Source organism: Athene noctua, chromosome 1 (genome assembly GCF_965140245.1).
Source record: "Athene noctua chromosome 1, bAthNoc1.hap1.1, whole genome shotgun sequence".
Classification (NCBI taxonomy): Eukaryota; Metazoa; Chordata; class Aves; order Strigiformes; family Strigidae; genus Athene; species Athene noctua.
In genome coordinates this window covers 163,116,636-163,177,583 of record NC_134037.1, presented here as the reverse complement: position 1 = coordinate 163,177,583, position 60,948 = coordinate 163,116,636, and the positions used below count along the sequence as shown (strand labels likewise).

General features: G+C 39.3%; 1 protein-coding gene across 2 annotated transcripts; it reads left to right on the top strand.

The window, feature by feature from the left end:
* Positions 1 to 1,284: 1,284 nt before the first annotated feature.
* Positions 1,285 to 42,787, top strand: RCAN1 (regulator of calcineurin 1). 2 transcript variants are annotated; one of them, XM_074903475.1, is made up of 4 exons: positions 1,285 to 1,613; positions 36,967 to 37,140; positions 38,138 to 38,297; positions 40,008 to 42,787. In XM_074903475.1, exons 1-4 carry the CDS (start codon positions 1,386 to 1,388, stop codon positions 40,169 to 40,171), a joined length of 726 nt encoding a protein of 241 aa, XP_074759576.1. In that variant the 5' UTR covers positions 1,285 to 1,385; the 3' UTR covers positions 40,172 to 42,787. The 2 variants fall into 2 exon arrangements, with proteins under 2 accessions (XP_074759576.1, XP_074759586.1); XM_074903485.1 differs by lacking the exon at positions 1,285 to 1,613 and adding an exon at positions 34,698 to 34,900.
* Positions 42,788 to 60,948: the final 18,161 nt, after the last annotated feature.

Sequence of the window (60,948 nt, the reverse complement as noted above, 5' to 3'; positions counted from 1 at the left end):
GCCAACCACTGTCCAGCATCCTCTCACTCCTCGCTGTCTTTTACTATTCTGCATTACCCTTGTACTAGTATAGGACATTTGAGGTAGATGTGTGAATGTCACAGTAACTTTTTAAAAAAAATGTGACCTCCAAAGCTCACTTTTGGGCCTGCCCTGGGAAGGTGATTCTAAGTACACATATGTAAGAGAAGTGTTTGTCTAGGTCAGTTAGGTTGGACTAACCAGTTAAGCACATTAGGTAAACTTTACTCTTCTGCATAGTAATGTCTGACACAAGCAGCTCCTCCAGTGCAGCCTAGGAAGGTGCAGCTGTCCTTTATGGCCTTATTGAAACAGGTAAAAAGGAAAGGTTGCAAGGAAATGTCTCCTTCACATCCAAAGCGAGGAGTAAAGGACATAGACATGGCTTAATGTGCCGTCTTTCACAAATTTTAAAGTCAAAACACTTTTGGTCTTGGCCCAGCAATAGGCTACTTTTTTAAAAAGTACAAAGGGTGAAGATTAGCTGCATCAATTGCCAGCAGGAGGCGACGCAAGTGTCCAAAGTCACGGCTTTTTTTTTTTTTTTCCCCTAGGCTTCCTTTCTCATGTCTGTTCAGTGAACTGTTTGCAGAACATCATGGGCTGGTTGGCTTCTCCTTAAGGCAGATAAAGAGAATTAAGATGTCAATCAGCCGAAAGTTGACGTCGTGTACAAGTGTTTGAGTAAGGAGTAATTCATCTGCTTGTTGCATAATATTCCTTGTCCTCTAAATGAAGACGTGTTGCTCCGTTACATTAGTGTTACACTGCTCCGTGCTCCATTCCTGCACCAAAACACGGCTATGCGATCGCAGCAGGCCTTGGCCAGTCCCCTTGGCACTGGGTAGCGACGATTATCCGTGACCGGGCGGCCGCGCTCCCCAGGCGTGTGTCCAACCTCAGCTGCTGGGTCACCCCGCTCCCCACTGGGCCCTGACCGCCGCTCCTAGCTCCCGTCCGTGTGCCACCGCCCCACGATCCCCGCGGGCTCCCTCCCCGCCCGCCAGGCGCCCGCTGCCCTCACTCAAGATGGCGGAAGCAGCGCCGGGCTCGGGCAGGCCACCTGTTGCTGTTGCGGCGGCGGCGGCCTCCCATTGGCTCACACGGCGCCGTGCGCCCTGCGCGCGGGGTGGTGGGGGGGCAGGAAGGCGCCGGTGGAACCGGCGCGGGGGTTGAGGAAACAAAAAAAGGGGGGGGGGGGGGGGGGGCGGGCGCTGTAAGTTTGTGTGCGCGCGCCAAGGCGGGGGGGGGGTGTGTGTGAAACGGGGAGCAGCAGGGAAAAACGGCCGCCGGCGCGAGGCGCTTGACGGTGCCTCCACGGCCGCCGGGGCCCCGCCCCGCGGGGGCTCCGCGCGCCCCCGGCCATGGAGAGCGGCGGCGGCGGGAGGGGCTCGGCGGGGCAGGAGGAGCCGCCGCTGCTGCCCGGGGAAGTGGAAGAGGAGGAGGAGGCGCTGCTGCTGCTGCCGGCCGAGGCGGAGACGGACTGGAGCTTCGCTGACGGCGAGATGGAGGCGGTGGCGCTGCGGGACCTGCCCACCGCCACCATCGCCTGCAACCTGGACCCGCGCGTCTTCCAGGACGGCCCGTGCCGGGTGAGAGCGGCGGACAGGCCCGCCCCACGCCGGGGGGCCGCGGGCAGGGCCGCGGGCCGGCTCCCTCTGCCGGCGAGGAGCTGCCGCCGCTCGGCTCGGCCGGTCCCCGCCCGCCGGGGCCGCCGCCACCTCGGGCCGCTAGTGCGGGGAGCGGCGGCCTGCGGCGGGGGCGGGCGCTGCGGACCGGCGGCGAGGTGGGGGGTGGTGAGAGCGGGCGCCTTGGTCTCCGTGGCCGCCCCCTCCCGCAGGAGGTGGGGGGCCGAGGCGGTGGCTCTGCTTCCCCGCCCGCTCGCCTGACGCGAAGCGAGTGGCGGGGAGGCGCGGTGGCTCTGCCCCGCCTGGCCGGCCCCTCCGCCGGCCCGGTCTGCAGAATCTCGGGTCCCCGTCCTCGGGGCTGATCCACTGACCTGAACCCGTAGACCCATAGACCAAAAGGAAAAAAAACAAACCTGCCCTCGACCCCTCTATTCGGACCGTTGTGGTTTAGGCAGGGGCTGTTGATGTACCTGAAGGCGTTCGGTGAGACGCGAGACGGAAGGCAGCGTTTGGAGACCTGGGAGGGTGGCAGGCAGGCAGTTGGCAGGCAGGGGGCCGAGTGGCTGCAGAAACTGCCTGCCTGCAGGTAAAGGGAGCTGTTGGATAGGTCACACGGATCTGCAGCGCTTGTCTGAGTTGAGGACCACTTTGTTTAAAATGTAATCAAAATTACCAGCCGTTTTTCCAGAGCAGAGAAGGCTAACCGTGGCTGCCAGGGGAATACTTCAAACGTCTGAAGTAAACTGCAACTACAGGTGTAATAAGTGGATATAAATATTTGAGAATGGCTTCTCATGTTATATTTGGCCTTCTTGTTGAAGAAGGAATTCAAATTTTAATTTTCAATCCTTCTTTTAACTACTCTCACCCCTGGCCAGAATTGACGAATGAATGAAGCTAACTGTTCCCTTGGGTTTTATAGTTGGTTTTGCTGTCAGGCTCTTATTTTCTAGTGAATGATAAGGAGATGTCTAGTTTTTAAAAAGATTGACATGAAATGGACTTGAAAAATTAGTAAATAATTGTACTGGTTTAAAATCCTGTTACAATAATTGGCTGTCCCTTTGTGAAAAACAGCTTAGAGTTGTAGTAGTCCAACAGCTCAACCCTGCTAACAGTTATAATGCATTAAAAATGAGCTGGAAATAGGAGATGCAGCTACACTGTATTCCAGTTACTTTCTAAGGTTGTGTAACTTTTAATGGCAATACGTTTTTGTATCCCTTGGAGCACCTGCAGGTGTGATTGATGGGAATACCACCTTTACTGGGATTTACCCTATTTACTTTAGTTCAAGTTCACTCCAAGTATGCTTAGGAGAACAGTTCTTATGCTTAGGATAATCAGTTCTACATAGTATCATCAGTTGCATGTAGTACTTGTATTTTCTCAGATGGATTCTTGTGACCTTGAAGTGCGTGTTTTGAAACAACAGTTAGATGGATGACAACACGGACACATAGTCAAGTCCAGGACCAGGGGTAGCTGAACACTTAAAATAATTTTTCTGTCTTTCTGTTTTGATTTCAAAGAATCTCAGTCTCCAGACAATTTAGATTGGGACAGTCTTATGCATCCTTAACACTACAATTAAAACGTGTTTTAAGTATTGGTTTTTTTCTTGCCAAGAGCTGCAGCAGGAAGGAATGCAGATTACTTAAAATAATAAATTAATTTGAGGTTAATCATCTCAGCATAAACTGTGTTATCTTAACTGTGGATGACAGCATGTATAGTTACTGCAGCATAGCTGTTGCTTTCAAAATTTAAATTTCTAAGGCAAAGAATAGAAGAATTACATTGAACGTGAATAATTATGTGTATCCAAGAGGGAAGAAAAGTCCTTCTCAAAGTTTTATAAATAATGCAAAATAAAAAGTTGGGGTGCTTGGGACCTGGTGTTTTATGAATGTGGTAGGTGTACACAGACTTTTAATAAGCTGGAAAATCGGCTTAAGTTTTTGCTAACTGAATCTCAGCCATTGAAATACATAATTTAGCTTCAGTTAATACAGCTGTAGAGATGGCAAGAGCTAACTCTTTAAAGCTGGAAATGTATGACTTGTGTAGGAAAACAGCAGATTCATGGGCTGGGTAATTTTTAACGTGTTCTGTTGGCCAAATGCAAAGACAGCTGCAAAGAGAGAAAAGGTGGGATGAGGCATTAAGACTGGATCTCAGACTGGATATGTGAAAGGTGGCTTCAGCATACTGCTGTTGGATGGTATGAAGAGAACAAAGTTATATTAAAAGTGGGGAAAAGATTCCAAAGTCTTCCATGCATGCATCCAGCTTTACCTTAGCATTTACTGATTCTGGTATCCAAGAAAAAGAAGGTGTTTTGGTGTAGAGTGACAACTTAGCATCTGAAAATGATTCTAAGATATTAATTTAAAAGGCTAGACTTTGTTATGGAATTAATTTTAAGAAAATTCACTTAATTTACTGAGTGTATAAAGAAAACTCAAACTTGCTTTTATCAGTGTAGCAAACAGATGTGTGGAACTTTGTTTCTGTGATGATAAAGGAGTGAGTAAAGGTATTGTAAAATATGACATCACCAGAAATAGTGTTTTATAAATATTCTATGAATTTTGGTGTGTGCAGTGTGTTTTCTTCTGTGAACTTTCTACTTTTTCCAGTGTATGTAACACTCCTAAAATACCTTGTCTACATAGTTGGTGTTTTTTTCTCCTCAGTAGGCCCCTTAATAATCCTGGATTGCCCTATTTGAGGAGGGTTGATCCAATTAAGGTGAGATAGGACAGCTAGCGACAACAACTATTTCTATTTTGCTCTCCCCCTGCCCAAACAGTGATTTGTACTTGAAATGCTGGTTCTATGTTATTGCTCTTCCTCTTTAAAAAAAAAAAAAAAAAAGTCATTAATGTATTGATGTCACAGTTGAGAAATCTGAACGAGTTTTATTTGGTTTGCAATCAATCTCTTAATAATAGACCATCCTATCAAGTAAGGTAATTGTTCTAGTAAATGGCAGTTTGTTCTCTGTTTTATTTTCATAAGAAGACCTGACTTGCTTGAATATCTCATGACTAGTTTTTCAATGTTGGTTCCAAAATCTTCCAGAGAACACTTAAAGACTTACTCTCAAGTTTTAATAAAGCACAGCTGGAGGAACACCTATAGGTTCTGCATCTTCTTTTGCTTTTACTGAAGTATGAGAAATAATCTTAAATGAAAGCCCTTTATTTGATCTTCATGTTGGCTGATTACCTCGGAAAAACTCTGTTCTGATTCCCTGAAATGTCGTCTTCCTCCAACAGCCAGCTTTTTGGTAGTTTTAATGTTGACTGTTCTTGAGGAATTGTAATTCTTTCATAAAGAAAAGCAGTATTTCTTCATACAACATGCAGATGAGTTTGATCTATTGTAACTGTATTCCTGTGAACCCATTAAAAAAAAAAGTGTCAGTAGCTAATTACCAGAGCCAGCAATTATGCTTCTGCGTATTTCCATCCTCCTCAACTAGTATTCAATTTTTAAGAGCCTTTTTATGTCAGTAGAGGACACTTATTTTTTTATAGAAGTTGTACTGTCAAATGGCAAGTCCAGTAGGTAATACACTTGCTCGTATCTTGTAATCCTAAAGGGATGTGGCATACTTCACTGATGACTTTAAAGTTCTGAGTACAGCCACAGGGGGGCTAAATAACTTCATTTATGCCCTGGTAGTCTCTTGCTAAGTAGGTTACCTAGGTCTGTTCTAACTGTCAGGTTTCCGTTTCAGTTTAATTGTATACAAGTATCACATATTTAACTTGTGAAGCGTAAAAGAACATAAAGCGTATCTAGAAATAATTCAACTTTGGGCTACTGAAAAAAGAATTGATTTTTAGGGCTAAGAGATGAAAGATTTTTGATGCAGCTAATTTTGCTTAGAATGGGTTGAGTACCTAAAATTACTTTAAAACCTTAATTGCTTTAATCTGCTAAATCTTGCAAGTTACTGAAAACTAATGAATGTAGCAGAAGGTTTCCATAATTAACGAAAACTTAGATTCATAGATAACTCTTGAAGAAAAGTTAAATCATGATAATAGGTTTTTTTCTCTGGAGCTTGCTAGGGAAAACTTCACTGAAAGCTGGATTTTTAAAGAAACTTATCTTGATTGCTTTGGTGTGAGCCAGTCTTCTACAGTAGTCTGTGTCCTCACATAACCTCCAGTGGCAAGCAAAAGTAGAACTGGCTGTGAAACAGTGTCTGTGATTATTTATTTAAAAAAAAAAAAAAAGACTATAATTGTGTTTGAAGATAAGGCCTAAATAAGGTCAGAAATCTCTGCAGTAGTATAACCAAGGGAAAAAAAAATAATGGCAGGTGTATTGAATCTTGTTAATGATTATCATAGCTTTAAAATTCTACTCTTCCTTTAGCTTTAGGTAGTTTCAGTATGGAAAAACTTGTTTGTGAACTGATCTGAAAATAAAGCTGCTGTTAAATGAGCCATGCTTTTAGAAAATTTTAATTGACTTACAGCCTACTGGAATAATCATGAGATGTTGAATGTATTTTCTGTTTTTTAAATACTTAGAGAATTACTTGTACTTTACAGGAAGTTTGTCAAATTTCTCAGGAGTATTTACAAAATAGTACTTGGGTTTTCTGGTAATCTCTTCCTGTCTCAGTCACATGCCTCATTAATCCTTTTACTTAAAGTTGGTTAATCCTCTTAGATCATGTTTCAAAAAAAAATTTAAAAGTAAATTTTAAAAAGGTGATTTTTTTTTTTAAATGTATTTATATTTTTGTGACACAGCTCTGGTTTTGGTGAAATGTTCCTGATGGGAATGTAAAAATTACTTAGTGGCATATGTACTTTTCCGCTTATATTTTGAAGGTTTTCATTCTTTCTCTGCCTATGTTTTTCTGAAAATACTTTGTGGCAATATCTTTAGTTCTTTCTGTGCTATTATTGCTTTCCAGAAAAGCCCAGGGTTAAGATTGTTCTTCAAAATCATATCCCAATAACCTGTTTTTGGTAACGGGAACAATAAAATGATTAAGGATGATTTGAAAAAACCTGAAACTTAAAAGTATTCCATCATGAAAATTTTTGCAATAAAATTTCTGGAAGTATTTAGTTCCTGTATTTTCAGATGGTGCAGATTTATTCTGCAGCTATTAACAGGTTAAGGCAGACTTTTGAGTGACTTGAAGTCTGGAAGCCATATAAATATAATGCTACTACTGACGTAATAATCTTTCACGTTACAGTAGAGCATAATAAGATGCCAATGCAGTTTTACGGCTCCTGGGATGCTTCCAGTCTGCCAAGTGCACAAGCAGAACTTGTTCATATCTCTGCATCTGCGGACAAACTTGAACTCCTGAGAGTTGTTGGGATGCCAAACCCCCTCAGCTTCTGAGGATCTTTGGAAAAAATATTTTTTGTCTAAAAAAGATGGCATACTTTATGAATAATATGAAAAGCTCTAACACTTTATACTCTATAAGCATTCTGTGTGGAAACCTAAGCAATAGTTGGTCATGAAGAGGTGAAATATCCAGAGAAAGTGAAGTTAGAGTATTTGTCACTTTGAAGACAAAAGTTACTTTATAGACTCAAAGTCAGTAGAGATTTTAATGCCCATAATTTGCTTGGTTACGATGCTGTCCTGTTGGGTTTTGTCCATTCTTTCTATCCTGTGCCTTAATAAGAAAATTGAATTAAAATACAAATATTGTTCCATATATTATCAAGTATTAAAGTTGTATTTGATCTCAATGTGTCTGTTTAGTTTAAGGATGGCATCTTCAGTCTTCTCACTTGAGTAGCCTTTTTTGGCCTGTGAGCCCAGAGTAGGTTTTCTGGTTGCTCCCTTCCAGTTCTCGTGTGGGAAGCTGAGAGGTGATTTGAATAAATTTCAAATAAATAATTCAATAAAATTCAAATCACAAAGGTGATTTGAATAAGTTTTGAGCTGAATACTCTATTTTCAGTTGGAGTAGAAGGATTTTGAAGACGACTGTTGTTTTGCTGATTAAGGATACCAATTAAACTCAGACACCAGAGTGAAAAGAGTAGGCGTATTTTACTGGGGATAACCAAATAATATAACAGTGTAATAATACAGAAGACATGCAGTAAGAAAAAGCAGAACAGCACGCTTAAACAAGAAAATACAGGGTAATGCATCAAATCATTACTACCTGAGAGAGAGAATAGTGATTAAGAAAGATCCATCACCACTTGCATATGTTACCATCATCCAGATCCGCAGAGCTGGGCAGCCCCGGTTACAGCGAGGGTTTGGAGAGCCTGTCCCGGCAAGTGGGAAATCCTACATGGTGCATCCACCCGTAGGTGAGGCTTCCAAAGTCGCTGTGAGCGGGTCCAGCCTTATATACCCAAAAATCAGCAAGCCAGAATAACTGGCACCTTTGTTTTGAGCAGAAAATTTCTGGTTTCATTCTCCTGTTGGATTCCACCCAAAGCCTGGCCAGGGCTTGCGGGGGGAAACCGAGGGAGTTTCTAACAAGGCCAAATACGTGGGTTCTCAGCCTTTAATAAGGCTAAACAAGGGAAGTTGGATATGTTCTCTCAGCATTTTGTCCTCACTACTTGATTATATTCTGGGCCGCATCTTTCACTAGCGAGCTTACATACTTTGTTAATGATTACATACTGAGTTAGCAGCTTCGGCGTGGGGCCTGTTGTTAAGGCTTCAGTATTTCAATGCTTTAGCACTTTTTACATCAGCATAAGTGGGTTGTTATAACTTAGTACAATACCTACTAGCACAATGGTTTTCAGTTATAAAATATACAGGATTCATCTATAGGTCAACTCTAGCTTGGGCTGGTTGTCCAAGCCTTAGCACTTCAACTATACAGTATCAAATTTTTGGTCAAGCAATGGTTAACTGTTTTTTTCATATACTTGGACTTTGAGGAATTAAATAGTGATTTAGGTGGCTTCCTTTAACTGTTGTCCATATGTTATACTTCTTGTGACAGTACACATGATACCATGACACTATAGTAGAAAAGCTCATTTCACAAGGGGAGAGAGAATTATTTTAGTTTCTGTAACTGTTAGTTTTGCTCAGGGCATTTATAAGTGCATCATAACCAGTTGAAGCCTTGATTAAAATAAGGTACTAATGAAAACCTTTGTGCTACAGCTTCGAGTATATTGGTCTTGTTAAGAGAAGGTGTTTGGGAGCAGGTTCAGATTTCTATCACACTTGGACTCTCTGTAGGTCTCCTAGGTCAGGTGAAAATAGCAAAATACTTACTTCTGTGTCAAAAATCCACTACTAGTTAAGTCCTTAAAATGTGCTGATCATTCCATTCTTTGAGCAAACAATGCAAATACCTTTATAAGTAGAAATAAAATGGATGTATATAATATTTATATAATATGCTAACATAGGTCATACATATGGGGTGAAAATAGGAGTAAGCAGCAGTCAAAATTTCTTTTAGAGACAGTTTTAGTGTTGCTGCACAAGGTGTTGGGTAGCTTAAAAATACCTAAAAATAAAACCAAATATTGTAAAATCTCCAACATCTAGGCTATTAATGACAATATTAACAAAAAATATTTCCATATGATCCAATGCTCTAATCATTAGCTCAAAGTCATGAAAAAAGATCTTAGGTTAGATCTGTGCTACAGCAAGATTAAGTTCTTGAATCTTCCTGGAGAATCAAATGGAAACTTGGAAGAACTTTGTCTGGTGTAAATCACTGTGCTCTGGTCACACCAAGTCTAATATACTTTATAACGCTGTGGTTTGTGTTTCCTTATATTCTTTGGTTAGAAACAAATTTAGTTTTCTTCTCCAGGAATACTGGTGTATACATACCCATGTAAAAAGAAAAATAGGGAAATAACTACAGAAAGTTAGATGTGATACTAACTTGAAACTTACCCGAAAAACCTCTCAATAGCATAAGCATTAATAAAATGGTTAAGTTCAGCAATGACTGAGCTGTCTTGGGCAGAATAGGTTTAAAATGATAAAAAGACAGTCTCTTTGACAACAGTTGTACAGTAAGCTTAATTCTACAGCAGTTTGTTAATGAAGTTGCTTATTCAGTTGGATAAGTTTTAATAAGCAATGTTTATAAACATAAGTAGTATTGGTCATTAATAAAGAACATGCTTTTTAGTGTTGTAACTGTCAGAAGAACTGAAAATGACAAATGAGGGAAATAATTTTTAAATGGTTACACAAAAGTCATATGTGGTACATTAAATAGAAATGACATTGTAGTTTGGGTCTTGTTCTTGTATGTGTGAAAACATGCTGGAGATCTGGATGTGTGTTTTTGTTGGACTTTTTAATGGTATTCTAACAAAGATGTGCCACCTTCCTCAACTGGGATGTTAGGTAGTTTTAATTGCGGTTGATTTGGGCTTTTTCTTCTTGCTCTAAGTATGACCAGGTCCAAAGCATGGTTGTATATTTCAGACTTTTCATGGAGATACTTCTCAAGTTAGTGAGGAAAAATTAAATTTTTGTTGTTACTGTTGCTGTATCTTCTGATAAATAATCCAAGCCTGTTTGACACCAATGGGACAGGTAAAACAATGCAAAAGAAGAGTTGGTGAAGGTAGTTAATGTTTTTTGTGTACTAATTTATAAAAAATATAAGATAATTCACAAGTCCTGGTTTTCACTGAGGCTTCTACTTGGTAAAACAGAAGTCCCACAAGCATGACATGGAGACTGTTGGGTGGGTTTTTCAGTTGGTTTTTTTCTTCCCCTTAAGACTTGATACAGCTGATTATAGAAGTATCTGAGAGATGGACCCAAATGAGACTCTTGTCAGTAACATAAGGACTTCACTTTGTCTGTGAAGAAGTTTCTAGACACCTTTGGCCTAAAAGCAATTAGGAATGACTTTATAATTAGTTACAGTTGTTTTTTCCATTCAGATAGCCAGAACCTGCCCCCGACCCCCCAAGGGAAACTGGTTTTTTTTTTTAAGTCTGAAGAGATCATTCATGCAGCACCGATTATTGTAACCTGGCATTTCTGAAGGATTTTCAGGCTTGGGATTTTTTTCCTAAAAAAAAAAAAAAACCAAACCCAAGCAAAAAATCTTCCTCGGCTCTATCAAATTCTACCCAAAAAATCTGAAGCATAAAGCCATTTCCATGAGAGAAGGGAGGTGTTGGAGTGAGCTACTGTGTGGAATGTTTGTACACTTATTTTCCTCATACAGCTTGAGAATGTTGGAAATGCATTAGTGAAGCTGAAAAATTTGCTGTCTTCAGTGAAACGGAAGTTGGGACTGAGGTCTAAAATATGGGGGGATTTAGTTTTGTGTGTGTAGTGTATGATTATACCATGGAAATTATTGCCACTGAATGTTTGGGACTCCAGGAGCCTCATATTAAAAAAGGGTTGGGACTGATTCATGAGTACTATCCGTCAGGCACAGTGATTAGGGTATAACTTAATCCTCAGAGTTTGTGAAGTGCTATTGCCAGGTTTAGATGGGTGAAGAGTAGTCTATATGTATCTGGTTTTATACTTTTTGTCTCTTCCTCCAAGCGTTTGTACTACCAGGGATAACAAGAATGTCTTCTTTTCATTAACTATGTGAGTCATTATTTATTACTGGTCTCACTCATAAAAGCAGAATTATCAATATTCATAGCTTGTGCAGTTAATTTATTAAAATGTAACCTCATTGTCCAAGATAAACTTTCCTCTTCACTTTGTGGATTTTCAGATAGTTCAGAATTTAATAGTTGGATTTAAACTGTTTTTACTTTTTGATGTTTTCTTTTTTGAGGGTTATTTTTATGTTGGCCGACTTCCTGGAAGGTAAGCACACTCTTAGCTATTGAGTTGAGAGTACGTTGCAAACCTAATCAGTTGAATTTTAGTTACTACTTGTTCCTGAAATACAAAAGGTATGAAAGTGCAACACACACACACACGCAGTGAACACTGTGGACTGGATCATGTATCTCTGTGCTGCAACAGTGGTTTTAAGAGTGGTAAATGTGGTCAAGCTGCCCTGTTACAGGACTGAAGCAGTGAGTCAGAAGTATTTGGATTAGTTTTTCATACCTATATTCAGCCGGTCTGAAGGATGTTTTCTAATGGAATAAACTTGAGTCATTTGGCAGACAATTGGCAAGGAGATGAACAAGGTGCTTTTTGGCACTTCTCTCCTGAAGCTGTTGTAGTTGCCCTATTGAGAATTTGTAGAGTTTTCTTGAGGCACACATAGAAACTCTTAAATGCTTAATGCTGTGATAAGTATATGTCCAGTTTTTTAGCTGTAAATATGATGGATTGCATGTTGACTTTGAGTTGAGATTATGGTGAGATGAGGATTGCTTGATAAATGGATTGATATATATGTGTGTTTGTATCACGCTCTTTAAAAAAAAAAAAATCTTGGTATCCTTAAAAGGGTCAGACTTTGACTTTTAGATGCTGTATAGGTGAGTAAGACAAAATCACTTTACTTTCTTTCATTGATGGAGTACCATTCTGGAAGCTTCTGTGAAGGTTTGGGCCTGCTTTGAAAACAAGGGATTGTCTGGATTAAAAAGCCTCTTAAAAATCAGGAGCCTTTACAAATAAAAACTGTCTGAAAGGCATAGAGAATTGCTTCTCTTTTTCTCAGAGATATTATTTCCTTTCTCTGTAGAGATAGGAAGCCAGGGTAACTGAACTGGTAAACTGCCAGAAGACACAAGCTATATTGTTATAATAAATTGCTTTTTTCCTCTCTCCAGTTTTTGTAGGTGAGGAAGCTGTCACAATCCATATAGTTAAATAAAATACATCTGGGAGCTTCTAGTGAAAACATGAGAAAGGGAATGTGTAACCCAACAAATGTAGGTAATATTATGTGTTAAGAACAACTCCCATCTCTGATATTTGTTTATAGAATTTTTATAATTTTTCAGGGCTGGTGGGTTTGTGAGGATGCTGCAGTACTAATACATCCATTGCTATAGAAAGCTGAGGGTACTTTTAGTCCTCCTTCTTGTCTAGAAGTAGGAATATGTATGTTGCGGACTGGTTTGACCAGTTCAGGGAGGAGGATGAAATTAAGTACGGGCAAAAGAACAAAATGTGAGATAGGAACTAACGTGCATATTTCTTGCAGGATGTGATATTAAATAATGATATTTTCTTGTGTCGAGCAGAACATACATACTTGTGAAGTATTGTGGAGAATGCTTATGTGCATGGCTTGTGTGAGCCAGAGGGAATCAGTGGGAACTCATGAGTGGTAGTTGTGCAACTTCTGAGGTATGTAGATGCTTCTTTGCAAGATGGATTTTTTTGTTTAATACATTTCCTGTAGTTAGACTGCTTGGCACTTCAGCTATATCGCATCAAGCTGATAGCAAAGATCGGTTGGCTAATGGAAACAGTGATTAAGGGCTTGAATTTTCCTGAGGCTCCAGGGTGATAGTGAAACAGCTGCTGTTGCAGGCAGTGGAAAGTATGAATAACTCTTGCCTGGGGTTGTATAACCAAAAGAATAATCAGATCAGAGACTAGGTTAAATCGTTGTGACTTCTATTAAAAATGCTGTTAGCCCATGTGTTCAAGCCTCATTACAGCATATAATTTAAGGATGCTAGAGCCCACCTGTTAGGTATGACTAGATAAAGCCTTCACATCAGGAGTCAGGTATCTTTATCTTGAGAAAAGGAGTGGGGGAGCCAGTTATTTACCGGAGAGGTATATAATGACTTTGAACACATTTTAGAAGGTTTTTTTCTTTGGTGTGTGCCAAGCAAACTTTAAAAGCCACTTTAGTAACCTAGCCCATAACAGATTAGGTGCAGTAATTCTTCACAGGGGACGATTTCAGGAGAGATTGTTCCTTAATTAACTACTTGAGATGCAGCTGTGTCTCTTGTTTCTTCCTTAGTAAGCTGCCAAAATAAAACTGTTCTTATCAATATTAGACTGCAGTGATGAAGTTTTCATCTCCCCTGCTGAAAAAAAGTGAAATCAAAAATTTCTATGGGAAGAGCAGGGGAAGCAGAAGATGGAGCGAAATGCAAACCTTTGTTGGTTTTCAGCAATATTAATTGAGGTTTAAGTTCACAAACAAAAACTCTTGCCTTGAATATCCAGGAAGTTCTAATGGTTTCGGGAGTTATTTTCTAATACTGATCTTATTTTTCCCCTTCAATCAAAACAGATGCATTCTTGCCATATAAACAAATAAATTAAATGCATCCTGAAAGCTGGACTATTAAGTTTACCTCAAAAGCTTTAAATGCCAGTGTTTTTCCTTACCAGTAGTGTTTCAACAGCAAAAGTACCCTGAGGCATCTCAGTTTAGGTCTGATGGTCATATGTCTATTTTGCTGGAGTTCTTTTAATGCTAAGATATTGCCACTAGCAGTTGAAGTATTTCAGCCCTGGTGTTGCTATTGTGTGGCTGCTGAAATGAAAGGGTTAGTTACATAGGAAGCTTCACAAACTTTGCAGACAGGCTGTATGCAAAACTGTTAAAAAACTGTAATTGATTATATTGTAGTATGTTTGCAAATATGGGTTATATAATCTGTCACAGGCACATTGTTAGTGACATACCAGCTGCTGAGAAAAAGACAGCATATTAGTTAGACATTAACCTTACCAAAAATACATGTGATGTAGGATAAAATCAAGACTCTTCTATGGCTTCTTTTGTTATCTTTATTAGTATATTTTTTAAACGCTTTTGAATTTTCTAGGTGTGCTTAATATGCTCTTAGAAGTACAGTCACTAATTACAGTCACATTGTTCTTCTGCTACCCACCCAGAACATTCTTTAAAAACATTTTGAAACTATCTTCCATTCTTCCTTCCATGACTCCAGTGGAAAATTTCATTCTTTAATGTTCACAAAAATACCAGCCTGCTTCTGAACAATTACTGTGGTTTTCTAAAGACTCCTGTGTTAGAGTATAATTATTTTTTTCCTTGACTTTTGTTTTTTCCTTAGCACAGAGAATGTATCAGAAGTGTGGTCAGAAGATGAAAGCTGTAGCTTGCCTATGATAATACCTTTCATACTTAAGTTAAACAAATACTGTTGTCACGCTATAAAGAACTAGTCATTAAAAAAGCCCCAAAATACATGCTGTTTTCATACAGTTTAGTCCTTATTTTCTTCCTGACTTTGCCTTCCCTCCAGTAGTAGTTTTGGCATAATATAGTTGCATTTTTTAATGATAGTAAATAAATAATAATAATAGTAGCAATAATTTTTAAATTATAGTAAATTGCAGAAGTATTTTTCATTAAATTTCATCAGGATTATGGCCACATCTTTACTCAGTATGACAGTTCATGTACCTGTCATAGCTGAAAAAATACCATAACAATTTTGAAAAATGTTTTGGGGACAATTCCTGCTTTACTTCTTGGAAATGACAGCAAAAGATCAAAGGAAAAAAAAAAAAAAAAAACAACTAAAATGCTGCAAGGTTTTTTTTAAAAAAAGGAAAAAACCCAAGGTAATACCTCTATTTAGTTTCACCTGTTAACCATCTTTGTCATTTAAAGGATAAACTGAGTATCTTAGGTAAAATTTGGCACACATATGGAGACTGAATTTTAAATATAAGCTATATTAAGTGCACCAGAATGATAGCTGACAACGTGCAGCAAAGCATATTTGTATGAGCAGAAATGCCCCAAGCTCCCAGTTTACTTTTAGAAAAACAGAAGCAGCAGAACTGAAAGTGAGAGTGGGAGGTTATTCCTGTGGTGTGGTGAGGGAAGTGTTGATGAGTTAGGCTACTGTGGAAGCATCCTGGCAACACTGGCCTTGCAATCTTGGAAGAGGCCATTCTTTCTGAGCAGCTGTCCTGCACTCTAGTGCCCTTATCACTAAGGCAGGGACTCGTAGGACTTCGAAGGCTCTGAAGTGTGCCAAGGAGATCAGAAGGCTGTAGCTGGGTAGCTGCTGCAGGCTATGAGTTGCTTCTAATAGCACAGTTCAGTTTCTAGGAAACGCACCTTAGAATTGTCATCGGATTTTGCAGTGTTCCTGGCATTAGATTATATCTACAATTGACCTTGTCCAGTGCTGTCAAACTATTGTCACATTCTGGTGTGAATGAGCTAGTTTTGTGTGAGTGTGTTGCCCCTTTGTCTCCTGTGTTTGTTCCTTCCCTTCTGAAAATGCCAAGCATACTCTTAAAGCTGATGACAATTCTGAGATCTATGGATGTTTGATGGAAGCAAAATTGCAAGCTTCTTTCTTGGGAACCGTTGAAGAGCTGCCTTCTAGATACTGTAAATGACAGCAAATTTTAATTTGCTGACTGAAAATAATAATACCTATTGTAATAAATCTCAGACCCCATAGATGATGCAGTCCTGAAGATGTGTTTGAAGCCTTTTTGTTAGTCAAAGTGAATTAACCAGTATAAAATTATGTGCGGCTACTTAATTCTTATGACCTGCTATGAGTCCTTTTTTTCCTTCCATAATGCACAGAAGTTCAGGTGCTACAAAACACCACATTGATTTTTGAAGCTTTTATCTCTGAACATGTTCTGAACTAGCTTTTTATTTAATAGTGGACTTTCATTAAATTAAGAATGTTTTAGTGACTGTCTCAGGGTAAATTCCTGTAGAAGTCAGTGCAGGAGGTAAACAAATATTGAACAGTCAAGCCCCATTGTAACTTGCAATACAGTGGTGATGAAGAGACTTGTACAACATAGATGGGACCTGAATTGGTGCTATTTAGAGGGCCCTTTGGTCTGGGAAACAGATGATGACACTGGTGTCTGTTTTTTGAGGGGTGTTTCTTTCCCACAGTTAATCAGCTATTAAAGTTATTTGTAGCAGACCCATTCTTTTAAATGCCATGGTGAGTAATGAAACAGAAGGCATGTGATGCTTTAAAAAGTAAAGTCTAATATCCCATCTAAACAAATTTTAAATATCCTCGATTATAGGAGAACCAGGCGAAATGATAAGAGTTAACTTCGGATCACTTAGTGGTTGATCGTAAGTTGGAAAGTAGAAGCTACTTCATCTGTGCTGTCTTTGCTTCCATGTTTCCCTTTCCTAGACTAAACATGGTTTAAACTCCTGCAGCTCAGTGTTTGGAACGTGTAGTTTAACCGTAATTGTTAGGTGGGCTGTTGCCCCAGCATCTTATCCTTAAAAATTGCCCCCAAGTATAAGTTTTAAGTATGAGGTAAAGGATCCCATGAAAGCCAAGCAACAGGAGAATTAAAAGTGAGCTGCAACACTTCAGTGCTTCAAAACTGCAATGCAATATAGCCCCTTGCAGATAAGCTATCAGCAGTTTGTGCTAACGTAGTCCAAAGTAGCTGAGGTAGTGTCAGTGGAGGAGCTGGGGCCCGTTCCAAGGCCCCTGCGCACCAGGGCAGCTCTCTGGCAGGAGAACCTGCTGCTCGTGGCACTGAGGAATTGGCACAGCACTGGGAACACAAGCTGAGCGGTGATGTTAGCTTGGAAGGTCAGCCGTGTTCCTTCTGAACAGTTGGACATATCTACTAATTAGAGTAAAGGCTAGGAAGACCAAAAAGTTAGCAGTGTGACCAACCATGAGGGTTTGGATGGGAAATAGTAGTTGGATCTAAAAATCTAAAATCAAACAATGACTGTATGCAATAAGTGCTGTAAAGTCTTAATGTGTCAACTCAACCAGGTCACCTTAAATCTTGAAGTGAATAATTTTATTTTTTTTTAATAGATTGGATGTGGGACACCAAAGTTTACTACTAAACAGACAGATCTGATTATAGTATATTGGAGCCTCATCCGTATGGGACAGAAAAGGAGTTACTGTAATTGCTATGTCCTGCAGTTGTGTTTAATTACAGATAAAACAGTGTGCAGTAGAGCAATTTGAAAGACGTGTTCCTAGTTTAGTAGTGTGGGGTGGTTTGGTTGATTTTTTTCCAGTCCCCTGTAAGGAAGAACATACTCTGGAAAATTTTGTTATTGCAAGCTGATTTATCTTTAATGTAACTGGTAGCTTACGAGCCTCAAAACGTGGCTGACTCTGGTAGTTGACAATGTGACTTCTCTTGTAAATTCACAAGACCATGGTTTCTTAAGGGAGCTGCTGGTAAGATTATCTTTTTTTTTCCTCCCCACTTCTTTATTCCAACACAATCTTTTCATGTATTTGCACATTGTTGTTTAATCTCTCTTGCCCTCCTTTCCCACCTTCCTCCCTGCTTGTTTTAAGTATCACTTTTTTGCTGACTGTTCTGATTAGTACTTTGCATTGCATATGGTCTTATTTGAAGACTGTGTAATTCGTTTGCATTTAAATCTGAAAAAAACTTGTTATAACATTCGGTTGCATAATGTAGAACTGGAAATGCTTGTTGTAAGCCCTTTTTTGCTCTGCTTGGCAGGTTTGAAATGTCAGCTAAAATTTTCTGAGTTGGCTTGAGAAACAACCAAGGTAGTACTTTCCTTAGAGTCAGTCAGAATCAAGTGACTTTGAGAAGTGACCAGTCTGTGGTGGTTAAAAATACACTGTTTATGAACCTTTGCCTCCTCAAAGAGTATTTGTTAATCATGCACGAACTGTTTTTATGAAGAACACCTGAGCACATTACTGTGCTTTCCTTATAGTCAAACTTGTGAAATAAAACGCTTTATCTCCAAGCTTTTTACAGAGGTAGTTCCATCAAAACCCAGTTCATCTGGAAGAAATGATAAGCTTTAACTGTTAACATGCAAAAGATGTCTTTATTTCTGTATTTACTTAAAGGCTAAGTATACAGTCTTTCCTTTGATTAGGACGTTATTGTTGCAGTAACTTAATGAAGTTCCTCGGAAATACCTTGGAGAGTGACATTAATAGCAAACAGACTAAGAATAGCTCAGGGCAGCGCCCTGAAGGGAGCTGTCTGCCTTTCTTCCTTGGCTGGAGAAAAGGCTTCATGGTTGTATTTTCCAAAACACGGTTTGGGGGACTATGAAAACAAGTAAACAAGAAGTTTGAAACCGGTAGGGAAACCTGAGAAACTATATCCATGTTTAATATCACACTGAAATTTCTTTATTATTTAACCTTCACTGGGAAATAGGAATAAATTTCTAACACTGAAAGCCTATTTTGATAGTACTGGCTGTGTGATAACCTGTGTTTCTAAAACTGGTAAAAATGAATAGAGCATAGAGTGTAAACACTTGAAGTCATTTCAAATGGGGACTTAATGGAAGTCCAGCAGAACTTAACTGAAGGAAGGGCTGTAAAGCTCTCCTCAATGAAATTTGTAAGTCATATTCAAGCCATGAGAAGTGTGAGCAGTGCTCTTTCAGACTGTCTGGGAAGGAGGGATTGGGTAATCAATTGCCCTTTTAAGTAGGAAAGAATGTTGGGTGAGAGAAATCAACCTGTTATGCTTTGAATTGCACAGAGGCAGCAACCCAGGTAAAAATAATGTGAAATGGTGTTATATGTAGTTTCACTATACCCAGAACTTATCTGCATACTAAAGAAGATCAGGTTCCCTTAAATTTCATAATGAAAATGAGAGGAGATGAGGGTCCTGGGAACTACTTTGAAGACTCATTTGTTTAAGTAGTACCCTCCTGGCTCAGGCTTGATCAGACAGAGGGTAACCAGAACTTTGATCAGGTACTGAAGTCAGCCTCACTGGTGTGTGCTGTGTTGAACTGACACCACAAGGGATTTTAGAAACCAGTTGGGCAAGTAGTTTCAGGGAACTTGTAATTATTTCACAGTCCCTCTATGTAAACAAAGTCTTTGTAGTGTTGTGACTTCCAAGAAAAGAACAGACTTGTAATAGAAGGCACAGGTATTCAGAGAGGCTTTTTCTAAATTCCCTTAACAAAAAATAATTTTTTTTTTTTTAAATTTTCTTAGGTCATCTAAGGCTGGATATGAGATATGGAGATATATAGGGATATGGGGGTATATGGGGATATACAGGAAATGGAGTGAAAAAATTAATAAATTTTTTTTTTTGTAATATTTTTTGGGAAGAATAAGCATTCAAAATAAGCATTTAGATTTATTTTCAAAAGTTTTAAACAAAATCAAATTACATAACCCCATGCCCTCCAGTCACAACCTATCCTCTTTCCCAGTTTCTCAAGACTTCTATCTCTGAGGATTTAGCAGAGGTTTCCTCAGAGATACTCCTTTTAAGAGGCTGAGTAAATTTCTTACCATGCGGAACATCATTTTAACCTAAATCTTGAATCAGGCCAGTGCCTATAATACCACCCTTTATAAAGAAGCAAGAATAATTGTTTGGGAAACTCCAGTTCTGTTTAGGAGTGTGTCTATAGATTTGGGATTTGTATGTATATATCTGACCATTTTCTTTTCCCACATACACACTGATAGAGCATAAGTGTCCTGCTATTTAAACACAGTAGCCTTTCCTGGGTTAATGGAAAGGGCGTTAGATCTGCCAACAGCTCTGCTCTTTGAGGTCTCTTTTTGCAGGAACTGTTTGTATTTTCACAGCCTATGGCTCTTGAGTTTGCAATAATGTGAAATTGTAACCTGTCCTGATAGTGTTGCCTTCAATTGTATTAAATGGGTGATTTTGTATTTATGATAGTTTCAGGGGTTTTGACGTCTCATTTTGGCAGCAACATCTAAACAATGATAAATCTCTTCTTAGACGAGCTTACAGATAAGGACTTGATCCTCCTTTCATTTAGGAAAGTGGCACTAACTTTAACTAGGAACAGAATCAAGACATTAAAAAAATAGTGATGTCAGGATCAGGATGGGCAAGAGAGGATAAAATGGACTATTAAAGGATGTACTAAGTCTAGTTACATGTTGAAGTAGAACTTTGTGTAAGCCTGGAGTAACTTGTTTAGGAAAACAAGTGTGTACATTTTTGGTGTGATGGCAGTTATTCTGGGTATAAGAGTGCTTCAGTTAAAATCATATTTGATAGAATGAAGTCACTAAAACATGCTGTTTGCTTTTAAAGAGAGTCTCAAAGACTTATAATTAGAAACTAGACAATGAGAATATGCTGCTTTACATACTGTGCAGACTTCGTGAAATGTTTTCCAGGAAAGTTGAATACAGCCATGAATCACTTATGGAAAATCCAGTGGAATGAATTAGTCAAATATTTGTGTGACCACCCTTTGCCTCTGCTATCAGGAAATAGTGCAGCTTTCCATGATTTTATACAAATCGTGGCATAAATAAGAAAAATCTATAGTTAGCAACTGTAATTGCTTGCTATTCTGCTCTTTGACTTTTTCATAGCTTTCTAAAAATGCTTATTTTGAAATAAATATTAAGTTTAATACTAGACAAAAGGTGTGAATATTTTGGGAGAAATCTTCAAGTTTTTAAGATGTTCAGGGAATTTTTCTAATTTTGTCCCTGAACTTGCCTCTTCTACCTATGTTTTCCTGCTGGCATAATTTAAAAGGGGGTTGTTTGTTTTCCCTCTCTTCTGAAACTGTTACTTGTCTTCTCTCCTTTGACTGTCAGGCTTTTACTTAGGGTAACAACCAAACAAAGTCAAAGACTGCACAATTTAAACCACAACTATAAAAATGAAGGCTTCTGCATCAGTACTCCACAAGGTACTTATGTGATAATGTACATACCCTGCAGTATTGATAACTGTTGTTCAGAGGACTGATGGAAAATGGTGTCTCATATGCAGTAAATTAGCCAGGTATTTCTTTACTGGATGACAATTTTTTTTTCCATGTTATCAGTGTAATTATCAGGCAAGTTCTACAGCTGTGTGTTTCACCCATGCAAATGCATTGAAGTGTGTGACCTTCCATGCTTTTTGCACTGGCAAGTGTGATCTGAACAGCGATAATGATTATGGCATTATGAGGCTAAGAGGGATATATCAGAAATGTCAGAAGGAGGTGTGTGGGGTGAGGGAGTACAGCTTTCAATCTTCCTTGGAGCGAATCCTGCAGTAGTTTTTGTGACACAAGTTATTAATCCAAAAGCCATGGGGAGCTCTTGGTGTTTGGAAGTAAGTTGCTTGGATTTAGTGATATCCTTTCTTAGATATGAAGCTATGAGTTTTGAATGACTGACAAGTCTCACTTTTTGTTGCTTCTTCTTCCTTGATGAGAGCTGGTTCTGCCAGACAATTGCATCCAAGCTCTTTTAGGGGGCGGCATAGGAAGTTGGTTTGCATTTTGGTTTTTTTGGTTGTTTTGGGGTTTTTTTTGTCATTGGCAACAGCTTGTGCTCGGATATATTCTTAATTAGACCAGTTTAGTGGAATAGGTTGAATATTTTGTAATTTAGTAAGTGAAAACTGGTGTGTTCACTTTTTCTGCTGAGCTGTACTGAACTGTGTCTTGCTAACTTGCTGGGCTATTTTTGAAAGAGGGCAAGGTAAAGGAATGGTGCTTAGACAACTTTTAACTTTGAATTTCTTTGTAAAGTGGATGGGTGCCTCATTTTCAGTTAAATACATCTGAAGAAATTTCATGACAAGAAAGGGCTTTTAGAAGTTAATTAGCCATATAAGTTATATAGCCATATAAGATACCACTGAGCTGAACACTGTCCCCTGCTTCGTATACAGAACAAGCTTAAATCTGTCGCTGCACTTCTCCATCCATTTGGATTCTTTTTTTTCTCCTCAATTTTTGACCAATCTACCAAGTCCTAAATAGCCATTCATAATTCTTTCTGGCCACTATGTTCTCATTCTTAAAACCAAAAGCATGCATACTGTGCCAAATATACTTCGTAGAGTCACATTGTTTGCTCAGTGTGCAGTTCAGCTTTTATGTGCAAGTTAGGAGGTGGTCCTTCTAAATTATCCTTAGCCCTCACTCATTCTTAACTTTTGTTTTGAGCTCTGGAAACTCCTGGAAAACCAAGAAAGTTTTCTTCCTAGGGTAACTTCAGTGATTTTTATTTTAAAAATCTTATTATAGCATGTGGAATAAGTGAGCCCCTAAAGCTTGCAAATTCCTTTGTACGCTAAGCATATTTCACAGACTGTGGAACAAATGTCTGTCTGTCTTCGTGTTTGTGTCCTTGGCTGTCACCTTCTACAAAGTTCTTAATTCTCCTTTCTTTACATCCTGTGGCATATGCTGATACTTGTTCTAGCTTGTCTGGAGGCCCACATAAGCTGCTTGCTTCTGCCAAGCAAAATTGCTGACAACGGAGTTCTGCATGCTTCTTCCTTGGCCTTCTTGCTCTGCCTGGTCCCTGATACTTTCACACAACTCTTCATCATAAATGCTATCCTTTAACCCTTTGTCCTGGTATCCTACTTGACTGAAACTTGCTAAGAGTCTGCTCAAGACCATCCATTTTTTGTCTGATGACTTTGAGAAAACTCTCCCTATCACTTTAAGGGAGATTTTTTTCTTCTGTGGATTTATACTTGCATGAAGGAGCGCTTTCAAAGTAAAACACAATGCCTTTTTTTTTTTTTATAGATCATTCTTTAAAGGATTAAGTAATGTCCTGAGGAGATTATCCCTGAGTAATGTCTGAATATAGGGTTATAGGCTCTTAGTAATCCTTCAAGTGAATGTAGAGTCCTCCTCAGAAATTCACTAACCTTTTAAGATGCTATTTGCTAATGACTGTTTTCTATTTTCCAGGTGAGAACAAACTTTATGTCCTTTCTAACATACTTCATAGGTACACAGTGATCATAAATATTCTTTGCTCTGTTCTTGTGTTTTCCAGAGACACACCAGCTACTCTGAACTGAATTGTTTGTTGATCCCAAGGGCAGGATGGCTTTGAGTTATAGATGAGTGGGAAGAAATTCTAGTGCTGATCAGGCTTTCAGGTGGCATTATGTGAATTGGTGATAACTGAGCATCATGGTTGCTTAGTTCAGGTTAACACCTTTGTTCCAAAATCCAAAAAAGATTTTTCTGTAGAGGGCTCTGTTCTTTCCTCAGCAGTTTTATTCATGATCAGTTCAAGATGCTGGTTTGCACAGGTGTTGGAGTATTTGAATAGACTCTGTTTGTATAATCTGTCCATACGAACTGACAGAATGCTATGTAGTTCTCATTTACTTGTTCTGGTTTTGCCTCTTACTAAAAATATTTTTCTCAATGAAGCAAACTTAATTAAACAGAAGTTGTTTATGTCTTCTAAAATGCTGTCAGCATATAAAATCCTCAGATAGTTTTTTTCTAAGTCTTCTATTCTATTTAGTCACTGCAATTTTGCACTTTTGGATTCTAGTTTTTAGCACTTAGAAGTCATTTTTCCAGGTGAAATGGTGTTTTTAATATGAATAGAAAAATAGTTGCCAGTAAATACAATGTATGAAAATGTTTATTTCCTTCCAGAATACTTGAATGAGGGCAAATTTGTCATCCATTTACTGTGGATCATTTGAGTAAATTCCTTGCAGGAGTGGAAACGTTGAAAAAAGACTTTAAATTTTGGAATATACTTGCCATATTAAAAAGTTTTCTAAATGAGTCTAGTTGGTTACTCAAATATTCTGTAGTGGAATTTCCAAATTACCACTTTTATGTTACCAGTCAGTGAACAGGAATTTAATGTTTAATGCTTGGAAATGGAAGTGTAAGTCATGGATTTTTCCAAGGAAGGAATAAGCACACTGTAGGTATTTATTTTTCAGATGGTTGGCTGGAAAACTGTCGCACATTGAATCTGTAAATAGCCCTTCTGTGATAGAGCACAGCTCTTTATATTCTGTTTGAACATATGTAGGCTACATAATGCAAGTATGACAACAGTTCATATATTTTAAGCTCCTATTAAAAAAAAATAAACTTGTAAGAGTCTATTCAGTAAAAACAGCTACTTTCCTTCTTGGCAGTGCTTTTGGAATCTGTGTTTTCAAAAAAACCAATACAAAACAGTGGGTTATTTGAATTTTTTTTTTTTTTTTAATCCCTCAGTGGAGTAACTGGAGTGGATAGCTTCTGTGTGCAGAGAAATGGCTGAATTCAGCACTTGGCTTTATAGAAACCTTGCTGACGTCCATAGGTGATGCACACTTTTGTGGTCAGAACTGTGGATCTCTTGGCATTATGGCTTTATGCTGAAAGAACATATAGCTTCAGGGCACAGTCTATAGTTTTAGACCTCAAATAAATGTTTGTAATTGCATTAAGAAATAATTTGAGTGGGTTTTTTTCTTTATTCTCCTTTTGAAATAATAGGAACAGATGCAGGTAACCTTCTGGAAGTTTTTTTCTTCTGTCATGTGAAGGCTGTTGAATTATTAGTAACTGGCATTCATTGGAGCAAGCCTGGATTTCAATTCACACATCTTTAATGGGTAAAATTTTTAAGTGAAGGGAGAAGAAATAAGGTTGTAATTTCAAGAATTACTGAATCAATGTACTTATTGACTGTTCCAAACCATTCTCCTCAGGTGTTTTATTCAGAAAGATGTGCTCCAGAGTTGCTGTAAAGTAATCGGACTGTAGGCAAACCAGTATGCTACTTCAGCAAATGTCATCAAAGAGTAATAATAGCTCTTGAAGATATTGAATCAGCTGTACTCCATCTGTGAGGGGGAGTAGTCCACAGAATGGCACCTGTGTATTATCTTTGGGTGTAAGACTATATCCAAATTCTCAAAAGTTTACCAGAGTAATGTTGAGAAACAGTTTCTGGGAGGAGGGACGGCCAAGACCATCGGTTTGAATAAAGGTAGCACCTTGCTGTTATGTTGGAGAAGTAAATAACGTGTTCATTGCAGTGATGGCGCAAGCTGCCTTTTTTTTGCTTTCATTAGCTTGAGGAGTGTGCATCTGTTCTGGAGAAAATCCAAATTAGAATTTCAAGACCTTCCAATAGGAAAATACAGGTGGAACTGAGGAGTGAATACTGCTTTGTCCTTCCCTACTTACTACTGTTTTGTTTAAGTAGCCATGGTGAACTGATTTGTTTTCTCAAGTGTGAACATAAAAGATTCATTTCAGCAAAAAAGCTCTGGTTTGGTTTGAGTACAGTCAGATAGGAATGACTGGGTTTTGATTTTCATCATTAGATTTTATCTTAACGTGATACAGACATGTCATATTGCAATGCAGTCTGTGGAATCGAGGAGTAGAGGTCATGTTGCAAGTCATACCAAAACACAAGTTGGTGGTGTGCTCCTAGCAGCCTTCAAAATCATGACTAGAAATGACATCTGGCTTCAGAGTTGTCTTGCATTAAAGACCTTTGGAATTCCTTGTTTAACTAGTTGATCTGAAATATCCATCAGAGATCCTTGATCATAGGTCTAAAATACGATCTTACTGTTTCAGAACATATTTGAAAACAAAACTTTGGTTGCTCAAAGAAAAAGTTAGGCTTCTTAAATTGGTTTATCTGAAGCTTTAATATGCAATGATTCATGCTTTATAATTGTAACTCTTGATTGAGATTTTGAGTAGGGACTAAAGATAAGCTGACACAGATTCATTCCTTCTGCTTTTTCTCCTCTGTACTGACCTTTTACTATTATCTCCTTCATTATCTGGAATGCACAAAGTGAGATAAAAATATCTTGACTTTTTTTGGGTCTTTTCTGAAACGTTTCAATGGATATAGAAGCATATTGAACCAAAAATGCCACCTGCCGTTTAATCCTGCAGTAATGATCAGGATGTGTTTCATAAAAACAGAGAGCTGGACAATTTTTTTTTCTCAGGCAAGTTTATTGATACTGACATCAAGCTTTTACTCTAACATATATTTAGGAGACATTGTCTTTAATATATGAATCTGGATTGTAACCCTGCCCAATCATTTCAAAAAATAGTTTTTAAAAACTGTTGTAAAATATATCGTGTCTCCATCACTGCACTGATACATGTATATGTCAAAATAGATCACAGCTTATTGGCTTGGGTTTTTAAAATCAAACCAAATTTAGATTCAGTGTTCTGTTTGTGGTTTTCATTTATTGTGGATGCTGCTTCTGCTTTGAAAGTGTGTGCTTGCTACTGGAAGGTCTGGATATTGGGGAGCTCTGACACACTGGCTTCAATTTGGTAGGGTTTGAATAAAATACTCTGTTGTGGGACTGGATTGTGGCATGCTGCAGGATCACTTACTGGGGTCTTTTTCCCTTTTACCACAACAGAGATTTGGGGAACTTTGGTTTCTGTGTCTTTCACTCTACATCCTTTCTTGTAAGTTGTCATAACATGATTGTCTTTCTGCAAGAGCTTCCATTCCTCATCACTTCTTGTTTCAGCTGCTGAAGATAGTTCTATTTACATCACTGTCAACATTTAAATATATCTAGGTTAACACTAAAGGCCCATTTCTCTGAAATTTGGTTCTGGTTCAGTCTTCAAACATGGTATCTTTTAGATACCAGTGTACAAGCCCAGCACCAACATTTTGTGAATACCCCTTAGCTCACCCTAATGCATGGGTGATGTGCAGAGGCAGCATCGGAGTGCAGTGCTCCAGCTGTGGTAAGTGTCAGAATATGTATGACGTGCTTAAAGAATGTATGAATCCAAATCTAAGCATGTGCCCTATTCCCTGGACCTCTCCCTCTGTGGAATCTAACTTATAAATAACTTTACAGCTGTTCCCTCTTTACAAAACAAAATGTTCATCATCTTCAGAAGGTGCCCCCTCACTCAAGAAATAATTATCTGAAGGGCTGTTCTTGTTTTAGTAACAGATGTGTAGAGCATGTCCCTTTCCTTCTTAAATTGTTTCATCTTGCAAATCCACCTATCTGTTAATTACTGTATAGAATTTTTTTTCCCCCCACACTGGTATGCAAATAAATAACCTTGAAAAGGTCAGACTGCTGATGATTTTTTCCTAGTTATAATGGTAGGAAGAATACATGCTTCCTTTATTTCATAGTTACATGGTGCTTATAAGAGATTACTTTCTATCTTGGGGGGGTGCAGGAACATTTTTTAACAACTTCCTTCAGTTTTGCTGTAAATAGTTTAAAGATGCTTTTTCTTTAGTAGGCAAAAATGGCCTATTAACACATTTTGGTTTAAAAGCCCTTGTTCTTTTTTAGTTCATAATAAATATAGATGATCTTTGGAGAATTTTCCTCTTTCCACTTTTTAAATTTCCACTCTGAGTAAAGGATTTATATAAATATCTATATTTATAGAAGTCTTCAACAAGTTTAAGTTAGAAGAGTTGTTTAAGGATTTCCTGCCCTTCCCTTTCCATAGTTAGTCTTTTCTAGTGTGGTATGTGCACCGCTTCCGTGATGAGTTATACACTGTGCTATTGTCCCCATTGCCTTTTTTTTCCCCTTTCCGCCTTAAATAGAAATAATTAATCGACACTGCAACTATATGTGGCCATGGAATGATCTTGTTTACGTTTGCCTTGGTTCAAGATTATCATCTTGGTCTTTGGCTTTTTATTTTCTGGATTTATTTTTTTTTTTCCCAGGCCTCCCTCTGCTCCCCCCACTGCCCCCATCATGTAGTAGATTGAACTATGATATTGCTGGACAATCTTTTTCAGGTATTATCATACATTTTTAAGAAGCATCTCATCTTCTTGAAGGTTGTTTTGATTATTTGAAACAATGTTTTTGTCATAAACAAGGAATGTTTATGATTGACCTTGCAAGAGCTTTCTCCTTCCTTCTTTCAGCCCCCCCTAACAATTACTGCAGAAAGACAGTGTTTCATGATACACTCTTTCTACTATAAATATATTACCTATAGATGATTTTATAATTAAAGTGAATCAGTTAATTAATTTAAACAGAAATAAATACAGGAGAAATACATAGTTTTTTGAAAAACTTGTTTTCATTGGCATTTATCCTTCTATCATTTTAGGTATATAAAGGTATTTGAGTCTTGTGTCTTAAGTATGTGTACCATCTTAGTAAAGTGCAAAATCTTCTTAGTTTTGCTGCTTGCTTTTACATGTTTTGCCTAACATCTTAGAAAATGGTCACTCATTCCTCTGCTCTGGTTTGTCTTTAGAAGAGGAAAAGGTTTTCCTGGAACAGCTAAAAAGTCTAAAATGGAGGTGGCACTGCACCCCTGAAGCATGGCCTTTAATTTTTATTGTCAACTGAGTCTAGCTGTGTCTGCAATAAGTATCTACACTAATGTACAAAGTATGCTAGTGATAATTACGCTGAACTAGTGCTCTGATAAATACACCTGACAAGTATTCAAGCTTTCATTCTGAAAAGTTCTTTTTTAGATACGAAAATATTGTCCAGTAGTTCAGAGTTTTATAGCCATTGAATACTTTTTTCAAATGGTACTCCTATATAGTACTTGACATAACTTCATGTAGTACAGACAGGCTTTTCTTTTGTGTGCCCTATTATATGGAATCAGATGCTAAAATTTTGTTAAAACTGTACAAATTTTTGTCTCTATTTTTATGACTGGAAATTCAGTGACTAAAATACTTGTAAGCATATGAAATAGTGAATGGTCATGTGCTCGCTGTTCCACCTTATAAACAAAGTTAATGAGAGGAGCTGATGATGACAGTCTTCTCCATGCTTCATGCCCCTTTTTCCATTTTGTCACTGTGTGGGTGTTACCTTGACTTAATACACTGCACGTAGCTCTGTGTAATTTGGAAAACCAGTTTGTGCACCTGTATTGCTGTGCTCTGTGTGGCTTCTTTACTGTAAATAAATTTTCAGATTATATTTGTGCAGTTTATTCCGTAATATTAAAGGCTCTATTTTGCTTGTTAAAAAGGTGTTTTGTTGCACATTATTTCTTTGCTGGTGCACTAACTTGATATATATACTTATTTCGCTTGTAATATCTTTCTGATCTGATGAACGTGTAGAATACAAAATCAATGAGTATGCAACTTTGGAAAACATAAGGCTTTTCGTAACCAGAAAGCAGAAGAAACTGCATGTTAACGTGTTCAGTTATATGATAATTCTGACTCCCTTCTTCTCCCTGTGTTTCTGATCTGGGATGGGAGACATTTGTATGGCTAAGTTAAGGACTGTGTTACTGCTTGACTACTTGAATAGGTGTATAGCCACGATGGTGTTCTGGATCAGGCATCAAGGTTGCCAGTCTCCCAGTGCCCAGGCTATTTTAAGGATTTTGAGGAGAAAAGTATACTCAAGTATGATTGGTCTGCCAGTTAATTTTACTTAATAACAAATTCTGTCAGACTTGCAAATTGAAATCGTGCAGGTTTCCCTTCAGTCATCGTTTTGGGGGTAATTTTTGGGGGGGGATGATTGGTTCACTTTTGACTGGTAAAATGAGATTAAGAACTATGCAGACATTTTAAGGCAAGTGACTTAACTCACTACCCTCACTCCTGGCTCTTTGGTTGAGCCAGACAGCGTTGGTGTGACTTCTCTTGCTCATCAGTTAAGATTCAAAACAAAAGAAACCCCACAATACAACCCTCCACATAAAAACAACCCACTTGTTGAATCCCAGGGGTAGGGAAAAGAAGGTTTTCCAGTGATGGAGAATGTTACCATTTCCTGATGGTGGTGTTAGTTTGAAGAACATCCTTAAATACACTGTCAAGGACATGTGCTCATTAGCCCTTCATATGTTAAACTTCCTTAGTCTTTCAGTAGGTCTGAGTTTGGGGGATTTTTTTGTTGTTACCTGAATGTGTGCTGAAGCCATGCTCTAGATGAGTGTTAAGTTCTAGGAAGCAACATCTATTGGCTTTTCCCATTCTCTCCTTCAGCACGCCTGCCCCATGCAGACATGTAGCACCCCTGTTCCTGTGCTGACAGAACAGTGCAGGTTAGAAGGTTGCCTGAATTCCGGTGTGTGCTAGTGCACACAGAGTTTACCAACCCTGGACTTGCATGGATAACTCTGGAAGCTATTTATACTTTATTGTCTGCTTCTTCCTCTCCTTTCCCAACCACTAGGAAAATGAAAACAGTATGGTTAATCATTCTAGATAACTTGAAGATGTTTATCCCTGTCATAAGTAAGGTCTAAGGCAAGATAATTAACATGAAGACAGAAATAGAAACTATATGTTGATAGCAAAAGATCAGCAAGTATATATAATGGGAGTACAAGGATTACATAAAGAACACCCTCCAAGGGCAATTGTAAAAGTCTGCCAGGGATGAGAGAAAATATGTGTTCTGATTTATAGCTTGTAGGTGATATTATTAGTTTACAGAATTACCAACACATTTAATTTCATGTTAATTTTCTTCCCCAGATTGTTAGCTTTGCTAATGTAGTTATCATCAATGAACAGTCATTCTTGTGACTTGCCTTTTTTTCTACTCCTGTGGTCTCGTTTCCTCATCTTCTGTGCCTTACCTATTTTACTGCATGTGGAGATTAAATTATGGAACTATTTATGGCATGCAATCATTTTGAGTTCCCACTATTCCATATACTCATTTGACTTCTTGTTCCTCCTTTCATCCCCGGAAGTAGTCAAAGAAATGGTCTCTGTTAAATTTCTCTGCCTGAGAAGTGCTACTAGTGAAGGATCTGTGAGGTGCTATTGATGTCAGGGAGTACTTTAGGTGTTCATCAAGCATCTTGTCTGCAATTTTTAGAACTCAACTTTTAAAACTTGAGCGCCAGAATCTGTACCTTTCAAGGGAAAGATGAAACCTGAGAAAGTAGGGCTGACTGTTGTCATGTCATACTATTCTTACCTGTTTGGTTTCCCTGATTGTTGCCCAAAGTACAGCTGCATTCTCTTGCACTGATGAAGTTTGTGTTTCTTAGTATCAGACATTATTTGGTATCTGGATGACAACATTAAGCAGGTGATCTCCTTGCCCTTGTTCTCTTTCTGTAGGTCACTAGGGAGCCTCAAAGGAAAGACAGAAAGCAGCAAACTCTCTGAAGACAAGGGAGGAGAAAACCTGCACTGATAATATCAGAACATCAAATCCAGAAGTTCTGATAGTCTTGCCCTGTTCTTGTTCCAGACAGTTTATTAGCATGCGGTTAACAAATGTTACAGGACCTGAACACCACAGAAGGAACATTGCAACACTGTCAGGATTTTGTAATGGTGGTTTTGTAACTTTGTTGATTTCCATAGTAGATCAGGACTCTCAACATAGTGCTTCTACCTTAGATAACACTTCATTAAATTAAGCAGGGGTAGTAAAAACTTGTTTTTCTTTTGAGAAAGTAAGTCCTTCTGTTTGTTTTTTACTAATTCAAAGTAGTTTATTTAGTCCACTAATCCAGACATTGTAGACTGCATTTTTGTTCTACTCAAGCATAGCTGTAAGGATGTTAGACCACTTCAAAGTGATTGTTTTTGTTATTTTCTTTCTCCCAGACTAATAGTTCCCAGTTTATTCTGCATCGGAATGGAGTGTTAGTATGTAACCATCTTGTTTTGCCTGAATTGTTTCTTTAAGAGTGGCTGGTGACACAACCTTACCAAAAAATGATGATGATAATGATAAAACGGAACAGACTTGGACTGTTTTTTTTGTTTTTTTTCTTTGTCTTTTTAAATGAACAAAGTAAAAACCTAGTGTGTATCAGTAGATGACTATTTTAAATCTGGAGTACTCAGTGTGAAAAAATGGTTTTGTGAGGTGTTAAATGTCAAAAATAGTTGGCTTGTTTACAGATAACAGTAATTTAGCAGGTTGTAGTTGTTTTGGATTACAAAATTATATTTGAAAGATTGCTGTAGTAAGACTTGTAAAGGCATTTTTCCTTGGGTCTCAGTAATGTATAGGTGGCCTTGAGGATAGCAATCAGGTATTTTTAACGTCTTACTCTTCATGGGATCTGGGCATAAAAATGTAAGTCTAGGGATACAAAGGGATACAAGTGCCTAGAATCTACCTGTCCTGCTTTAAGCAGTGAAGTCCAAAATAGGGCTTTTGAAGACTTTTACAGTCACTGGACTGCTAGGAAGCTTTGACATGCTTAGCTATATAAAGGTCTGCAGCTAAGTTGCCAAAGGCTTCATTCTGTTGAGCAGCTCAGACTGCTTCCTGTGTAGGCCCTGTGAGGCTCTACAAAAGAAATATTATTTCCACCTGTTACCCACAGAGATGCTGCAGTCACCTTGATAGCTTCAGAGTATGCCAGATGACTCTGATGCTGTAGCAGGTTGAAGGGGGGACCTTCTTTACTTTCTTATCAGTAGCTGTAGTGTTCACCTCAGATGTAGAAAGCCTGTTTTCCTTTTACACTCAGGTGATTCATGACCATATTTTCCAGATGAGCACCCTGACTGCTGGTCTATGGAGTCATGCTTGGTGCTTCCACTTCCGAAGTCTTTAAGACACTTGCCGACCTAATTTCAGGGCAAGGGCAGGATTCAAGACATATTCGGCATGGTTTTCCGTGTGAGCTCAGGTGGTTCACTGCTTGGTATGATGGCTGTTTATGAATCCTCCTCTTAAGTATCTGTGTTTCTGGGTACAGGTCGTGATCTTGGGAAGTCATACCTGTTCTTGGCTGTGTTGAGTGGCTGGATAGCCACTGCATCTCATCTTCCTGGGAGTTCAGAGAGAGGAAAGGAGCTTCTGTTTCTTCTTGTCTTCTGTCATTTAGGCACCCAGTATGTTAGGTGTTTCTGGAGCCCTGGAGGTTTGTTACCTATTACTCTTCTTCCAGAGTTGAGTTTAATCTCACTGGCAGCATCTACACCAGTTGTTGAGTTGTCCTTCAGAGTACCTTCTCTTTTTCCAAGCTGAGCTTATTTTTAACCGACGATCTCTAAGAAGAGGTGCTAGGAAGTTGGTCTGAGTGGTCTTTCATGCTAATATAACTTTTACACTAAAGTAACTTTACAGTAGCAGAGAGTTTGACTGCTAAATGGGGATTTTAGCTTGTGGCACAATAAGCATCCTTAACTTTAAGCCAGTAAGTAGATCCCATGGAAATAGAGAAGGCTATTCATGTGAATAGTTATACATGATTAAATATTTATGAAATAAGGTTTTAAACTTATGACTGTTTATTGTTTGCAAGTATTTCATAAAGCTTGATGCTTCTCTCATAACCCTGTGTTACAGTAAAATGAACTAAATGCACTTAACGATTTTGATTTCATTAGAAATTTTGATCTGAAGCTGCATAGGAGAGTTCCAAATAGCTTGTAAAAGCTTCAGCTTAATGAATTACTTAAAATGTTAATGATTTTTTGAAATGGTTCTTGATTTAAAAAACGAAAAAAAAAACAAAAAAGAACCAACAAAACCCTTACAAAAGCAAAACCAAAAAAACCCTACCCCAAAACCCAACCCCACCCCACCCCCCCCAAAAAAAAAAAAAACAAAACAACCCAACCCTCACTTAAAAACCTTTCTCCTGTGCTACTTTCTGGGAGAAGTTCAGAAAATGGAATACAAATAAACCAGAAAATGTCAGAAATGTAGGTTTCATACCTCATCACTGCTGTCGGTAGTTCAGGTTGTTGGCTTAAAACCCTGCCAGCAGATTTCTGATGAAGCACCTGTTAAAAAAACAAACAAACAAACAAACAAAAAAAAACAAACCCCAAACCCAAATCCTCCTGAAGAACCCAAGCAAACCAACAAAAGCAACGCCAACCATCCCAAAACAAAAAACTTTCATGGTTTATGAGGTTTGGAATGAGTTTTTCATAACATGAGAATGGTAATTAGTGCATATAGCTGCTTAGAAGAAATCTTCAAAATTAAATTCTCCCTGTAATGGGAGGGAAATATATTTTCCCAAATCAATTCCTCCTAATCTCTAAATTTCAGTTTGTGTATTTTTTCCACAAAATTACCAAAAGGTATTGACCTGAGGGATTTGTTTTCCATTCCGAAGTCTTGAAATTTTCCTCCTGGCTAATTACAGCCTATTACTCTAGACTTTGGTCCTTTAGCAGTAACATTTTCCATCTTAAGATGGGTTGTCCCATTCCAGTGAAGAGCATGTTGTCTGAGTGCTGAATGGAATTACTACCAGTGGAAACTATGCTGCAAGAGGCTCGATAAAGCAGCTGCTGTGCAAACCTCAGCTGTTTTTTCCATCCTCCCGAGCGCTGGTAATTAGCATAGGGAAGCTGACTAATGTGCTTACGTCACCTCTTTCCAGTCGCAGCTTACATTTTGTTCCTGACTGCCTCAAAGCATGCAGGACTTTGTTCAGGAATTCGCTGTCACATACAGGATGCTCTGAAACCTTTTTTTTTGTTTGTTTGTTTGAGGGGCAGGACTTGTTTCCCTTATAAACGCTGCCTGCAGGACCAAGAGCTTCCTTAAAAGTCATTGGTTTCTGTGGAACAGCAAGTATCGCTTTGGCAAAGCACAAAATGCATTTTAGAAATTTTAACTACAGTTTTAGTTCTTTGATTGCCTGTGTGGCAGATAGCGATGTCTTCAATCAAGCAGAAACAAGGGTATGCTTTATCTTTTGTTTTATTTCTGTGAACTACTGGAATGCTGAAGTATATAGGTGCTGTTTCAAATTGTTTAAAAAGCCTTGGTAGCTTTTTGACTTGTAAGAAAAATTCGCTTTGATCTAAGGGTCTTGGGTCTTACAAGTCTGCAACAGTATACTCTGATATGAATAACTCTGGAAATTATTAGATCTTAAGCTATGTGTTTTTGAAAATGATCAGAAGTTTACCTTGAGTTCCTTGACTGTATAGTGTATTCTTCCCTTGCATATGCATTTTCAGCAAATGTTTAGATTATAATTTTGGTAGAAAGATTCCCATAATTTGTAGTCCACTTTATACTTCTTATGGGATTTTTTGACTGGCACCATAGTTAAGAGCATAATGTTTAAAACTATAAGAAGTCCTCTCGGATTTATATTTAACTGATTAAAATTAATATAGTGTAAGTAATCCGGTCCTGATACAGTGAATTGTTGACTAAGATACCTTAAGGACAAAAATAACATTTTGTTTAGTGCCATATTGCTACCATGATGTATATGACCTTTACAAACACACACTTTAAAAAACTATACATGCTGCACAAACCTTACATGTACTCTCAGAATTCAAATGTTGAATGCGAACTTTGAAATGCAATTTAGCGTGGGGTTGGCTTACATTTCACTCTTGTATCCAGCTCTCTCTGGGAGGCTAACAAATACAGGCTTTGCGTGTGGAGGGTCCTGGTCTGGTTTCAGAGCTCATTTTGAAGAAGCTTAAGTGTGGCTCAGCGAGAAGCAGGACAGCTCTGATTTTAAAATGTCTTTGAAACATGGTAGTTCTGTACACAGCTGTGGCAAGTTTGTGAAGCAGAGCTTTTCAGGAAGGAAGATGAAATTTTGAAGTAATCGCTGCCTTCTTATGTAATCTTTGTTGCTTTTTTCTACTAATTGAAAATGTAACTGAAAAAAAAAAATGAAGCAATGTGATTTTATATACTTATTTATTTTGGCTTTGTGTTGAACTTCTAGTAAGTTTTTATGAAGAGAAAATATCTGAAATTGGAATGCTTGATCTATTGCCATCACTGAAATAAGGCTTGTGACTGGTTACTGTGTTCTCAGTGTGAGCCTGAAACACTTTGCAAGAGCATGGCAGCTTCAGAACCTCTTGCTTCTTTCTCCTCCTTTGGTCTGGCATCCTGAAGTAAGAGTGGAAGCGCTCATCATATAAATGATATGAAAAATAGCCAAATCAGGTTGCGTAGATGCCCTAGGAGCATCAACCTGAAGTGCAAAATGGAGATAGCTAGCTGTTGGCAAAGGTGCTTCAGTCTTTTCATGCAGATAGGACAGCAGAGTAACTCAGCTGCAGATTCATGAAGGTATGAGGTTCAGTTCCTACTCTTACCACGCAGTCAAAACAGAAAGTGTGTCAGAGGCCCTACAGGAGCTGTATGGTTAGTACTTACAATTGTTTTAGGAAAGATAGTGGGAGCCTTTTTAGAATTTGGTTCCAGAAATAGAAGAGGCTATTAAACTTAAGCTCAGTAATAGTATGCTCATTTTCCTAAATGAAAGTAGCAGCTATTAAACCAGGAGATGTTCATGAACTTCATTATGCATGCTGAGTCACTGAAGAAAATTACTTAGCTTGCAAATATTCTTTTTTCTCTATTAAAACTGTTGTGTTGGTTTCCTTGAAAACTGCACACTTAGACATGCATGCTTGGCAGACTTTTTTCAAGGCCTTTGGATATTAATTTTATAAGGCAAGCATTTCTTTCCAATATACCAATATTACTCTTTCTGTTATGACACTAAATCAGAGCATCATGTCCAACACTTGATAACAGTATATTTTTTTAATCAGGAAGAAAAAAGCTGCTATAGAGAAAAAAAGTGGTAGGTTAGAAAATTAATTATAATAGAGAAGAAAACTAAATCTAAGCTGTTACAAATACATCAATGTTCAAGAGCGATAGTATGCCCCTACTAGTAACTGCAATATATTTCTTTATTTCTTTAGAGAAAATGTAGAGTGTTGCATATTCACTTTCTACTCTGGTCCTTTCTTTTCAGGCCAAATTTGAATCGCTGTTTAGAACATACGACAGAGATATCACCTTTCAGTATTTTAAGAGCTTCAAAAGAGTACGAATAAATTTCAGTAACCCTTTATCTGCAGCAGATGCTAGAATTCAGTTGCACAAGACAGAGTTCCTTGGAAAGGAAATAAAACTGTATTTTGCTCAGGTAAGTCTTTTTGTGATTATCCTTACGAGGTACTAAAGCATAACTTAATCATGATAAGCTTCCACAGGTCTTCAGTCACGCTAATGAACACTGTTAAGTTTTTCAGGTTGATTAGAGAATCACAGGTTGTTCCAAAGCTACAAGTATTTGGAGGCTGTCACATATTTTGTATTTGTGTCTCCCTCTGTATTGTTTTGATAACCTTGGGGAAAAATGAGTAGATGATAGTAATCAGCATAGTCAAAGATAGAGTTTAATGGGGTGGGGGAAGCCAAGTGTGCTCTGACAACAGTACACATGCACACACATATATGCTCAAATGGTATCTGAGGGAATTCAAAGTGTAGAACTGCACATCTCTGCCTGTTGATCCCTCTATCACTACTGCAAATCGTTGGTTTAGCATGTTTGTACTTGGAGATCACCGTCGGTGCAGCTCTTTAACTGGCTAGCATCTGCTGCTAAAGATGTGAAACTCTCAGGTTCTGGTAATCTGGGTGATTTTTGGTAGCTGCTGTGTATTTTCCTCCATACATTTAATGGGAAAATTAATCTATGTGTGTCTGTTTCAGATGTCCCTAGGGACAGTCCTGAAGGAGCCAGTTTATTTATATACCTTCTAGAATTCTCACCACTCTCACTTGTGGTAATGAGTTTCAACACCATTTGTCATTAGGCCTTAAAGCCCATATCCAGCTTCCTCCTACTTTGGTATTTTAAGGACAGATGTTTTCTGGTGAAATTTTTGTAAAACTCCATAATGAGAAGATGCGGATGTGCATACTTCATTGCATGTTTCATCAGAGTTAATGAATGTGGTGGCTTGTCTGTATCTTGTATACTGGGTCTTTCATGTAGCTCTCTTCAATATTATAGTTACATGCTGCCACCTTGAGTGCCTGTTACAGCATAACATCTATCCAAACCTTAAAATTCCTCCTAAATGATGGATTCATTGATGATAGTGCAACAGCTTTGGCTTTTATGCTCATTTCAGACTTTGCACATTGGAAGCTCACATTTGGCACCACCAAATCCAGACAAACAGTTTTTGATTTCACCTCCTGCCTCTCCACCTGTTGATTGGAAGCAAGTGGAGGATGCTACTCCAGTCATTAACTATGACCTTTTATATGCTATCTCCAAGTTAGGACCAGGTAAGGAGTAGAAACACTAGAATTTTGGTTGAGTAAAACACCTTTTAAACTTACTGAATTTCTAGAACTTTTCAAATTAATTACTATCTACCAATTAAATTTCTAATATCATAAAAAGTATTAATAAATGGTATAGTTTCTTATGCATGTAGTAGTTCCACAGGATCACTTGGAGGGCCCAGACCTCCACAATGTGATCAGTTATGTGATTTGTAGAGAGTATGAATGTTGCTTCACTATATTAGCTTGTTCATCAGAATTGTCAAGAAGCAGCATCCTGAAAATGAAGAGGCAGTTTTGTAGTTACAGACATTTTGAAGGGATGGAAAAGTCCTGTTTCAGACTAAGACAGTGACAATGAACCAGTTAACAGCTGTGTAGCGTTGTGTTAGAATTACCGCTGCATCTGAGATAGTATGTGTAGGAGGGAAACTATCAGTATCAACCTAATTTTCTGTTGGAGTTAGGAGTGAGAGATTTCTGCTACTCCTTGCTCCTTCTGATTTTCATCTGCTGCAATTTATTCACTTATCGGAAACTTTTAGACACCTTCACCCAGGAAAGGAAAAAAGTTTATATCAGGATCCTCTTTTTTTTCCTCACTGTCCAAACTAAAGGAGATAGTAAGAATTTATTCTTACTCCTTATTTCTAGTGCTGTCACATAAGTTGCTTGTCATTTCAGCTAACCATACTGTGTAGACTGTTTATAGATCTATTTATTAAAAATAGCACCGCAGGTGGGAGAAACAGAAGAATCAGAAATAGGTGTAAAGTTCCACTAAACTCTTACTTTAAGCATGGTTCTGTTTTTCAGTGATTAGTGATCACATTGCTTGGTGTCATTTTAGTCCTCAGTTAAGACAATCTTTTTAATGAGAATTTATGCAAATTATATTTCCTAAAAATCTACAACTCTGATTTAACTTGTTTGCAACTGTACTATTAAATTTAAGGGATGGAAAAAATGGCCACATTTAGTAGTAGTATCAAAGAGAGTAAAAACTGTAGTCTGAATCAATTTTCCGTAGTATTTTTATATACCTGTTTACCTACCAGCTTAGGGAACATGTCTTATGTCAGTAGTAAAGAGTGGGAAAGAGAGTAGTGCAGAACTTTCAGCTCCATGCATCAGCTTTCTATGTAGTTGCTTATAGTTCACTGTATGTTGGTGAAATCCAAAGATTTTGGTGAAAATAATGCACAGAACAATGTTAGAGCACCTCTGTGTGAGGTGGGAAGAACTGCATCCAGCTTTCTTAACACTAAAAGTATGTGCAGGAAAGGAATATCCTGTGGTTTTGCCATCGTTCAGGAAAACAAAAGTCTTCCTGAGTGTGGTACAGTAAGATACCTGTCTAAAAAGATAGATAATCATGTATGCTTTAAAATGGCAAAAACCCACCAAGAAGACTTATGACTGTCCATGTAGAATGCTTGGCTGAATACCTAGGGTGATGTACATAAACTTGCTTTTAAGAGAGCAGCTGAGCTATGTTGCTTTGAAAACAGAACCAAAATACTCCCAGATGGTAAATGTGACTTGGAAATGCACTTGCCTGCACTGTCTAATGAGTTGTGGCATCAAGCTTTTGTCATCAGTGTGTTACTTAAACATTTTTATGTATTCCTTTCTTCTTAGTAATTTCTTTCCTACTTTTCTACGGAATGGATCCTTTTTAACGAGTTTTGTTAATATTTTAACTTTCAGGAGAAAAGTATGAGCTACATGCTGCAACTGACACTACTCCTAGTGTTGTCGTCCACGTATGTGAGAGTGACCAGGAAAACGATGTGGAAGAAGAAGCGAAGAAACCCAAACCAAAAATTATTCAGACAAGAAGGCCAGATTATACTCCTACCCATTTGAGTTGAACTGCTGTTGGTTTTTGGTAGACATATGCAAGGGAAACATTTACTGTGGTTACAGCAGGTCACACGTTTGGTGGCAACAGCAGCAGTTGTAGTAGGAGAAATTCCAATATAAGTTTGCTCAGAAAAAATATAGGAAGTTCCATCCTTATTTTTGATGCTGCGGGTTGCTGGATGTCATGAGTGTATTCCCAGATCACTGGGAACGAAAGATAGGCAGAAGATGACATTTTGAAACATAACAGGACAAACTAGGTTGTTGGGGGAGGGGGGCGGGGGAGTACTGTAGGCTGTTCCATTATAAAGCAACTGGGGGAAGCTTGCTTTGTTCTGACTCACATAAATCCTCAAACTGATAGGCTAGTCATTGTGTGGAGTACATAGTGATAACAGAGGTGGTTTTAAAAATTAAAGTATGGGAATTGTAAACCTTTTTCTTATAATAGATTTTGTGCATGTGTATTCTTGGTCTTCTAAAGTAACTTTGCATTGTTTTCTATAGTTTCTCACATGTTTCTGGAAATCTGGGAAATTGTTTAAAGTATTTATTATCTCAGCATCCCGGACTTACTACTAGATGTGTATATACATATATATTTATATTTCTTTTTATTGGCACTCATTTTCCAGCAGGCATACAAATTCTTCAGCACCTTATTTTGGTGCTATATAACTAGAGCTTTTAAAATTCTAACCTTTTAAATGCCTGTATATAGGGTTTTATCTGGCAAAGTAATGGAAAAATGTGCAATAGGAAAGTTGTTTAAACAAGTTGATTTTAAATTATTTAAGTTTAATTTATATCTTCAGTAACATTTGTTCAGTAGCTTTGGCTTTCTCATTTGGAAAAAAGTACTCTTAAATGTATAAATAAAGCTAATGTTGCATATTCACAACAATGTAATTTTTCAGTGAAAAAAAATGGTAACGGAGAGACATGAGCTCTATACTCAGTATGTGAATCTGCACTGTTGTGAGCACAGGTTTAAGTGATTGAAAAAATTGCACGCAGTGTGTAGAACAGTGAAGAGAGATGGAGTGCCTTTTCCTCATTCATTCCTGATGTGAACTGTTCTATGAGCTGCACACTTGTATCTTTTTCTACTGGCTTTGTATGTCCATAAATATAAACTTTCTTAGCTTTGCTTCCAAAATAAGCTGGTATTTAGAAATGCTTAACGCCAAGTAATGATTCATACTGAAGTAATGAGTATATGTGGGAGAAGCTTTAGGTTTTTTTAACATATAAGTTAGTGTTTAAAGACAGTAGCTCATGACATACAAGTTCAGAGGAAGAGGGATGACAGAAGTGTATTTTATTACTTGTTTTTTAAAATGGAGATCCTCACTTTGACGTAGATTTCAGTATTTTTTTTAAGAGACAGTAACTGATATCTGTGGGAAAATATCACGTACAGTTTTAGAAAGGGGATGTTTGAACCTTCTCAACATGTTTATTGGAAATCAAAGCATGGTTCTTTGTTGGTTTGCTTTTGTCATAGTTGGTCTGAGAATGAGTTTTGTAGCTGGAGTTAATATAAAGAAATGCATTCTGTGCCATTTGAAACAAACAACGAGTTAAATGCCCAGATTCACACCTTGGTTTTTAAATAAATAATTCATATTTTAAAAAGTAAGATGTATAATGAAGCCATCCCAAGCTGTGGTGCAGTGTAAGCACAGTGTTATTGAAAGCCTGTCATTATGCTAAGCAAAGTAGAAATTGATATCCTGTGACTACTGAGAGCAGGAATATATTGAACTTTAGTAATACTTGCAGTTACGATCTTGTTTTGATTGGTATGCACTGTAAACTGAAACAAACACTGGTGCTTGCTGTCTGTCTTGGACCTAACTCAAGTGGCACTCTCTCCATGTTAAGTGTTAAGAAGTGCTAATGCCATGTATTGCTGAAGCCATGTTTTATGGACATGGGAGTGCTTAAGAGTATTTTGTGTCACTGAGGTGTATCAATCAGCTGGATACATGTACTGCTTATTAACACACTAAATAAATGAAGTAGAGATTTTATAGGTTTGTCACAACTGCCTTTAAGCATTTCCAAGATTATTTTTTTTTTCCATGTTTCTTGAATTACTTCTGGACTTAGTGTTTCACTTCATTTAATTTAAAATTGTTGGAATAATTCCTGTTCTGTCCTTTTTCCACCTTTCCATGATTACCAATCAAAGCATTAGTGTTGCATTAGAAACCCAGGTAGCTGCTGTTCTCTTTCCTAGCAATCCTAAGAAAACAGTGCTACCTTTCAATTAAAAAGAACAGAATGCTAAATACCAGTATGGTTTTCATCGTTTTAGTACACTGACATCTACCTGATAAGGCGGGCACTAAAAACCATGGAAGTCTTGGGATGGTTACAGTGTATTTCCCCTTCTGATGGTAACTGTGAAAAAAGGTTGTGAGATGGTAACTTGCCTGTGTTTCTGGTTGTATATCCTGGCTTGTGCCACCTTCTGTTATCATTACTACAGTGTGCTGCTTGCTTTTTCCAGATTGTTTGGGGGTTTTTTAATGTTCAAATGAATGCTTAGTTGGTATTTTATACAGTTGTATAGTATGGGGCATATTTAAATTAAAATATTTTGTTGTCTTCTTAGATATGTTGTGGTATTTATGCATAAAACTAGTTGAAGATTTTGCGCCAAAATCTGAACTTTAAGCTTCCAAAGACTTCTGATTTGAAAACAGTAAGAATATTGTCCCAGGCCACATCCTTACCAACCAAATTAATTTATTCAGAGAAAAGCTTTCCTTTCTTCTGCTTAAGAGACTTGGATGATCTCAAAGTATGAGCCATCTACTAATGAATAAAATACAGTCCAGGATATTCCAAATAAAAACTAATTCTTCTGTGCCTGAAGTTGATATGCTTTGTAACAAGGGTATCATCATTTTAGTACTCTATAATAATCCCTGTGTGTTCATAATATCCTTACCAGTTTTCTTCTACAACATGAATAATTTTATTTTAAAAGCTCTTGGAATATGAAAATATATCAGCATTTAAATGGCTTTACTTAGTAACTGCAAGTCTTCGTTGCAAAGCATGTTATGCAAAAATGCATTGAAGTTTTCACTCTTGATATGGGTAGAAATCCTTTCATGGTAAAAAGGAGTTATTGATATTAATGCTCATCATTCTTCTCTACTTACAACGGGAATTATTGATGTTTGTAAGAAACTGTTCCATACACAGAAGTGATGTGAAATAGTAAAGTGCTGCTGCTCATCAATAGCAGGCCCATCAGTGGAATTCATGTATGGAGTAACAGAATGATTTAACAAAAGATAGAATGCTGCTTTATGGAGATGACCTCATTTCTTTTTCTTTTTGGAAGTAGCACCCATGTTTTATTATTTGCCCTCTGCATAAGGATCGCATACACAATCTCCTTAAATCTGCAAGTGATCGCTAGCATTTGTTATTTTGCAAGACTTGTTGCCAGCTTAATGATACATATCCCTATCACTGAATTATGCATTTGTGCATGCATTACATTAAGGACCTTACTTGTTACCAAGGTGAGTTCAACAACATGTAAGACTAAAGTGTGTTTCTAATCAGTGTTTTGTGTTTCAGAGCAGCAACAAGTGTAGTAACTTTGATATTTGAAATACTGGACAAGTGTATTAGTTGTTCTTCTTGTGTAGTCCAGACTTGTCAAGGGTGGGGAAGGAATGAACTCTCAGCAATACTCTCTCATACCATGTTAACAGTTACAGCACGGTTTTTGCCCTAGGCATAATCACCTGCCTAGTCAAGTTTTGCTTTGTCACACTAGAAAGAATGTCTTGGGGAAGACAAGTTCTTTAACTTGAAATTGTGATTTGTAGCTATAAAGCTTGCTTGCTTTTTCCAGTGTGTCCCGAACCCCCTCTCTGAGTTCCAAATATACAAAATGATAGCAAGAGGTAGACCTTTACTCTAGGCATAGACTGAGTTCAGAAATGCACTTACAGGGTCTTGGGTTCACTTGTGCTGCTTCTGTCATCTTTGCTTTTATCCTGGCTTGCCCAACATACTTTAGAAACATTTTTTGGAAAATTATACCTGCTTCATGCTTTTCATAATTCATATTTGGATGTCTAAAAAGAAAAAACCAAAACAACCAATAATAACAAAGACATCCCCAAGGTACTGTACATTATAGTGCATAAAGCAAGACCACAGAGGTGACTTGGTTGATGAGTAGGTGACAGGATGCATCTGGCAGGACTGGATTTGTCTTCTCTGACAAAATCAACATTGATAAAATATCTGGTCTGTGTTTATATATCTAAAAATGATGTCACCTCTGTCATCTTGCTTTTTCTTTTTTTTTTAAGTAACTGGCAATTGTTTTTTTACTATGGTACACTAAATGAAGTATGAAAAGAAATAAAATGGTAGGAATTTAAGTATGAAAAGTTGAATGGGTGGAGGAAGAGATAGAGGCTCCAAACAGAACTTTGTCTTTCTGGCAATCATGTCACCCATTCTGTTCTGGACTTTCTGCCTCCCAAAGACCAGCTCAAGAAGATCAGTTCTTCCTAATGTTGCTTCCTGACCCCCCCTGCCCTTCCACAAGATGTTATTCCGTAATTCCAAGAGACTTGAGAGTCTATGAGGTTTACAAGCATTTCCTAGGTATTTATTCTTCATGACATCACTTTTTCTTTTATCCAAGGATGACAGAACAGTATCTGTGGCTTCAGAACTTTGCTACAAGCTTTACAAAGGTTTTGCAAAGGTCATGTATGCTGGTGGCACAGCACAGGAGGAGCACTGACCAGAAATCTTTCAGTAATCTTCAGTCTGGTGCTACCGTTGCTGCTTAGACTTGGAGTCTGTCAATGACTTTCATATTTAGAGTGATTATGTATTTATATCTTACAATTTGTAGTCTCAATCATTTTCAGAGTGTGAATTTGTTGGGGTGTGGTTTTGGGGGGTTTGTATCTTTGTCTCATCTTGAAATCTTTCACTTTTTACCTTTATTTCTTTTGTCCTTCCTGTGTATTGCAGCTCATTTTGTACCATATATCAAGCAGGTCCTTTATCTCCTTAACTTTTAACTTTGTGTGGCCCTGTCTACACTTTGAGTGTGTGTATGTTTTCTTGCCATTGAAGTTGTGCCAGGAATTAATTCTCTTTGCAATTTCGTTACTACCACATCCCACTTGAGTGAAACCTCTAAGTGCAGCTAAGAGCTTTTCCTATATTCACCTAACGCCCAAAGTGTCATGGCCTTTATTAATCCTAATGAAATGATATCTGATTTTCTCCTACTGTCATTTATACGTGCTTATCCTTTATTTATTTTGCTGGTGCAGATTGTTGTACTGTGTTCCAGTGCCATGTATCTGTAACTCTGGCCAAGCCATAATCAATGCCCTATCTCATAGAGGGTGTTGTGATACCTTCAGTACTTCTATAGGCCTGGGAACAAGTCAGATTCATGATTGCGATGCTGGCTGCAACCTACTGTTGTCAAAATCTCTGGAAATTTTGATGGTGTCTGTCCTACTCTACCACTTCTGAAGTCCAGTGAGGAGGAGCTCGTTGAAGGATAAATGTACAAAGAGCCCTAGAGTATTGGAAATTTTTTTTTTTTTTTTTATGTGTATCACTAACTACTTTTCAAATTGTTACACTTGTTAGTCAGGACAGGCTCCTTACATCTTAGAGTACTTGCATTTGATACTGAGGATTTCAGTGGGTAGCCAGTGTTTTGCTCAACTCCATTGTTTTTAAATCCATTTTATTCAGTTTCATATCTGGAGCCTCACTATTAGAGTTACAGGTTTTATAAAACAGGGCTTACTGGGGTACTGCAGAAATCTGGAGGAAGAGGTGGAAAATATATCTGTCTTTGAGTCTTTTTGTGCTACTGGACATTATGTCTCTTGACTGAATATTTGGATTTAGTCCAATATCAAGCCTGTAAGAGCACTAAAGAGGAAAAGCTAAAGAGGTTGTTTAAGTGTCATTCAAATAGACATTACCATTATTTGATTTGGATTTCCTTTGTGGGAATGTGTTGTGCTTTTTGGGTGCCTAGGGATGCTGCTAGATTTAGGCATGTTCTGGAGCTCTCTGCCTCTCTTTGAGCTCTGTGCCTCTGCATTTCAGTGGTTGAAAGTTTATACTGCCAGATCTCTGCCAAAATCCTATTGTTACTTTCCCCTCTCCCTTATGTCATAAACTTATGTCTCCTGATTCATAAGATCTTTTCAACTTTTTCTGTAATTGTTGTTCTAAAACTTTAAAAATGCATCTTTCAAAACCTAACAGGCTTTTAAATAGATTATGGTGAAATCATCTTAGTGTTTCCTTATAGTGTGTGTCTCTTGTGAGGAAAATTAAATAAAATAGTCTGACTTTCTCATGCCTTTAAAAGAGTCAGTCCGTAAGAATGCCTTGTAAAATAAGGAAGTAATCTTGTATATTCTCTAAAAAGAGATCCAGAATCTTTTTTTTCTTTTTTAATTTCACTTCTAAGATGCCGTTGTCCGGGTTGCCTTTTCCCCCCTTTTCCCTCATTTCTCTCCTTTTCATTAACCAATTCGTGTGCTGCATTATCTGAATAATAACTTACATCCTAATTTCAATGCAGTTCTCAACAGAAATTGTATATCTCCTTTTTTTCTTTGGGGGTGGAGGGTAGGGGAGACTTGTATGGTTAGAGTCTTAATGCATAACTGATTCGTTTAATGTCAGTGAATCGGAAGAGGTACATGGAGGTGCCCATAGGTGGAGCTAAATATCAAGCAATGACATTGCATGCCACTGAATAAAACTAAACCGCAAAACTCAACCTCCAGCTAAGGCTCCCATTGCAACAGACGTGGAAAAGAAATAATTTCACTATTATATTATGAAAATACAGAATTCCTTGTCTATATAGTCTTGAATATAGTTGATTTGAAACATTTGTGGTTTATAGGAAATCTTGTAGTGAAATACTTTTTAAAGGTAATCGTAAGCCATTTTTGCAGTAAGTTGCAATGTGTCATGCTATGCTCTACTTAATTTCATTGATATCACTCATGAGAAAATGTTCACATATGCAAAGTGTTTGCATCGGCCTTCTAAGAAATCTTCATTTTCAGAGCAGGTTAACTACTGAAAGATAGCTGGCAGTTAGTTTTACATCTCCACTTGGTAGGAGGCCACGAGGATGCAGTACAGGTTTTGAATAATTTTGTTTCTGTTTGTGCAGGTTGGGTTTTATAACCTCTAAAAAAGCACATCAAACATGTATCCAGTATTTCACAGCAAGATTGCTTCTAATATTTCAGTAACTTTGTGCATCTCTGAGTAACCCTGTATGCAAGTAAGTGTGCATGCTGTAACATAGGGTTAATCCAAATGATGAAGCATTTTGTATGTGGGCTGTTTATGCTGGGGTGTAGCAGTTCAGTGGAGAGAAGTTTTTCGTCACTGAAAAGAAGGAATCACTGCAGTGCTCACATAACAGGAAAATCAAGTTACAAAAGGCTGGCATGCATTGCAGGCTTGCAGTGGTTAATGCTTGCACATGTCTTTATGTCATACCTTTTCAAACTAGCGTTAATCTAACATATATTTAAGTCTGCCAGCTCAAAAGAAGTGTAACCAGCAGTGAAGGTACCTGTTAAAAGTAGGGTATGATTTTATGCCAGAGGATAGAAACTCTCTGGGATGTAGTTCTGTTTGTATCACATTATCATTTGCTCTACCAGCTCCCCTGGCCTAGCTTTGTGCCACATAAATGAGAGTAAAAATTGCTAGTGATACATAGCCATTAGACATGTTTAAAGTAGTATGAGAAAAATTTCAAACTATTTTTTTCAACTTTTCTTCTTAAAACAGTTTGCTTTAAAGGGGTACATAGGACAGAAAATGAATACTGGCTGGTTACATATGTGAAAGGTGAAGTTCAGATGCCCAGCCCTTTGTGGCCACTGTATAAAGTAACGCTAATTCACAGGGTGTATTTAACTTCCATGGGTGAATTCATCCAAAAGCATTTCTAATATGGGTTACTGTCAGGCAAATACAAAGAGGAACAGCTATGTGAAGTGCCTTTAACAACAGCAGGGTTATATTTTTTTTTTTTTTACCTTTTCCAGGACTGGAGCTGAGCTTTGTTGGATTGAACTTTTGTTGTGATAAGTAAAGTAATGATGAGTGGATCAGAGCAGCCCTGCTGGAGAAGGACTTGGGGGTATTAGTGGATGGAAAACTGACTATGAGCCAGCAATGTGTGCTCACAGCCCAGAAAGCCAACTGTACCCTGGGCTGCATCAAGAGCAGTGTGGCCAGCAGGTGAGGGAGGGGATTCTCCCCCTCTGCTCCGCTCTGGTGAGACCCCACCTGCAGCGCTGTGTCCAGCTCTGGGGCACCCAACATAAGAAGGACATGGACATGCTTGAGCGGGTCCAGAGGAGGCCACGAAGATGGTCAGGGGGCTGGAGCACCTCCCCTGTGAGCACAGGCTGAGAGAGACTTGGGGTTGTTCAGCCTGGAGAAGGTTCTGGGGAGACCTGATAGCGGCCTTCCAGTAAAAGGGGCCTACAAGAAGGACGGGGAGGGACTCATTATCAGGGAGCGTAGGGGTAGGACGAGGGCTAACAGTTTTAAACTGACAGAGGGTAGATTTAGATTAGATATAAGGAAGAGGATGGTGAGACACTGGCACAGGTTGCCCAGAGAAGCTGTGGCTGCCCCCTCCCTGGCAGTGTTCAAGGCCAGGTTGGACGGGGCTTGGAGCAACCTGGTCTGGTGGAAGGTGTCCCTGCCCATGGCAGGGGGCTTGGAACTAGATAACCTTTTCCTTCCAACCCAACCCATTCTATGATTTTACAATCAATTTATTGATGTTATTTAAGCTGGGGAAATACATGACTTAGCATAAAACGTAGTTGTACAGCCCTTTGTACCTCTTGTTTTCCACTCTTCAGATTTTGCCTGTTCTGTGAAATGGAGTTTAATCCCACTGTCCTGGGATGACTTGAAGCAGCAAGGTGCTGAGGTGCTTGTTGTACTCAGCAGTGACTGAAATGGTTGAGGTGTTGAAGCACTTATGTATAGTAAGCCGGGGGGACTCACCCCTTTTTTGGCTGATTCCCTGCTCAGTAATGACAAAGAAATCAGCAGTGAGCTGGCACTTTACCAGAGCAAATGTGTAGAGATTTTGTGTGCATTTACTTCTCTAGAAAGTAACAGATTTTTTCAGTGTTTCTCAGCATCTTTTCTGTGTGCCTCTTATATTCTATGTCCTGTTCAAATGTTTGTAAAAATGCAGTTTCTGGTCTCTTGAGAATTGCAGAAGCAGACAGCCAGTGAACATTAAAGGCTGCAAGGAAATTTTTGTTCAGCCAAATAATTCTTTCTCAGATGTATCTCTTAGATGCTTTGTGTGTATTCCATACTTCATTCAAAGCAGGGAGTGTATGCAAAGAGAATATACATGCTAATATAGATCTTGGGGGGGGGGGGGGTGTGGAATTACACTATATTCCTTGTTCTGATACTGAAGGTCAAAACTCTTGCATGTCATAACATGCAGTATTCTGGCTGAAGGCAAATGAGCTTGTCTGTGGTGAAGAACACCTGGAAGGAATTTTACTTCTTGGAAGGAAAAAAACACCTTTTAGAAATGCTGCAGGGTAGTCTTGCTTGTAATTGCTTTTCCAGTCTGTGTAGGGTGGCTCTGTCTGAAACAAGGTATCTGCCCAAACTGCCTTAAGATCTGCTTCTCAGATGTACCTGCATTATTCTAAAGACCAAAAGGGTTAGGCTTGTATTTCTTCAGCCATGCACAGGATTTCATTCAAAGATGGAAAAAGTTTTCAAAAAGAGTTTTTGCATGCTGAAGTCCATTGCTCCAGATGTTTGTTGTTTGGGTTTTTTTTAAATTAAATCTCCTATGTTGGGCTTTTAAGGAAGACCAAGTGGCAGTCAGACTGAGACAGGGAAGAGAGGGAGCATGGTGTGATAGAAAAGGGGGTAAGAGGCAGAGGCAGGACAGAAGAAAGTCCTAGGAACAGGTGAACTGATTTGGAATTAAGAAACTGGAAGGAAGTATGAACATAGAGCAGCTGTCTCTAGTGTCTTTTGCTGGTTTCCTGCTGTATTTGACATGGTTATATCATCTGTGACCTGATCCATGACTAGATACAAGCCACCTGAAGAACTGCAAGGCAGGTGTGTGGGGACAGAGGTGAGCAGAACCAGTGCACTGTCCCTTTGTCTAGTCTGTCATTCCTGGATGAGAAGATGGCCTCACCGGGCCACACCTGTGACTCTGTCACCATCATTTGCCCGTCTGGGCTAGTCAGCAGTGTGGCTGAGAGTCAAGCGTCTCAGGTCATGCGCTGGCATCTGTCACACTCTCGCTTCTGCCGGTGTCCAAACCGGGATGGCCAGCAACAACTGCAGTTGTTGTTCTCGGTCATGAGAGGGTCACCTTGCTGCTTGGCGGGCGAGGCAGCTGGATGCCTGCCCTGGCTCCTTGGCTTATGCCAGGCCTGCATGAATTCATTAGGCAAAAGAAATTCCTGAGGCAGAGATGAGGAGTCTGCGTATAGTTTGCTCAGATTTTCTCTCCCACCACCCTTCAGTGCCTTCATGTATGGCTCCTCATGGTGGGCACAGCAGTCCTCCAGGTTCTTCATACCCACTGGCAATACTACTGCTGTAGGGACTCTCACACTGATCGTCTTTGTAACTTTGCTCCTTTTTTACCTTCCTCTCCCAAAACACATTCCACATTGCCAGGTTGCTTATGCAGCACCAGGTACATCTCAATCCCCTACCCTCCTAATTTTTGAGGTTCACAGAGAGAAATCCTCTACTTTCTTATGCTCCAGTTGCACGTCTGTGTTTCACTGACCTTCCTCACCACCTGAACTTGAACTAGTCATGGTGCTGCTGATCAGGATCTCTGTGTTTCAAGGTTCAGCCAAGCACAACTATGGTATTGTTTTTAAAAGTACGACCAAATATAATTTCTTAGATTATTTTCAAAGCTAAGGAATTAAGAATTTTCTGGGAGCTTTTTTTATGCTTTAAGGAGAATACACAGTTCAGTTCGATAGCAGGTACACGTACACACATGTTCTGTACTGTATAACTGAGCTCATCACTGGTGTTGCTGTACCACAAGAAAGTCCACTTAGATGCAGTGTGCTCACAATAAGCTGGGAAAGGGTAACCTAATTATGCTGGAGAACTAGTAGTGTGAGTGAAGACTTCTACGGCCTTAAATCTCTTGAGGAAAGGTGAGATGGAAACTTCAGACCCATGAAAATAATTCAGTTTATGCTGTGGCAAATCTTCAAGAAGGGACATGGAGCTGTTGTACCTACCAGTAAGGTCTTGAATTCATTTGGGTGATTCACAGCTAGGTATTCTGTTTGAAGCCTCAGACATACTAAACAATTTGTATTATTTTTAAAAAATATTTTAAAATAATACTTTAAAAAAGCCCCAAGCAATTTGATGAGTAACCATTGAGTTTTCTATGTACCTTCAATTCTGGATACTCTCTCCTGTCAAGGTAGCATTATAGAATTGAAACTTTGACACAACCTTAATTATAGGGTAGTGCTGCTGTAATATAGCTCACAGTGTAGGAAGGTAGGTGAAAAAGCTTCCTCAGCACATAACTGTGTTCTAGTACATATCTTGCTGAGGAGCGGTTCTAATGGCTCGCTGCTGGCTTAAGGAGAGTGGTTTAACAGTCAAAATTTTGACATGAGATTAGAAAGAAGGTGCAGTACATTATGCTGCTAATCTCTCTGAGAAATTGTGTGGGAGAGACATTTAGCAAGAGCCTTTCATGCTTTGTCAGCCTGTGGAACCATCCAGAGAAGGAACTAGCACTGTTTTGGGGGAGTGTTGTGCTGGTTGGTAGTAAATACCCAATCTTTCCTCTCCATAGAGCATGGCAATGAATTAACTCGTCCACATGTCCTGTAACTTCCTTCTATCCCCAAAGGTTTCCAAAATGCATTTGGGTAATAGTACTGCTCAATACTTGATCTCTCTGCCCTTGCCTCCCTTATACATCTGAAGCATTGCCAGAGCCGTTTTGGGACTCATCTTATGCATGGCCCAGTTTCCATGTCAGAGAACATCGATACGGCAGTAAGGTGTTGCTGTGTTGGTTTAGGGGTACCTTGCTCATCAGATATCAGGGTTGCTGAAGGCTGTGGCAGATGTGTAGGCTGTGAGGAGGAGGGAAGAACTGCTCAGGTTAAAATGTATGATTAGTTGTTGTTCACCAAAGTTCACGATGATGTGTGTACTTTGCAAACACCGGGCTCCAGAAGGTCTCTGTCTTAAGCAGCTTTGAACTACAGTGTAAGCAGAGGACAAGACACCCAGACTTGTGAGGGAAGATGCTAAGGAGGCCAGAAAGAATAAGTCACTGAGCACAAGTGAGGCATCGATAGAAACAGCCCCAGTCTATGGCTCTGAGCTCACCAGCATGGAGGAAGCTCTCAGCTCTTTAAGAGAACACTTTAAAAATTGAGTCCTACTGGAAATAAATTTCTTGTACCTTGGGGCAGATGAGAATTGTTCTAAATTCTGGGAAGTCGTGTCACTTCTACAGGCTGGGCTGTGTGAGGCAGTGGTGAGCGGTTAGAGGGATGATGTAGGCAGCGGATGCCAGCACTGTTCGTTTCCTCAGCAGTAGATGCTTTCATTTGGACAGCTGAGTCATACAGAATTGCTTATGCATCTAAATAGATGCTGGCTGCTGGCAGAAAAAGAAATGCACTGAAGAGACACGTTTAGTCTGTTACCCACAGGGTAACTCATTAGAGCCTGAGGACATGCTAGCAGAGCTGTCACCTATTGCCTAGGGTGAGTGGGAAGTGAGAAGGTTGCCATTTTGCTACAGTTAGTCAACCTAAACAGCAGCATGGTCCCCAGTCATCGTAAAAACAAGTGCTTCCTCAGCTGACATTGCAAAATCACTGAGCCTGGATCTGGAAATGGCAGACTTTTGCCGATGACACCACAGCTTGGCTGGCTATGAGGCTGCTTGCTATATGCAGATGCTAGCTATTTTGCTTCCAAATGTCTCAATTTCCCTGTGCTCCACTTGATTACACACTGCCAGATGGCACAGCAAATTCTGCTCCAACTCCACAAAGAGTGCTTCAGACAGAAGCCACGTGGAGAGCTTATATGGCAGGTAATCTTGCTGTCTGCCCAGGTGCATGGGACTTCCATGAGAAGATGATAAATAGCTGGATGCAGGAGAGACACCTGCTAGTGCTTCTAATGAGGGCAAAGGAATAAAGATACCAAAAATTTGACATGGAGCAAGCAAGCAAAATGAGGGAGGGAAATGCACACAAGTGTCTTGCCTTGCTGGAACACTTCTACCATTTTCTGGGGGTCTTTTTGAGCACACAAAAAATCCAACTGTAAAGTGGGTAATCCATAGGAAAGTGAGTTTCCTTCATCCTGCTACTTGTGGAACAATTGGTTTAAAAATATCTGTTACAGATAAAAATTGTATTTTGCAGAGATGAAGCTTTTAAAGTGTTTTTAAAGCATTTGGTAAAAATGTAGGATGACTTTTTGATGCATGTACAAGGTCTGTTCACAGAGGTCCAAGTTCTTCTCAAGCTCTGTGTCCCAGTCTGTCCAACACAGCAGTAATATTTCCAGGGTATTACCAGAGACCCATAAACACATCAGAAAAGTGACTACGTTAAACACCTGCACTCATCTGCTGTTGTATTATGTCCACACTAGCTGTCTTGGTGACACAATGAGCTGACCCTAGCTTAGGCCAACCTTTTCATTTGGGTGAAGTCCAAACCTGCAAGCATGTGAGCATCCAGCCTCTTGTGATCATTTCCTTTGTCAGTAAATCAGACACCCATGTTGTGCATCTTAAAATGGGCGTCAAAGTTCTATGTGGTGCAGCAGATGGATGCTCAGGCACAAACAGCTGCTCTCAAATTTTCTTTTTCCATTATCTCCTAAGCAACACGTATCTTTCCCCTTAGGGAGGTAGAAGGGAGAGGCTGTACATTTTGTCACGCCCCTGGCATGTTTAGATCCCCCAGCTAGCACTGCAGGTATTAAGCTCTTACAACTAGAGGTGGTGCTGACAGAAGTTTTTTTGGTAGTAGAAGCTGAACTTGACTGCCTGAAAGCGTTTTTCATTGTAACTTGCAGATTTGGAGCTACACAGTGCTATTCCCTGCCCTTCTCACCAGTGCAATCCAATTCTATGACTATTAAAGATGGAATTAAAAAAGATATTTGGATAATTTAACTAAAGACTTTTCCTGCCAGGGAAAATCTATTTCCTTTGTTTCTTAGCACTTCAAAGGAGCAGGGCTAGAGCCCCAGGGCTTAGCCCCTCCTCCTTATCTTCAGCTGTGATGTCCTGACTGCCAGGTGAGAAAGTTTACTGAGAAGATCATAATGGGAATTACCCCATATCTTTATTTTTAGCTTCTCTTTATAATTAATTGGTAGAGAAAACAGAGGAGAAGAGATATCCCTGTCATGTGCAACCACAGAAATGGTGATAGACTCATGCTTAGAGTCCTTGTGTTCCAAATCAACATATTTCCATGGTTTAAACCTCAGCTAACAGCATATTATCAAACAAACTGAAATGCCAGGGGATTTTTACTTCAAAGAAAGAACAGAAGGCTTTTGTGTTTGGTTTGCTCTGGGTGGAGGTGGTGGGGTAAAGAACTCTTTCCCCTTTTTAACTGAAAAACACCAATTATTTGCACTGACCTTGCTCTGAATGCAGCTTGCTTTGTGGCTGATTGCTGTTTGGGCAGGTCGGTAAATTCTGACCCACCTTGAAAGAAAAAATAGTTTTGGTTTGACACATCTGACCAGCAATAGCTGCTGAAAGGTTGGCCCAACAGATACAGACTTCATGCATGCTCTACAAAGCACAGTGTTAAGAGTGTCAGCCTGTGAGCTGCCCTGTGCCCAGAGGCTGGCTGGTGGGTTTGTGCCAGGTGTTCTCTGAGGGAGGCATGCATTGTAGCAGTTGGCACAAGCACCCAACTCAGGTGCTTTTTTTTTTTTTTTTTTTGAGGGGGGGGGGGGAGTGGATCAATTTTTTTATATGTTGCAGACTATTGAATTGATTTGTGCAAGTGTGGTATAAAGGGCCTTTGCTGTCGTTTGGAGGTACTTAAGTGCTTACTGTCCTGACTGGGGTTTCTCTTGTACCAAGAGAGCAAAAGGATTGTCTCTGTCCAGAAAGTTTGGTTCATGCTATGTTCCCTTGGTTGACAGTTGCTTTTGCCTTGTGACTTTTATTTCAGTGAGAGTCAAGCCTACTGGCAGCAAGGTAGCTCTCACTGAGCCTGTGCTGAATGCAGCAACTCATAAATGAAATCCACATAATACATGCTCCAGAAATGTATTTTTTATAAACTGTAACATCTGATGATGGTCATGCAGCAGAAAGGAAAACTTTAAACAGGACGACTAAGTCATGTGAAAGCACTCAGGCAGAGTTGCAGCAGCTCTTGGGACCACATTGCCTCAGTGCTAGGACCAACATACACTGGCTCGACCCAGCCTGGTGTGGGAGATGTTACAGGATGGGGTTCTCGCGATCGCCAGCCTTCTCAGCTGTGGAGTGCTTATTGCAAAGAGAGCATCTGCAACCTCATCAGTGTGTGTATTTGGTCTTGGCGTTAATATTGTTACCCTGAGCAGATGCCCTAAGACCTATATATTCCTTCCAGATATCCAGTGGTTCGGTTTTTAAAACAAAATATGCAGAAAGGCAACCTTAGAAGCTGGCTAAAATATGAATTTTGTACTAATGCAATGTCTAAGAACTGACTTGTGTTGCTGTCTGACCAGGCATGTAGTTTCTTCTGTTTCTTTAGTTGTTAGGGTTTTTTCAACTGGTTTTTGGGGTGATTATTTTTTCCTGCATGTGTAAATATTTGTGATTTGATACTGATCTTTGTTTAAAAAAAGCAAAAACCAAAACCAACAAAAAACATCTTCATGGAACCAAAGTGCAAAAACAACAAAAACTGCCTTTGACCAAATGTATCAGAAGTCATAGTCATCAGTTTTTCCTTCTGAGTATGGATGCTCCTCTTGTTAGCGGGGTTGCTACCGTGAGTTACTCTGGTGCTGCCTGGGAGCAGCAATGGCAGAATTGGCAGCACAGGGGTCTCTGGATCTGGCAGAAGTAGGGAGGCGCAAGGATCCCCTGAGCACCAGGGACAGGAACACCTGGCAGTGCCTTTCCACCCCTTCCCCTCTGAAGCCCTGCATACTCCAGAGAGGAGGTGGAGGCAGAACAGGTCTCCCAGGCCATGAATCTGCCCTTCAAGGACACTCAGGGCACCCTGTCTCACAGAGACAAAGCCATCTCTGCTGGGATCTGCTTTTGCTGCTGCTGCTGCTGCAGGAAGGGCGGAGGTCTGGGTGGCCCTAGTTCACCAGGGGCATATTTTGTGAAGGGGAGGGACTCATGTGCATGAGCAGAGTGTCTCATGGGGCATCAGGTGATGGGGTGCAAAGGATGGGGAGCATCATTGATTCTGCCGGCTGGGTGTTGGGGAAGGAGCTGCATTCACAGGGCACCCGGTCAAAGGGGACCCCACTCTCACTTGAGGGTTTGGATGTTGCAGCTTTCAAAAGAAAAGAGTTGATACCTTGGTTATTTTTTCATATGCCAGATAGATACTAGGTCAATTCGAGTTTTTCTTCTTGTTCCTTTCAAGCAATTTTGATGTCCTGCTTTATTCACTAGGGTGGTGCAGCAGCATTCAGATCACTAACACCTATTGATATAATTGTGGGCATGATTTTTTGGCTGAGATTCAAAAGAAAACAAACCATGGAAACATTTTTCTCTTCTGTGGAAACATAAGTGGTTAACTTTGAACTTGAGATGTAGTGACAAGATTAAATCAGGTGTGATAGACTAAGCAAATATATTGTTTTCATGCTACTGCTTTGTCCAGGAAAGCTTTACTTTCAGGTACACTTTTCTCTTTGACTTTTTTTCAAGAGATTGTCTCATCTCCAACAATTAAATCGTGGCTGTCAGTGTGTTTGATTAATTTGCCATCAGAAGCATTAATACATTTTGTGAAAGATGAGAAACTCTAAAGACCTTAAAGATCATCTTTGCTAGAGCAGAGCTGAGTGGAGGTAAGTTACAAATAAATGGCAGCATCTACGCAAAGGGCTCAAGTATTCATACGCTCCCAGCCATTGTCATGGCAAGCCCCACGTTATTCCTGATGCTGCAGCATGGATACGTGGTTAAGGACAGAAAGGTGAGGGGCAATGCACAGCAAATACCTGATTTCTGCTTAGCATCACTAGGTGAGACCTGCTGCTTCTAGTGCTGGGCCAGGAGGGTCAAGGGCAATCACAGGGCCACCTGCCTCTGGTCACATCATGATGATGATACTAAACCTTCGAGAGGGACAGTGGTGGCTGAGCTGCCAACTGAAAGCAGGGTCACCACAGGCACCCCATGGCACATGGCCTCAGAGCCATCAGGGGTGTGCATTGTGCTTCCCAAGCACTCACTGGGGGGGCATCTCAAATCACTTTGTTTTTTCCAATCAATGTACCATGGAGGAAAACCTCCCAGAGAAATCGAGCTGCTGTTGGGGTGGTGTAGGATGGAGACAGGCATCCGGGGACTCAGCCTACAATGCTTTGCAGTACTTGACCCAAATGTTTTTGGTTGAGATATAATATCCTAGACTAAGACACCAAAACATTTGAAAAGTTTCTAGTAGTCCTTGCTGTCTAGAGCATTCCTATGGTGCTTGCAGGTAGCAAATTGCTGGCAGTTAAAGCTCCTGAACAGACAAGACTCCTACTTATTTTTTTAAAAGCATTTGGGTTAAGAGGTGATGCTAAGTGGAGGTTTTTGACGTGAGTGTAGCTGGTCATAACACCAGAAAAAACATCCTCTTGGTGAGATCTACTGGAAACTATTTGGATGGTAAATTTGTTGCATTAATACAGTTTGAGTAATGGATGGTGTTTGGAAATTAGACTTTCCAAACAAAAAAAAAAAAGTACTATATCTGGCACAAGAGTTGAACAACAGGAATTCTCATTTTCCATTTCCTAGTGTGGAACAAAGAAAGTAGGCTTAAAATTAGTAAATCTGTTAGTCACTGCATTATGAATGGCATGGTCAAGTAATGCCACTGCTTGGGGAAAATGTCTGTTATAACTATATACAGTTTTCTAAATAAAATAGACCTGCTGCTTGGCACATGGTAGCAAGATGGAGCATTTCGTATCTCGCACTTGAGCATCTTCATTTGTGTGTGACAGAGGGTTTGGGCTCAGAGGACTGAACTTTACTGGGTTGGGATGTATCTGCAAAAGGCATTGCGGGCGGAGCCCCAGTGTGGCTGGGATGGCTTGCTGGGAAGCTAACAGAGCTCAAATGTATTGACAGTGACGGTTACTATGCCATAACAACTTTTTCAAAACCCATGAGTTTTGTAGCAATTAGGGATTTCAATGAAAGACCTGCTCTCCCATAGTAAGTCTGCATCTTCCAAAGCATTTTTGCCTGGATCTAAAACTTTATTTTTAACTATCAGCTTTTCATTTATTAGCAACCTGTTTTCTGAGGACATTTGCTTTTCAATAATGAGAAAGCATAGGTTCAGTCACAAATTTTTAAAAGCAGGAAAATAGAGTAGTTTGTTAAAGCATCTCAGTAATGAAGTCCAACCCTTCTACAACCACTGTGATTAAGGTCACCTCACCATTTGTTTGTGGTGGTGTTATCCCTGGACTACGACTGAATATGGCTTGTCACAGGCAACATGCAATGGATGGTCAACAGAGACTGCCTTTTCAGCCCTGACTGAGAACAGGCATGGGCTTCAGCCTTGCTTTTTGACTGAGAAAGAATGGAAATTATGAGTTTAGCAATAGTCCCTTATTTAAAGCAAGAGGAATGCATGACAGCCTGATTTAAGGAGGGACAGTTTCACTCTGTGTCTAGCCTATTGTTTTGAGTGGGAGGGAATTAAAAAAACTGGGAAGTCTTGTTTGCCTAGGAGGAAAAGAAATGCCTAAAGTAATAAAAATATGCAGTGTGTGGAGAAAATGTCCACATGCGCATATTTAAAGTATGTGTGTATAAATATATATCTAAAAAGCCCAGGCGGAGAGGAAGAGCGCAGAGCGAGGGAGCTGAGTGAGCGGCAGCCCTGGTGAGCGCAGTGGGAAGCAGGCCGAAGGCAGCCCCTTTCCTGCTGACCTACAGCATCCTTGCATGGCTGGTGGGTGATGTGAGGTGCAACATTTCTGTTCCCCGCGCACAGGGTTTTGACTTGGGTTTACCAGAATTTCTTACAGGTGGAAATTTTATAGATGGTGAAAGCAAGACAGAGCTTTAATTGTCCAGCAATTCTCTTCTTTATAGGTGGTAGCACAAGAAGATTCTTGCTTTTTTGCCAGTCTAGGAGCTAACAGTGTAGAATAAAAATGTTTCACGGATCTCAGAAAGCCATCAGATTATGTGGGTGTGCCTTTCAGGATCACAACTGTCAGCCAGTCTTCTGAACTTCAGAGAGCTGGCTCCTTCCCCTGAGCTTTCTGCTGAACTTGCATGACTGATAAATCTCTGTCTCCCTTTCTTTCTTTCTTTAATGTCTGCGCAAAAAAAAAAAAAAAAGGACAATATACTGAGGGGCTGGGCTTTAAGGCTGGCCGTATAGATATTGTGAATGATCAAGGCATTTATTTCAGTGGACTGATACAAAACTCTTGGCCTATGCTTCAATATTACTCTCCCTATCACTGCCTTTGACTATTAGCTGCCTGAGCCATTAGCTGATATATTCTCCAGCTCTTCCTTTTTCAGTAGCCTTGGGCTTATGTCTCCAGATGACTGACAATAGAAGTTTAACTGCAGCACTGACAGCCTATCTACCACCATCAATCTCTTCCAGCATGCGTTTGAGGTTCTCTTTTAGCAATGTCATTAGGTGGAGCTACAGCCTCTGGCACTTCTGGGAGGGTCTGTCTCTGTCATTCATTAAAAGCACTGGAGATGGATGATAACTTCAAAATCAATTATTATCATCATTGCCTCTAATTACATCATGCCTAAATTCTGTGAGAGGTTTTCTAGGTACACAAGAGATGAGGTCTCTGCTGTGAGGAAATTACAGTTAACACACGATGCTGATATAGATAAGGAAGAGAAGGACTTCCTTCAAGAACAGAGCAGCCCAACAGTAGATTCTGTGTTAAGCTTTGTTTTGCTGCTCTCCTCCTCACCTTGGTGGTGTTGCAGGCCCTGCTCTGAGGTAAGGATTTAAGTGCTGATTAATTGAATTTGCATAACCTCAGCCCAAGGCAAGTCTAGTTAAGCCTTGAGCTTGTAGATAGGCTGCTTCACCTCAGGCCAGCACAGTCAGCTCCTAACCCCCACGGATGGTTGGCATGCACTTGTGGAGTCTGCAGGCAGCTTGTGACACTAACTCCAGGTAGGTATTAAACAAGAGCCGATTTTATTTTAAAGGGAGGGGAATTAGTTATCGATTTCAGGTAAATACAGGATTTCTTGTCCCCCAGTTGAGCAAAGACTTTGCTGCTCAAGCCTCTGCAGCATGTGTTTCTCCTCCAGACTGCATAACGAACTAGGTAGCAGCAATGTTAACTAGAACAGGAGATGGTGCTCAGGTGCATCAGAGACAGGTATGGTGTGAGATGCTGTATGGGATGGGTCTGAACTCAGCACCAGCTGCAATAGTGGTGCTGCCAT

Excerpts from the sequence above, each read along its gene's own strand:
- RCAN1 (XM_074903475.1), top strand. The coding sequence starts at position 1,386 with ATGGAGAGCGGCGGCGGCGGGAGGGGCTCGGCGGGGCAGGAGGAGCCG. Across the intron at positions 1,614-36,966 it reads TCCAGGACGGCCCGTGCCGG|GCCAAATTTGAATCGCTGTT; the intron begins GTGAGAGCGGCG and ends CTTTCTTTTCAG. Across the intron at positions 38,298-40,007 it reads TATCTCCAAGTTAGGACCAG|GAGAAAAGTATGAGCTACAT; the intron begins GTAAGGAGTAGA and ends TTTAACTTTCAG.